This window comes from Pelophylax lessonae (genome assembly GCF_965119305.1).
Source record: "Pelophylax lessonae genome assembly, chromosome: 1".
Lineage (NCBI taxonomy): Eukaryota > Metazoa > Chordata > Amphibia > Anura > Ranidae > Pelophylax > Pelophylax lessonae.
In genome coordinates, this window is record NC_138768.1 from 206,189,392 (window position 1) to 206,261,480 (window position 72,089).

Below are 72,089 nucleotides of genomic sequence, written 5' to 3' on the forward strand. Positions count from 1 at the left end.
TCACAGACCAAGGCACATAAGGCACCTGGCCCAGATGGCTTTACTTTAAGTTATTACAAGAAATTTGGGGAGCGTTTAAAGAACCCCCTACTATCACATTTCAATGAAGTGGGAAGAAGAGCGGCGTTCCCGTTGGATTCTTTACGGGCGCACATTACTCTAATACTTAAAGAGGAGAAGGACCCCCTGTGTTGCGGCAGCTATCGCCCGATATCTTTGATAAATGTAGACACAAAACTATACGCAAGAATATTAGCAAATCGGCTATTACCATATATGGCAGACTTGGTCCATTTCGACCAAGTGGGCTTTATTCCTACCCGGGAGGCCCGGGACAATACAATCCGAGCCATAGATTTAATACATCGGGCACGTACATCACGGAAAAGAAGATGGTTCTCTTCGCAGCAGATGCGGAAAAGGCCTTTGACAGGGTGGCGTGGGATTTTATCCGGGCCACCCTGTCATACATAGGCCTGGGACCACAAATGCTGCAATTTATACTGGCACTTTATACGGTCCCTACGGCTGCGGTTAGGGTAAATTAATGGAGGTCGAGTTACTTCCCTATCTCTAATGGCACACGGCAGGGGTGCCCTCTATCCCCGCTTATATTCGTGTTGTGTCTGGAACCCCTATTGTGCAGAATTCGGAGTTCTCCGGATATAGCGGGAATCCAAAGTGGGGGGGAACAACACAAGGTGGCTGCGTTTGCGGATGACCTGCTGTTTTTTGCTACTAACCCTTCTCTTTCATTACCAAATATTCTAGACGCCCTGAAAACATACAGTGGGTTCTCTAATTATAAAATTAATGTAACTAAATCAGCGGCACTCAACATATCGTTATCTGACCAAGAAGAGAGAGCACTTCGAACAGCGTTCCCGTTTCAATGGGCCTCAGATACGCTGAAATACTTAGGGATACAGTTAACGGCAGATCCCGCGGATCTCTATAGAAAGAATTACCTTCCGCTTGTAGGAAAGATTAAAGCAGATCTTAGAATATGGCAGCTGTTGGCAGTGACGTGGTTTGGGCGCTGTAGCGTTATTAAAATGAATGTGTTACCCCGTATTTTGTATTTAATGCAGACAATTCCAATAGCAGTTTCAAAAGAATTCTTTCAATCAATCAAGGGCATACTCCGCGCCTATATTTGGGCAAACAAATCCCCGAGAATTAAGATGCAGACGTTGGCCTTACCCAAAGTAAGAGGTGGGATGGGATTACCAGATATCCTGAGATATTACAGGGCGGTCCATATAGTAAGGGTGGTAGACTGGCACTGCAATAAACTTACCAAACGATGGGTGGATTTAGAGAATGAGGAATCAGGTCAGCTAACCCCCCCAGCCCCATGGTCGGTGTTCGAATCAAAAGACGCTATTCTCAAACATCCTACAGTGGGAGCGACTATAAAAGAAACTAAGAGAATTCAGTCGCATTGGAGGGTAGCCCCGGGTATATCTCCGATGACACCGATCTTGGGGAACCCGGATTTTCCCCCGGGTTGTATAAATGCCAGACTCCTTAGGTGGGCTCAGAATGGTAAAAGGCGCCTAGGTGATATATGGCAAAATGGGCCTATGCCCTCCCTAGAAGAACTTAGGACAGGTGCAGGAGAATCGCTAGATTATTTCAGCCTTTATCAGTTGTATAATTATATTAGATCAGTTCGGCAGAAAGGGTATGCACCACGAGAGCTAAAAGATCTGGAAAATATGTGTAGAACAGGTAAAGCGACGGGCCATTTGATCTCAAGGTTCTATACACAATTGTCAGAAGAAGAGGGAGACCAACAACTGCCGTTTATCCAAAAATGGGAGCAGGAGTTAAACACCGTGTGGTCAAAAGAGCAGATAAATAAGATCCTGAGATTAGTTCACCAATCGTCACTAGATTGTAAGATCCAAGAGACAGGGTATAAAATTCTAACCAGATGGTATAGAGTCCCATCACTATTACACAGAATAAAAGAGGCGGTCTCAGGAAAATGCTGGTGGTGTGGATTGGAGGATGGAAATATGGTACATATTTTTTGGGGATGTAAAAGAGTGCAGCCATTTTGGAATAAGATAGCAGTGGCTATAAAACATATAGCCAACGTGGATATACTAGAGGACCCTGCGTTGTGCTTGCTGCATTTGACAGGAAGCTCAGTGCGGAGCTACAGGAAGTCCCTGACTCTGCGTCTGTTGAATGCAGCAAGGGCATGCATACCTATTTTCTGGAAACAGACAGTGATCCCAACTTACGAGTTGTGGTGTGGGAAGGTCAACGAGATTTTTAAGATGGAAGAACTGTCCGCCATATTGGGAAATTCAGAGGATCAAGTTAAGTTGAGATGGAGACCCTGGGTGCAATACTTGGAAGCCAATTCTTCTTAAAGGGAGTTTAAGAGAGGGTCATCCTGGGCGGAGCCTGGTCCAGGCCGCGGGGGGACGGTCCCCATACCCCTTCTGGCGTACGGTAATATAGTATGGAATACATCTTCATACGAAGAAATGTTGGGAATGAGTGTATAAAAGTATAAAAACTTTCTTTTTGTTTTTTTGGTTTAATTGGGGGGAGGAGGGAGGGGGAGGTAAGGGGGGTGGGGTTTGGTCAGATCATGGCAATGTTTGTTTGAAATGTATGTATATATAAAAAAATCACCAATAAAGATATAAATTAAAAAAAAAAAAATGTAAGGTGGAGAAACGCAAGGTCTCTACCATCCACCAACTCCGTGATGTGGTCATGGAGGAGTGGAAGAGGATTCCAGTGGCAACCTGTGAAGCTCTGGTGAACTCCATGCCCAAGAGGGTTAAGGCAGTGCAGGAAAATAATGGTGGCCACACAAAATATCGACACTTTGGGCCCAATTTGGACATTTTGAGTTACGGGTATACTCCTTTGTTTGCTGTTGCCAGCGGTTTACACATTACTTGCTGTGTGTTGAGTTATTTTGAAGGGACAGCAAATTTACACTGTTATACAAGCTGTACACTCACTACTTTACATTGTAGCAAAGTATAAGTACTTCAGTGTTGTTACATGAAAAGATATAATAAAATATTTACAAAAATGTGAGGGGTGTACTCACTTTTCTGAGATACTGTAGAAGGATCACAGGCGCTCTGTGATTATTTCAGAGAGAAGAATGGTCAGCTGTGTTTACAACAGCTGACCGTCCTTCTCTCTCAGCGGGGAGCGATCGCAGGTGCCCAGCGGCAATTGCGGCCACCAGTCCCATGCATCGGCATCCCTGCTGCCTAGTGGGGATGGGAGCGGGCTGCCGGCGGTGCACGCTCGCCCCCCAGCACCACGCGCACGACCAACGTAGGGCTATGTCGTTTCGCCCAACCGAGCCAGCCTGCCTCAGCAAAACTGCGGTGGGCGGTCAGCAAGTGGTTAAAGTGTATGTAAACCTTTACCTTGTGAAACTATCTTTTCAGTTCAAATAGAAATGCTAGTACTGAGCACGATGAAGGCATAATGTTTGCTGCAACACTGTGTACACCCAAATCCAATGCCTTTGCAAGAATGATTGGGGTGTGGTAAAGGAAGTCTAAAGGTACCCACAGTTGGGGAAAGTGGAAGAAAAGCGCTAAAAAATGTTGGTTAGGGGTACAATCCATAATGTTTGCAAAGCAATTTGTGGGTCCAAGAGCGCCCTCTTCATCTGGGATATAAAGAACTTTAAAAAATCTCCATATCAATCTGATATTAATAATAATGAAACTTCTTCATGGACACCCACAGACATTAGAGAAAAGCATGAAAAAGAGATGAGTAAATTGGTTCACAAATAGCTGCAAATCAGGAAGTTTAGGGCTGAGCTGGTAGCTACAACAGATTTACTTTCCATGTGAAAAACAATTTGAATAACCAGATTCACAGAGAACTGCAAAATTAATGTATCCAGGCCATAGGGGATTCATGAATGACATGATTCAGCAAACTGAGCAGGCACAGGAATATTTCACAGAGTCAGCGACTTGCAGTTTGGTTGATAATCCAACTGAATCTGTCCCAATTTACAGTATATGATTTACAGCAAATCACAGATCAATTTGTTTGTTGCTACTTGGATGTTATTAATGAATTCAACCTGATAACCTATTAAGTGTAAAGACATTCAGCCAGGATTAATTTGATACGACTGTACTGAAATGTTAGATGTGAGCTGTACGTTATGGGCAAAGATTTCTGTCTATGTTTATAGAAAACCCACAAACAAAAGCAACAAAAAAAAACAAAAACATGGCAAGGGTTCTCACAATCTGTTTTTATATTAATTACAGTAAAATGAATCGGAAACCTCAAAATATATATTTATTTTTTATAAATATATTTTTCAATACTCAATATTTCAATACTCACAATGTTTGATCGTTCTTTAAAAAGCATTTGCATTTAGATCAAAGGAAGTGATTATTCAGGATGTACATATGCATGCACAAGGATTTGAAATAGGCAGCTGTCCCTCTCCATTAAATCAGTATATTGCATGTTGACTATTACTTGGTAAATAATAACTTCCTCTTTTGTATGGGAAACAAAGAACCATTGCTTGAAAACAATTGTCTGCTTTACAGAATATATCCACCTAAAACATAGGCCGGGGTGGGCGACTGGAGTGGGAGAAGGTAAAAATATCGAAGGTTGGGATCACACTTGTGCGATCACAGACATTGCATGTGATGTGCTGCTGTGCAGATCACATGCGATGTCTGTGCGATGCGAATTCAGCCATACATGTATGGCTGAAATCGCATAGTATTCGCATGAAAATGGTGCAGGACCCTGTTTTTGGTCCGCACTGTAATCGGATCGCATTGAAGGTGCACACCTATGCTATCCAATTCCTGCACCATTTGACAGTTCGCACTGCGAATTGACCTGGGGGTGTCAATAGCTTTACAATGACACCCCCAGCGGTTCGCAGATGTCAGTGTGAACCAGTGTGCAATTCAGGTGCGATGCGGGAACCAGCACTGTCTGGATCACAGGGTTTCCTGCATCGCACCAGTGTGAACCGGGGCTCAGTGATGCCTGTTAAGCTTTATTCAAGTGAATAGGCCTGTGCTGTAACCATAAACCAAACGCTTGGCAAGTGGTTGTGGTACATTAGCTGCATTGTAAATTGCCATTCAGCAAAAAAAAAAAAAAAAAAGGCATTTAAGAGCAGCAGGGAGGCCTTCTGAACACCTGACCATGTCTGCATAATGTGTGCTGAAACAACCATCTCCAATGGAAGCCCTTGCAACAATTACATGTATAGAAAAAAAAACTAATCACAGACATGCCTCAAACTCTTTTCATTTAACATTTCACACTGAGGCGGGATTGAAATAGTTCAGCAGAACTCGCACGATTTCAAACCAGCATTTTCTGTCTGACTTCAGGGGCAATTTCACAGACATCTGTGCGGGTTCCTGCACATATGTCTATTGAAATTGTCCCCTGAAGTCACCAAAAGTAGTGCAGACACTACTTTTAGGAATCGTGTGGCGCCGCAAAGTCGGCGTCGCACCGATTCAGACGGTGCCATTGCCGGCAATTGGCTTAGATTTGACAAAATCGCATTTCAAATCGGACCGATGTGAATGTGGGCTAAGAAACACAAAATAAATAAATAAAAAGAAAGAAAACTGTAGTCTATTGCAACTGCTTTTGCAGATCAAGCAGAGGAAAAAAATAGGGAATTTCTTAATTCTGAGGAAACTATGGAATCATGAAAAAAAAAAAAAAAAAAACACTACAGTATACCACTAGTACTTTGTTGCATCCTCTCTGGCTTTTATAATAGCTTGAATTCTCTGAGGCATAGATTTAACTGTCGACAAACAATATTCTTCATCAATCCGGCTCCAACTTTCTCTTATTGCAATTGCCAGATCAGCTTTGCAGGTTGGAGCCTTGTCATGGATAATTTTCTTTAATTTTCACCATAGATTTCAATTGGATTTAGCTCCGGAATATTTGCAGGCCATGCCATTGCCATTGTCTTTCCTGAAGTTTTGTGTTTTGCCTAAGCCGCCTTATGCTGGTGCAGGCCCTGGGGCCAGCCACTCAGCTTGGGACCTGGAATCAAGTGGAGGTCACTGGAGTATCGGTGTCTACTTCAGGGATTTCCAGCTTCCACGAGGATCGGCCAGGTATGGTATATACTGTACATTGTCACATTGGTCCAAGCCGGAAATCCTCACTAGAACTCCTCTCCTCCTATATAACTGTTCTCCTCCCTTTGCCCAGCCCAGGAAACTCCTGAATCTTGATACACATACAAAAATTCCTATAAGTAAAAAGTATTCAAAATTACCAGGAATACCCTCTAAAGTCTTTAGTCGATGGTTGCATTGGTTTTCTTTTTTTTTTTCAAGCTAAGAACATTTTAGCAAATACAGAATATACCTGATGATCTTGCCAGAAATGTGGTGTCCTTGTCTCTTCCTGTAGGCTGCACCAAAGAATATCTTCTTTCCTAGATATCTTCTGTAAACTACCAATTGACCTGACCTCAATATAATGGAGATGAAGAGATATTGATATGTTTGTGGTCAATATCAGGAGAGCAGCCTAGGGTGACAACCATGGCTCCCTCCATAGATGCAATGAAGGAATGATGTAGCCACCTAGGGCAGGAAGTGTGTTATTTGCAGAATTACCAGTGTAGCACCCTTCTAAATAGGTGCTAGGATAAGGTAAATTCAGATATGACTCACTGTATCCAGTGTATCCAGTGGAACTGCTGTTCATTTTTAGGCAAATTTAGTTTCTCTCCTTGTAACCAGTGTAGTTGTGTTGATTGTTTTGGCCTGTTCTATGTTCCAGTAGTTTCAGGATTGACTGCTTCCCCCTGATTAGCTCAGGTCACCCAGGCTGGGAGCCTGTATAAATACTCTGGGACGAAGAGCTGCTGGTTTTTTTTTTCCCTTAGGAGATCACAGCCCAAGGGGGGACTGCTTGTCCCCTTAGGCCATTCTTCCATGTGACTGCAGTGTGCCATGGCCTTAGGTGGGCTACCTGGAGGCCTGTTTTGCTAAAAGCTGACTGAGGGACTGTCATATTTTTTTTTCCCATAATATATTTTATTTAGGAAAAAACAGTGTACAATAAGCAGGGGCAATAAGTGTACATTGAAAATTGTACAACAATTGTACAGCAGATAATACGTTTACCATGCATAGACAAACAAAAGCAGGGATAGGTGCATCTCGACCTGGAGGAGGGGGGCCTGAAAAGTGTCAATAGGTGGGTAAAGCTAGAGAGTTTATTGTAGACTTTGACCTAGAAGTGAACGTTTACATAGTTTATCAGACCATCTCTAGGTTTTCCCATGTCAGGTTCAGGATTAGAAATATACTGTAGTTATCATGTTTTGCTGTTCCATGTGTTAGGAGAACAGGTGAGGTGAGGGAAGAGGCAGAACAAGTCTAGCAGTTGGGGGGGGGGGGGGGGGTATTCTTTTGAAATATAGGAAAGGGGTGGTCCCTGATCTAAGAGGATTGTTTGATATATGCATAGTTAACCTCTTCTTATGTAGCAGGTGTGGGGTGAAGTGGGGATGAAGAGGGGAAAAAAGGGAAGGGGGGAGGAGAAGAGGGGGAAAAAAAGGGGAGGGGGAATGGGGAAGTTTAAGGGAGGGGGGGTTGCCATCTCTTACTTCCCTCCCAGTAGTGCAGTAAAGTTTTGCATCCCCATTAGGAGTGTAAATAGTCTGTAGGGGTGGATGGTCTGTATAGATGGAGGTATGGACTGTCATCAGAGGATCTAGTCTGTAGATGACAGGAAAAAAGTGGTGCAAGGATATTAGAAGGAGCTCCTCACAAACCAAACTAGATATCACTGCTCCAGGTGGGTCTGCTGGGCTGGAAACGAACAGGCTCTGTGAATGGGGTGCATGACCTGTCACTGCTGCAGAGAATGATAGACGAATGAATGACGAATGGCCGCACTTCCCATAAAGATGCAATTGAAATTTATTGGAGAGATATAAAATCAAGCACGGATGTTACAGTCATATAGCAGGGGACAAACGGATGATGCCTTTCACGTGACTGTGTGCTTTGTCAAAACCATGCATGGTTTTCAAAGCACGCATAGTTGTGTGAAATGCATCCCAATAATAAAGCAAATAATAAAGTATAATAAAAATGCATGCAAACTAAAATGCGTGTATAGGTCAGATATGCGTAAGCTCACCACATGTATCTTCCAAAATTATAGAAGATACATATGCATACATATGGGGAGAAACCCATAAGGGATATACACACACATATACAGTATATATATATATATATACTGTATATATATTTAACAGATATATGCTATAATACCTAATCCATATATGTTTACCTACAGACCCATGTGTCCACATGTATCCACACATGTACAAAGATTAAAATATACAATCTAAAGTTCAAAATTTTAAAATTGGTTATGGGAAGACTGTCCTTGATAAATCATAAAATGGTAATCATTTCTAGTTCCTCATTTAACCCCCCCCCCTCCCCCAAGCGCCAAAGTATTAAGGGTAAAAACATGTGGTGAGCTTGTGCATATCTGACCTTTACATGCATTTTAGTTTGCATGCATTTTTATTATACTTTATAATTGGCTCTTAGTAGACTAGTCTTTATCGGTTTTTATACATATATTCATATATGCTTACATGTAAGAATGCTCCTAACAGAATTATACTCTATACATATGCAATGTATGGCAATTGAATGTACATTTGGTGATTATGTGTCCCAAATAATAGTTTTCTAATATTTTTAAAGTTTATAGCTTTTTGTATTTACAAATATTTATCCTTACATTGTTAAAACTATTGCTGCTGTTACAATTTAATGCTGTTTTTCTATTAATAATATTATTATTTATTTTCTTTGGACTGGAGAGGAATTCCCTTGTTGCTACCATCTGCTCTGGTCGGGTCGCAGCATGCTGTGCTACGTACGATCAGATTTTATTTATTTTTACCTTTTGTCTGTGTTTTTATAGGTAGCTCTGCCTTTGTTAGTGCTCCTCCCCCCTCCCCCTAACCTTTGAGCTGTTTGTCCATGTCCATGGTGATGGGACGGCCCGCTCCATCCATTTGCATTTGCTTTTGGCTCGATTTTAATTGGTTGCTTTTCTCCTTCATGACAGATATATATCTGTCCTCATATGTGTGGCGGGTTAGCATGGCCTCAGAAATCCCTCTCTCAATCTGTCTGCTTGTGAATTCAACTGCAGTGGTCTGTGTCAGAGCCCCGGAGGCCATGGGCCCTCCCCACGGCGATTCCTGGTCTGTGCCTGTAATTGCTCGCCAGTCCATCAAGACTACTACTTTCATCTGAGCAACTATACCTGCCCTGTGTGCAGTTTACAGCTCGTTTACATGTAAGCGATACTTAATAAAGTACACTTTTTATCTTGCTTATACTGATCTGGGGCTCTCTTCTATTCGTTTCAGGATTGATTGGTCGACTGCAGGAAGGATCGGTTGGTCGATTGCAGGAAGGATCAGTCGGATGATTGTTCATCCCTTGTGAAATCAATAAAGTTGATAAAAAAAAGTTAAAGACAGTATAAAAAAAAGTTTTGAATTACATAAATAATAATATTGAAAACAAAATTTAAAGCACCCCCCTCCACCAGTGCCTGTGCGTAAACATGAATGAATCCGTACGTCGTGCACTTATATGTAAACGGTGATCGCATCACACATGTGGTTAAAGTCAAAAATGTCAGTGGGACAGCAATAATTCTAGCACCAGGCCTCCTGTGTAACTCTAAACTGGTAACCTGTAAAGACTTTTAAAGCATCCCTAATAGACATTCTTAGGTACCATGGTTTGGTGCCGTTTCATGGGCTTATGCAATTTTAAAGTATAACTAAAGGCAACATTTTTATTTTAGTTTTGGTAGAAGAGGGAGTGAAGAGTGAAGAGGGTCAGTTTTTATTGCTGTCTGTGTCCCCGTTAAGGAGATTCATCCTCTCTATTTGTTCTGTTTACCGTTATAATTGAAAGTGAAAGTAAAAGAAAATCCCAAATTTTGGGTTGTCCCCAGAAAAGTAATAGAGGGGAAATCTTCCAATGTGGACACTAGTTTTGGTGACCTGGGGGTCCCCAAGGCATTTCCTCATTTTGCAGGGATTTCCTCTCACTTCCTGTTTGGCTATGGGACATGATGTGAAGGGAAATCAATGGGACACAGATGGTGAAATCTTTTTTTTTAACAGGGGTTATAACCCTCCCTTACTATATCCAAAATGAAAAAAAAAAAAAGGTTTTGTCTATAGTTCTACTTTAAAGGGTGCCATGTTTGGTATCTATTTACCCAGCGTAACATCATCTTTTATATTTTAACAAAAAATTGGGTATTATATAGTGTTTGTGTAAAAAATAAAAAAAGTGTATTTTGTCCTAAAAAATTGCCTTTGAAAAGCGCTTTGTGAATACCGTGTGACATGTAAAATTGCAACACCCACCATTTTATTCTCTAGGACCTCTTCTAAAAATATATATACTTTTTGGGAGTTCTAAGTAATATTCTAGCCAAAAAATACAGATTTTTACATATATGAGAGAAATGTCAGAATTGGTCTGGGTGGAAACTAGTTAAAGCGGTTGTAAACCCGAAAAAAAAAAAAAAAAAAACCTGCAAGACAAAGCCATAATGAGCTAGTATGCATCGCATACTAGCTCATTATGCATTACTTACCTTAGAACGAAGCCCCGACGCGGACCCCCGGACATCGCTGCGGGCGCCGCCATGATCCGGAAGCATCTCTTCCGGGTTCGGCGGCTCCGGCTCTGTGATTGGCCGGAGCCGCGATGACGTCACTCCCGCGCATGCGCGCGGGAGTTATTTTCCGGCAAGCTGCCGGCTAGGAAAACTGAAGGTCCCCCCGGACCTTCAGAGCGCATGCGCCGCTCGCGTGAGCGGCTGCATGCACTGCAAATATCTCCTAAACCGTGCCGGTTTAGGAGATATTAATTATACCTACAGGTAAGCCTTATTATAGGCTTACCTGTAGGTAAAAGTGTCAAAAAGCGGGATACTACCGCTTTAACAAAGAGAAGGGGAGGAGTAGCTTCAGGGGAATAACATTTCTCTATCTAAGCAGGAGGAAAGGGGAAAGCGGGGATAAGATCGGCTCTCATACAGACTACAGAAGAGACAGGGAGGGTGAGAGGGGGAGATGCTAAGGAGATAGGTGGCTGATGGAGGCATGAAATCTGATCAAGCTATCAGTGATCAGCAAACATGATAAACGTGGTCAGTTTACAGAGAGAAAGAGGCAGGATTACCCAGGTATTGTACAACATAGAAAGGGACAATTGACATTGCAAAAGCACTGTATTATATCTTGTGCCTTAAAGAGACAGGAGTACTTTATTTTTGTTAGGTTTAGAACCACTTTAACAGCTCTTTGCCATAGACTTCTATTATATCTTTCAGGTGTGGTGCACTTTCTAAAAGTGTGCCAAACCTGCAGGATATAATTTTATGGCTCAGTGCAGGTAACCCACAGGAATCAGTGAAAGAAGCCTAATAACCATGGAAAAACTATGCCCATTGCAAAGCTCACATAATAAATATGTCCTATTCTCAAACTGTTATTTTCATTAACTGAACTTTTATTATCCCTTTCTGCAGGCATTGCTGGCTGTTGGATTCCTGCCTGAGGAAGAGTTATAACAAATGCACTCCATCTCGGACAGAAGCCAGTGCTATAGAGGAAACTTATGTGGCTCCTGCTCCCCCCACAGTTGCTTGCTTCCTCCAGTGCCGGCTCCATCCACAACACTGATTCTCTGAGATGGTGGGTCGGCAATGCACTATCTGGGCTTGCCAACCCGCCACCCCAGAGCAGGTGAACGGGGGCCAATGGTTGGACACCCCTGGTGTACTCTGTCCTAGAGAGCTTAGTCTATTTGACTCCCAGTTAAGGGACTTATACATAGTTTTGGATATCCCACTCAATTCCCTAACCCCATCCACGTTATCCAAAAATAAAAACACAAAAAAGGAAAATCCCTGGACTGTTCATTGAACCAAAGAGTGATTGTGACCAAGAAGGAGTTGGGTACATCAATTCCGGAAGTTTATGGTTTCTAATGCTATTGTAATCAATTTTAAATGGGGTTTGCTAACTTGAATTTCTGGCTGTCAGTATGTTTGAGCCATTGCTTCTCATCTGAATGAACCAGACCAAGTATCGTCACTTCCAGAACCTTTCCACCTATATGATATTTGCGAGTATTGACTTTTCTACCACGGAGGGTCAATATCGTCCAGTAAGAGTCCACCTTACTCTCACGTGGTGTGTTTGGCTATACCTTCATCCTTTCACGGGTGGTTGGAGGAGTTTCATCTTCACCTCTATTTTCATAATAGACTTTGGACTTTGATCATCTCTATAGATATTTATTTGTTCATTTGCTTCGACGCTGCCCTCTTTTTATCAAAATTATACTGATTGTGACCGTGTGCCTAGCTGCAGGGCAACTGTTGGGAAAAAGAGCCCTGGACATCTTTCTAGCAGCTCCTATTGTGGTAGCACTACACCAGATAAAATAAAAGCAAATGAAGTTTGAAATTTGAAAACAAAGGTGGACACCACAATAAGGAATAGTTATGTGCAATATAATACTTTTTTGGTTAGATACACTTTGGAGCAAACAAAAACCAGTTAACATAGTCCCAAGATGTTCTAGAAACATTGTTTCTGTGTGTAATTTGTAATTATATAGGGGCACATACTCATCGCATACACAGGCTCCCACTTATCTTATCTCAACAGTTGTTGGGTAGAGGCAGTCATGGTACTAGTTAAACTGCTTTGCCTCTAAAGGCTCTTCTATAACATTAGGAAAAGCATGTAAAATGTGAAACTGCAATAATAACTAACTGCATGTCAACCAATCAGCTTCTATTTTTTCCAATAATCTTTCATTCCTCAAATAAACACCAATTTGTCCACAGAAAAAATAGGCATTAGTAGCGCAGACGAAACAAGGTCAGAATTGACAGATGTTCCTCCCCATTAAACATCCATTAGCAAAATAATGCAATCCATCAAAAAAACACACAGTCCTTGATTGAGTCTATAGATAGATGTAATATAAATCCAGAGAAAAAGAAACAAGATTCCAAGTGTGCAGCCTGAAGGAAATCACCAAACACTCCTCCACCAATGTGTGACTAGATCCAGAGAAGATGGAAACTCACTGGACCAAAATGCCTATCCACTCATGGAAAGGCTCACAAGCATGGCTAAAGCCCCATACACACGCATCGATAATTGGCCGTGAATTTTCGGCCAACGTCCGATCGGCCGATTTTCGGCTTGTTAGTATGATGCTTCCGACAACCGACTCCGACTTTTCGGCCGAAAAAAATCTGGTGTGCAGGCTATAAAATTTTTGTTGGCCGTCAACACAACGGCCGATTTTCCGTCAGTCAGTACAGATTTCGGCAGACAAAAATCTGATGAGCAAGACTGGGCATGCTCAGAGAAGAAAAAACACACGGAAAGTAAACCAGCACATGACATCACTTCAGAAGAAGTAGATTTTTGTTGGCCGAGAAAATTCGTGTGCAGTCTAGGCACATTCCAACCAACAAAACACCACTCTGACAAAAGTCAGACGATCGAGGCATTCGATTCATCAAAACAGCACTTGATACCACTGCTCCACACTGATCCTGATCCAACATCACCTGGACTTAATCCTGGCTATAGAGAAGGTTTTTCCTCCACTTCTTGCACTCAATAAGTTATGAGTATAAAACAGAAATATACCACAATAGTGTGATACTGTCTTTATAAAACACTCTCTTTTATTTAAACTCATATATTGTTACACTAACAAGCATATCCATCAAATATAGCGTATAGTTCAAAACTGCGAATGTACAGACAGACAACCCGGGGGTCTCCAGTCCTCACCCTCTCCACGTCATTTACGACTTTGTCAAAGGGGAGTGACCATACAGCAAGGCTTACCGGGATATATAGCAGCCAACACACACACAGCTGCTGCCTAATTGAATCTCATACCAGCATTGAAGCATCGGATATGATCAAATAAAGCAGCAAGTTGAGGCTTCAATGCAGGTATGAGATTCAATTAGGCAGCAGACACAGGAAAAAAAGGTGTCCCTAAAAACTTTTTTGAAATGTTGGCAACTATGCGAATGCAGTGTGCTTTCGCTGCTTCTGAGTTGATTTGATTTACTTTTGAGTAGTTGTTTGAGCTGCTTATCTTTTGTAGAGAAAAAAAAGCTCTGAAAATAGAATATACTGCTAATGGCTGTTGTTCGAAATAGACTTCTCAGCTGTCACGATTCTTCAGAAAAGTTATTTATTCTTTTAAAGCAAAGCAAGGCATACGATACAAAAGAACATAGAATAGTTTTTTAGCATCAAAAGGAGAGAAGTACAGATGTTACGTGTCAGAGTGTGAGATGTTCTCTTCTCTAGTTATTCTTTAAATTCAGCAGTCTTTATGCTGTTTGTAAATTCAGTGTTAACAAAAAGTATACCCAAGAAGGTAGTTCTTCTAAATATAAAAGTAACCACCCACTCTTACATATATGGTTTGTTCTATAGTTAACACATAGCTTCTCTCAGAAAATAAATACATACATAGTAAAATGGCTTCTCTGTCCTTGACAAAGGCAAAATGAAGTAACCTTCATAAGAACATCATTACAATATATTTTTAGAGACTTTTATCATTTAAACTCTAAATCTCTAACAATTCCCCCTTAATGCACTATAATCAACAAAAAGAAAAAAGTGCATTCATCTTAAACGTTTTTGTAACTGTATGTATATTATCATTTAAATAAGAAATATCTCTGATCATCTTCTTGAGTTTACAATTCAAACAAATTGTAACAAATAATACAATAAAAAATAATATAAGTAACCATAAAATTGGATATGTCAGATAATATACATAAGCATTCCTCAAAACTGGACATTTTCCTGTGAAAAAGTTAACTATTTCATTCCACAAGAGACACTTAAATCATTATATTGTCTAATCATTTCAGTTAATTTTTGGGGGTGTGGTCGCCGCGTAGCTGCATGGACGCTTGAGCCCTGAGCTCCCCCAGACCGGAAGGATAATCCTGAGGGGTTTACCCGGCTGCTTTTCTCACATCGGTGCCCAGCAACAACCCATCTGCCAGCAGAGATGGCAAAAAAGAAAAAGAAGCCCGTCCAGCCACGGAAACTTCAGCACTTTTTCATGCCCCAGGACAGGCCGCACAGCCAAGATGGCACCGGCGGCTGCTCGCTGGCCTCCTCCAGCGGCGCCTCTCATTCTGCTACAAGCCCTCCGCTTCACACTACCAATAAGGCGGCACAACCTAGATCACTAGCAGCCTCTACTCCACTATCGCGGAGCCCTGTGAAGAGTAAACCCAGGCTGTCAGTGGATTTGCCTCATTCAGAAGTAAGCAATGGGGAATCATAAACTCCACCAGAGAACTTGCTGACACTATTAATTCTTTACCCACATCAGCCCATTTCTGATACTATGTTAAAGGACATGCTTGTGTCCCTACGTGCCTCCTTACATACAGACATGATGGAATGTGTTCCTAACTTTAAAATGGATTTACAGGAATTAGGGGGCAGAGTCGATCATATTGAAACAAAGATGGGGGAGTTTGCTGCATCCCACAATGATCTGATAGACTCTCATTATAATCAGGAAGATGAATTGGAAAAACTAAAGAATAAAGTAGCAGACCTTGAGCATCGCTCCAGGCAGAATAATGTTAAGATTAGGGGTATCCCTGAATCGATCCAGCCCATCAACCTGGAACAATACGCCTGGGACATCATAAAGGCCATACTCCCCTCCAATCCTGCATTTGGACTCATAATAGACAGAATCCACTGCCTCCCTAAGCCATCATATCTGTCAGATGATATCCCCTGTGATGTTTATCATGAGAGTCCATTTTATCATGTCAAGGACCAATTGATGTCTGCCTTTAGAAAAGCAACGCCAGTCCCAGACAAATATTCCAGGCTCCAGCTCTTTGCGGATCTAAAACATACATTGCAAAAGAGAAAATCCCTCCAACCAATCACTAAATTGCTGAGGAATCATAACGTCACTTACTGCTGGGGTTACCCGTTCAAACTTACCATTACCTATAATGCTCACACCTGTGTTTTTACTAGCCTGCAAGAGGGCCTTGCCTTGCTAAAATCCTGGGACATTCTCCCTGACCAAGACCCTTCACCGCAAGAGCCCACTAACCGCAAGAGCCCACTAACTGCATATTGCAAGCTCGGGACAACTGGCTCACAGTCTCATATAAGAAAAGAGGGAAAAATGCCTCAAAGGGTTCTCCACCCCATGCTATTATCAGCTAAAGCTTCACTTCCTAGGTCTGGCTTCCAATGACTACCTAATCCAACCCCCAATGCATTGTGTAGCATGCCTTCATTCAGGTTTCTATTGCCTAACTTTTTATTGACCTTTTGTTTCTTCTGTTTTTGCCTGTTTATGTCTCTCCCCCTTTGGTCAGCTCATGTTCTCAGAAAGCCTGCCTACTGGTATACTTTACATCAGGGAACTGTGGACCGGCAACAGCTCTGGTGGACCTGCCCACCCGTGGACTCCTGCCTTCCCTTCCCTGTGAGATGTCTATTAAGGTAATCCTATCTTCAAATTTACACATCCACAATGGTTCTTCAAATCACCTCATTTAACGACGTGGGCTAAACCACCCCGCCAAGAGGGCCTCTATGTGGCGAGAGGCCATTAGGCTTAAGTGCGACCTGCTGTGTGTTCAGGAAACCCAGCTTTAGGCCTCATCTGATCCAACCATGTCGAATAAAAACGTTCCTCATGTTTTCGTGACCTCCACTCCACAAAAGCGCAAAGCAGTACTAATTACAATAAGGGACTCGGTGGCTTTCTCCGTAAAGAATTACATTTGTGACCCAGAGGGACGGTTCTTGATTTTACAATGCAAACTTAATAATGTCCCATTCACAGTTGTCAATGCTTATACCCCCAATTCGCACCAACTGTGTTTTTGGAGAAAAATGTTCCGTATGGTGGACAAGCATAGATTAGGTTCTACCTAGATATGCAGCGACTTCAATCTCACTGCTGATCCAGTGATGGATATCTCCTCCAAACCCAAACGCCTACATCCAACTACATCCTATCTTCCGCGCAGCAGATGTTTATGATACCTGGAGATGCAACCTTGCAGGAGAACGGGATTACACCTTTCATTCACCACGGCACAATTCCTACTCCAGATTGATATGATATGATTCTAGTTGATAAAAACCTGCTCCAACTCACGACCTCTTCTGAGATCCATGACATATCAATGTCGGATCATGCCCCTGTCTCCATCATCATCAGGGAATCCCATGTCCCTGGTCCTGCTTATTTGTGGAGGGCCAACACCCAGGTCTTGGAATCCTCTCAACACGCCGCTCACATAGAGAACTGTCTCCGGGAATTTTTCTCGACAAATGCAGGCTCGGTCTCGGACCCTACTACAGTTTGGTGTTCCCATAAGGCATTCATTAGTGGAATTATTATTCAACTGTATGAACGCCTTAGGCAGCAGAGGCTGCTGCAGCTTGACCAACCACTGGGCGAGATTAGACTGTTAGAGCCACTGAACAAATCCAGCCCATCCTTCCCCATAGTCCAAAAATTGTCCAAGCTCAGATCGGACCTAAAAGAACTATTGATTGAACAACATCACAAATACTTCAGGGCCCTCAAATTGTCCCTTTATTCTGCAGGTAATAGGGCTGGCAAATATTTAGCCAATAGGTTAAAAGCAAAACGGGTGAAAAATCAGATTGCGTATCTCATAGACCCCGCAACAAAGTCCAAAATTATGAACCCCAAGGAAATAGCGGACTCCTTTGCTTAGTACTATAGTTCCTTATATAACTTGAAAGATGACCCGAATACAGCGCAACCGGCAGAACAGGGGATAGATGGCTTTTTGACCTCTATACACCTGCCTCATCTAACACCTGCACAATTACAAGAAATGAATGCCCCCATTACTCCGCAGGAGGTTGAGAGGGCAATTCACTCCTTACCCTCTGGGAAATCTCTGGGGCCGGACAGTTTGCCCAATGCATATTATAAGAAGTTTGATTCTTTTCTTAGCCCTTAACCTCGCTTCAGTGTTCGTGGCCGTAGTGTCCTCTGCCTCTCTACCGCATAAAAAGTTGCAAGTTTATGTGGTAACTCTGCCTAAGCCTGGTAAGGAGTCTACCTCTCCTCCCAACTTTAGGCCAATTTCCCTTTTAAATACCGATGTTAAGCTGTACGCTAAAATCATTGCGCAAGGGTTACACCCGGTACTGCCAAAATTGATCAAGCCAGATCAAGTGGACTTTGTCAAGGGCCGTCAGGCCTCTGACGCTACCAGGCGGGTTGTGGTGGGTGTTGTTGATAGGGCTGGGGCCGGTCGGGTGCCTTCTCTGCTACTCTCTTTGGATGTGGAGAAGGCATTCGACCGGATCCATTGGAAATATATGCATAAAACCTTGCAAAAATATGGTTTTGAAGGCCCAATATTGTCTGCCATATTGGCTCTGTACTCTACCCCTTCTGCCCAAGTGTACACATCTAATAAGCTGTCTCAGGTGTCCTCTATATCCAACAGGACTAGGCAGGGCTGCCCACTATCCCCTTCCATTTTTAATTTACTTATAGATCCTTTAACTGAAGCAGTCAGATCCTCCTCGGAGATTACAGGATTCCACGCTAAGAACTAACACCATGCACTTAATCTGTTTGCAGATGATATTATTATCTTCCTAACAAGACCTGAATCATCCCTAGCTGCCACCCATGTGTTACTGCAAAAATTCAGTTTGATTTCCTATTGTAAGGTTAATTTTACCAAATCATTAATTCTTGCCCTAGGCGTACCTTCTTCTCTCAAATCCAAACTCCAAAACAAATACCCATACACATGGAGAGAAACCAGCATACCATATCTCGGTATACATCTTACTCCCAAAGTATCCCAATTGGCTGAGGCAAATGTTCCTCCTTTGATTGATAAAATAACCAAAGAGTGCCACCACATCGCTAAAACCGAACTAACTTGGACTGGGCGCCTCGTTCAAAATGCTCATCCTCCCCCAAATTCTCTGTCTTTAGGACGTTGCCAGTACCTGTCCTACGCAAGTACCTCCACGATCTCAGTGTTGCACTCAAAGGTTTTGTCTGGAAGGGCAAGGGGCCAAGAAACGCATAGGTCCGCAGGGGGCATGGGTGTGGTGGATATTAGGTACTACCTTCTGGCATTCCATTTAGTGCAGCTCAGACACTGGGTTTCCCCCCGCACAACGTACCCTATGGAGCAACATGGAGTCTGAGTTCTGCTAGCCCTGGCCCCTGCGGACCGCCCTCCTGGCTGATATGGCTGATATGGACTTGCCCTTGTCGGTCCAGGCTTCATTGTTGGCGTGGAAGGAATTTGCCTCTCTCAAGCTACCATCAGCCCTAGCAACTAAAGTGCCCATTCCAATTAGTGTTCTGGAGATTATCCTCATGCTTCCTTTAGAACCTGGCTGGACAGAGGGATAACAGTCACAGATGACATATTAACTAACAGCTCCCCAAAATCATTTCCGCAACTGCAAAAAGAATACCTCCTTCCATCTACGGAACAATACCTGTATATAAGAATATCACACTTTTTGAAATTGCTGGCATCTCCTCACATTTATCTGCCTTCACAAGGGTGGTTGTACCTTCTTGGGACTACATGTTCTGCCAAGGGGACTTCCTCATTTTATAATTCCCTACAGCAAAAACTCACATTTTGTAAAAATACACCTTTTTTAAAATGGAAGGAAGACCTGGGAGACACCTTTAACGACGAGCAGTGGCAATATGCCCTCCGTTCTGTACAACAAGCGTCTTCCTTCACCAACCATTGGAAGCAATCTCAAAAAATCAACTTATGTTGGTACCTAACCCCCTACAGACTTTCAAAATTTATTCCATCCTACTCACCATTGTGCTGGAGGGGTTGCAGTGAAGTAGCACACCTCAAACATGTGTTCTGGTTCTGAAAACACTTGACAAGCTTTTGGAGTAAGATTTTTTCTATAATTTCTGAAGTCACAGGAGTCCTTACCCATCTCTCTCCAGCATTGGCGATTCTAAACATTGGAATAGACAGGTTCCCTAGGGACTGCCACACGACGGTGACGCATATTCTTATAGCAGCTAGAAATCTCCTAACTACATAGTTACATAGTTACATAGTAGGTGAGGTTGAATAAAGACAATAGTCCATCTAGTTCAACCTGTGTAGGTGTGTGTGGCTGTAATCATCTCCCATACCCCTGAATGTTCTGATCCTTGAGATGTAAGTCTAAGAGTCTTTTGAAAGCCACCATACTACCCGCAGAAACCACCTCTTGTGGTAGAGAATTCCACAATCTTGTTGCCCTAACAGTAAAGAACCCCCCGCGTTGCCTGAGGTTAAAACGCTTCTCCTCTAATCGCATTGTATGCCCTCGAGTCCTCATGCAATCCCTTCGAATGAACAGCTTTTTTTCTAAGCTGGGATCCCCATTAAGATATTTATAAATTGCTATCATGTCCCCCCTCAGACGTCTCTTCTCCAGGGAGAATAAATCGAGCGATTGTAGACGCTCTTCATAGTCAAGGTCCTCCAATCCCCTAATTAGTTTAGTTGCCCTTCTCTGGACTCTCTCCAGCTCCAACACATCCCTCCTGAGGACTGGCGACCAGAACTGGACGGAATACTCCAGATGCGGTCGGACCAGAGTTTTATAAAGTGGAAGGATTATAGTCTTATCTCTGGAATGCATCCCTTTCTTTATGCATGCTAATATTCTGTTGGCTTTGGAAGCTGCCGCTTGACATTGCATGCTGTTTTCTAATCTATCATCAACCAAGACTCCCAGATCCTTCTCCATTTTTGATTCCCCCAAGGGCTCCCCTCCTAACGTGTATTGTGTTTTTATGTTTTTAGTCCCCAAGTGCAAAACCTTACACTTCTCCACGTTAAACCTCATTTGCCATGTCGTTGCCCACTCTGTTATTTTGTCCAGGTCATTCTGTAGGATATCAGCTTCATGTTGTGAAGTTATTGCCCTGCCCAATTTTGTGTCATCTGCAAAAACTGATATCGAACTACTGATCCCGACCTCAATGTTGTTTATGAATAAATTGAACAAGGTTGGTCCCAAGACTGAGCCTTGGGGGACCCTGCTTACCACCTCAGACCAGTCTGAGTATGCGCTGTTTATTACTACCCTTTGGACACGCCTTTTTAGCCAGTTCCGTATCCAAGAGCAAACCCTGCTATCGATACCTGCAGACCTTATTTTATAAATTAAGCGCTTGTGGGGAACTGTATCAAACGCCTTAGCGAAATCCAAGTACACCACATCCACTGGTCTCCCCCTATCTAGCTCACAGCTCACCTCCTCGTAGAATGTTAGGAGATTGGTTTGACAAGAACGCCCATTTGTAAACCCGTGCTGATTACTGCTGATGATGTTGTTGTCCTTAGCAAACTCTACGATATAGTCCCTTATCATCCCCTCCAGAAGTTTACATACTACTGATGTCAAACTGACAGGCCTATAATTTCCCGGGATATGCCTCTGGCCCTTTTTGAATATTGGAATCACGTTAGCTTTCTTCCAATCCCCTGGTACATCTCCTGTCCTAATACTGTCAGCAAAGATCAGGAACAGTGGTCTCGATATAACTTTACTGAGTTCCTTGAGTACTCTCGGATGTATGCCATCCGGTCCTGGTGATTTGTTTGTGTTAAGTTTATCCAGCCTTTCCCTGATTTCCCCCTCTGTTAGCCATGGTGGCAAGTCCTGTTTATTACTACTAACCATACAGTCATGGTCAGTGTACCCCTCCTTTTCCTGTGTAGAGAAAAAAGCATTTAGCACGGTTGCTTTTTCAGTGTCCTCTGTAACCATCCTCCCATCATTGTTAATTATGTGTGCAATATGCTCTGCCTTAGTTTTTTTGCTGTTGATATATTTAAAGAATTTCTTTGGGTTTTTTTTACTATCCTCTGCTATTTGTCTCTCAAAGTTGATTTTAGCCATCTTGATTTCTTGTTTACTTTTCTTATTTGCCTCCTTGTATTGCTCGAAAGCCGATACTGTGCCCTCTGATTTATACTTCTTGAAGGCCAATTTTTTCCCCCTAATAATTTTTTTGACGCTACAGTTTAGCCAGCCAGGTTTGGCTTTGTCTCTTCTAAATTTATTTCCCATAGGAATGCACTGCAAGATGCCTTTGCCTAATATGTTCCTAAAGCATTCCCATTTTTCCTCTGTGGTCAGGGATCCCAGGGTTTGGTCCCAGTTTACCCTTTCCATCATTGAGTACAATTTTGGAAAGTTTGCCCTTCTGAAGTTTAGGGTTCTTATGTTCCCCACTTGTCTTGTTATATTGTTATTTACACTAAATGTGATCATCCTGTGATCGCTAGAGCCCAGGTTGTCCTGGACTCCTACCTCCGAGATTATGTCTGGGTCATTAGTGAGCAATAGATCCAGGACTGCGTTTTCTCTGGTAGGGGAATCCACCAACTGTGACATGTAATTATCCAGTAAGGTTTCCGTGAATAGGCGGGCCTTCTGTGAGTGTGCAGTCCCCTCTTCCCAGTCAATGTCGGGGTAATTGAAGTCCCCCAATACGATGACTGATCCCAATTTTGCCACTTTACCCATTAGTGCTAAAAATTCCAGCTCTACCTCCTCCCCTTGGTTAGGTGGCCTATAGCAAACCCCCACAATTACTTTCCCCTTTTCTCCTTCCCTATGGAGTTCAACCCACACAGATTCTAAATCCATGCTCATCCCATCCGTAATGTCACTCCTTTCTGTCACCTTTATATTGTTCTTGACATAGAGACATACCCCTCCCCCTCTTTTTCCTACCCTGTCCTTCCGGTACACCGAATACCCTTGGATATTGGCCAACCAGTCATGTGAGGGGTCGAACCAAGTCTCCGCTATTCCCACAATGTCTATGTCCTCCTCATGTACTAACATTTCCAACTCATCCATTTTATTAGCTAGGCTCCTGGCATTAGCATATACCCCTCTTAGTTTTAAGGAAGTTAAGCGCAATTGGCGGTTATGTTTATTCCTGTTTGGTCTGAGGTTCTCCCGCACAGACCTGCCAATTGACATTGTGGACCTATTGTCGCTGCTGACACTACAGCTGTCTTCAGTCCTCTGCTCCCTCCTGACTGACTCTACTTCTGAGCCCTCCCCCCCGTCTCCTAGTTTAAAAGCCCCTCCAACTTGGTGGCCATCTTTCTCCCCAAAAGAGCTGTACCGTCCCCGTTAAGGTGCAGCCCATCCTTACTAAAGAGCCGGTAGCCGACTGAGAAGTCAGCCCAGTTCTCCAGGAACCCAAACCCCTCCTTCCTACACCAATTCCTCAGCCACTTGTTAAGTTCCCTAATCTCCTTCTGCCTCTCTTGTGTGGCTCGAGGTACAGGCAGTATTTCAGAGAAAACCACCTTGGAGGTCCTTTTCCTCAATCTATTACCTAAGTCCCTGAAATCGTTCTTAAGGATCCTCCACCTACCTTTAACTTTGTCATTAGTGCCCACGTGCACCATGACCGCTGGGTCATCCCCAGCCCCGCACAACAATCTGTCTGCCAGATCTGCAATGTGCCGAACTCGGGCGCCCGGTAAACAACAAACTGTTCGGTTCACGAGATCTTTTTTACAGATTGCCCTCTCTGTCCTCTTGATAATTGAGTCCCCAACTACCACAACCTTTCTAACCTTTCCTGAGTTACGGCCCCCCTTCTTCCTGGAGCCGTCCCTCCCCTGGCAGCTGGGGGAGGGTGCCTGCTCCAGCTCTGCCACCCCTGAGCTGATATCCCCCTCAACCTGCAACTCGACAGATTTGTTAGGGTGTACCAACTCAGGATTGGCCTCCCTGGCTCTCCTCCCTCTACCCTTCCTAACAGTCACCCAGCTGCGTACCTCTGCTGCTTGCGTCTCCTCTGTTCCTCCCTCCTCTATGCTGGCCCCTACCAGCGCCTGATAGGTAATGTCCAAGCTCCTTTCCAGGTTGTTGATGCCACGCAGTGTTGCCACTGTGTTCTGTAGGTCCAGGATCTGGTCTACCAGAGCAACAAGTTGCTCACATCTTGCACAGCAGTATTCGCCCTCGAATGGTTCATCAAGGAACGCATACATGCAGCAAGAAGTGCACTGAGTGGCATCCGCAATCCTGTCGGACATTATTACCCACTACTCTATGGGGATATATTAACGAACTGCTCTTCCTAACCTACACTACCTCTAACTTCCCTGGTACTAAACCTGGGGTACTCACCAGTCGCTAATATACTAACCAGTCGCTAAGATACTCACCAGTCGCAAAGATCCAACAGACGCAAGATACTCACCAGTCGCAAAGATCCAACAGACGCAAAGATACTCACCAGTCGCAAAGATCCAACAGACGCAAAGATACTCACCAGTCGCAACGATACTCACTAACCGCAACGATACTCACCAGTCGCAACGATACTCACCAGTCGCAAAGATCCAACAGACGCAAGATACTCACCAGTCGCAAAGATACTCACCAGTCGCAAGGATACTCACCAGTCGCAAAGATACTCACCAGTAGAGATGTATAGAACTGTTCGCCGGCGAACAGTTCCCGGCGAACTTAGCATGTTCGCGTTCGCCGCTGCCGGCGAACATATGCGATGTTCGGTCCGCCCCCCATAAGACATCATTGAGGCAAACTTTGACCCTGAACTTTACAGTCAGCAGACACATTTCCAGCCAATCAGCGTACCTCCCTCCCACACCCTCCCACCTCCTATAAATAAGCAAGGGCAGCATCCATCTTAGATCATTCTGAAGCAGTGTGTGTAGTGAGAGTAGGGAGAGCTGCTGCTGCTGCTGCTGCTGTTAAGCTAGGGACAGTTAGTCAGTGTTCCTGGTCTTGCAGTGTTCTTGGTCCACTACTGCTGTAATATCAGCACCCCAAAAAGCCCTTCTAAGGGCTGGTATTTGTGTTTTTTTTTTTTTATATATATATATATATATATATATACCTAGCGTCCCCAAAAGCCCTTTTAAGGGCTGGTAATTGAGTTGTTTCTTCATATATATATATATCTATATCTATCTAGTGTCCCCAAAAGCCCTTTTAAGGGCTGGTAATTGAGGATTTTTTTATTTATATATATACATATATATATATATATAGTGTCCCCAAAAGCCCTTTCAAGGGCTGGTAAGGTAATAGATTTTTTTCTTTATATATATATATATATATATATATATCTATTGTACACTGCAGTTGCCTGCCCGCTGTGTGTGAGAGGCCACAGACCTACCACAGACTGTACTGTGTGCACACCACACTCATTTCGGGTGGCACAGGCACAGTACCTGGCATTTTAAAAAATATTTTTTTTTTCCTCTGTCATAATTGCAGTGAGTGCTGTGTCAGGTCCACAGAGTGCACTGTACCCACTGCAGTGCACTGCCCACCACTGATATATATACGTTGGCACAGCATCTTGTTGCAATAAATTGAAAAAAAAAATATTTTTTATTATTGCAGTTGCCTGGGCTGCCAGTGACTGTCAGGTCCACAGAGTGTACTGTGCCCACTGCAGTGCCACTGTGTGCCCACCCACCACTGATATATAAGGTGGCACAGCAGCTTGCAAAGTAAAAAAAAAATATATATTTTTTTAAATTGCAGTTGCCTGGGTGCCAGTGACTGCTGTCAGGTCCACAGAGAGTGTACTGTGCCACTGCCCACCCACCACTGATATATAAGGTGGCACAGCAGCTTGCAAAGTAAAAAAAATATATATATTTTTTTAAATTGCAGTTGCCTGGGTGCCAGTGACTGCTGTCAGGTCCACAGAGAGTGTACTGTGCCACTGCCCACCCACCACTGATATATAAGGTGGCACAGCAGCTTGCAAAGTAAAAAATATATATATATTTTTTTAAATTGCAGTTGCCTGGGTGCCAGTGACTGCTGTCAGGTCCACAGAGAGTGTACTGTGCCACTGCCCACCCACCACTGATATATAAGGTGGCACAGCAGCTTGCAAAGTAAAAAATATATATATATTTTTTTAAATTGCAGTTGCCTGGGTGCCAGTGACTGCTGTCAGGTCCACAGAGAGTGTACTGTGCCACTGCACACCCACCACTGATATATAAGGTGGCACAGCAGCTTGCAAAGTAAAAAAATATATATATATTTTTTAAATTGCAGTTGTCTGGGTGCCAGTGACTGCTGTCAGGTCCACAGAGAGTGTACTGTGCCACTGCCCACCCACCACTGATATATAAGGTGGCACAGCAGCTTGCAAAGTAAAAAAAAATATATATATTTTTTAAATTGCAGTTGCCTGGGTGCCAGTGACTGCTGTCAGGTCCACAGAGAGTGTACTGTGCCACTGCCCACCCACCACTGATATATAAGGTGGCACAGCAGCTTGCAAAGTAAAAAAATATATATATATATTTTTTAAATTGCAGTTGCCTGGGTGCCAGTGACTGCTGTCAGGTCCACAGAGAGTGTACTGTGCCACTGCCCACCCACCACTGATATATAAGGTGGCACAGCAGCTTGCACTCATAGTACAACAGTAACAACACATTAAAAAAAAAATGACAGGCAGAGGCAGGCCACCCCGCAAGGGCCGTCGTGGTCGTGGTGCTGTGATTTCCTTAGGCCCTAGAATAATGCCCAGTGTTCAGAGGCCACCACAGACCCTGAACTCAAAAAATTCTGAGGCCATAGTTGACTGGCTTACACAGGACACCCAATCGTCTACAGCTTCCGCTCGGAACCTTAATGCACCATCCTCCTCCAGCTCAGCTTCGGGCACCTCTCAATTTACCACTCGCCAGCCCGCCGGCACCACCACCAACACTAGCACCACAGCCGCTTCACTTGATCCGTCAGAGGAGTTATTTTCACATCAGTTTGAAGAAATAAGTGATGCGCAACTATTAGTGCCAGAGGATGTAGATAACGGGGATATGTCTCAGTCAGGCAGCATTATACACATGGACGTACATTGTGATGATGATGATGTTGTACCTGCTGCTGCTGCCTTTGCTGAGTTCTCAAGTGAAGCGGCTGATGATGACGATGTGTCTGTGGATGTCACCTGGGTGCCTGCTCGAAGAGCAGAAGAAGAGGGGGAAAGTTCAGATGGGGAGACAGAGAGGAGGAGGAGACGAGTTGGAAGCAGGGGGAGGAGGTCATCGCAAGGAGCTAGTGGCGCAGTCAGACAGCATGTAGATTCGGCACCCGGGGTCAGCCAGACAGCACGCCAATCAACGCAAGCTGTTGCCACCACCAGAATGCCGTCCTTGCAAAGCTCAGCAGTGTGGCATTTTTTTTGTGTGTCTGCCTCTGATATCAGCGATGCCATTTGTAACCTGTGCCAAAAGAAACTGAGTCGTGGGAAGTCCAACACCCACCTAGGTACAACTGCTTTGCGAAGGCACATGATCTCACATCACAAACGCCTATGGGATCAACACATGAGTAAAAGCAGCACACAAACTGAAAGCCACCATCCTCCTCCTGGTCCAGCATCTTCAGCCACGTCAACCACTGCTGTCCTCCATGCCCCCTATCAACAACCCGCCCCTCCGCCTCTCACCTTCAGCAGTTCCTGCTCGTCACCTGCCCACAGTCAGGTGTCTGTGAAGGAAATGTTTGAGGGCAAAAAGCCAATCTCGCAGAGTCACCCCCTTGCCCGGCGTCTGACAGCTGGCTTGTCGGAACTCTTAGCCCGCCAGCTTTTACCATACAAGCTGGTGGAGTCTGAGGCCTTCAAAAAATTTGTCGCTATTGGGACACCGCAGTGGAAGGTACCCGGCCGAAATTATTTTTCACAAAAGGCAATCCCCAACCTGTACTCTATTGTGGAAAAGGAAATCATGTCACGTCTGGCACACAGTGTTGGGGCAAGGGTCCATCTGACCACTGATAGCTGGTCTGCAAAGCACGGTCAGGGCAGGTATATAACGTACACTGCGCATTGGGTAAACCTGCTGGCGGCTGCCAAGCATGGAATGCGTGGCTCTGCTGCAGAGGAGTTGGTGACACCGCCACGACTTGCAGGCAGGCCTGCTGCCACCTCCTCTACTCCTCCTACTCCATCCTCTTTGCTAACCTCCTCGGCTGAGTCCTCTTCTGCTGTTGCGTCTTGCTCCACACCAACTGCACCCCCCCAGCTCCCCAGGGGCTATTCCACATGCCGGATACGACAGTGTCACGCTGTCTTGGGGTTGACTTGCCTGAAAGCAGAGAGTCACACCGGACCAGCACTACTGTCCGCCCTGAATGCACAGGTGGATCAGTGGCTGACCCCGCACCAACTGGAGATCGGCAAAGTGGTGTGTGACAACGGGAGCAATTTGTTGGCGGCATTGAATTTGGGCAAGTTGACACATGTGCCGTGCATGGCACATGTGTTGAATCTGATTGTGCAACGTTTTGTGCAGAAGTACCCAGGCTTACAGGACGTCCTCAAGCAGGCCAGGAAGGTGTGTGGCCATTTCAGGCGTTCCTACACGGCCATGGCGCACTTTGCAGATATTCAGCGGCGAAACAACATGCCAGTGAGGCGCTTGACTTGCGACAGCCCGACACGTTGGAATTCAACACTGCTAATGTTCGACCGCCTGCTCCAACAAGAAAAAGCGGTCAACGAGTATTTGTATGACCGGGGTGCTAGGACAGCCTCTGCGGAGCTGGGTATTTTTTTGCCACGCTACTGGACGCTCATGCGCAATGCCTGTAGGCTCATGCGTCCTTTTGAGGAGGTGACAAACCTAGTGAGTCGCACTGAAGGCACCATCAGCGACATCATCCCATATGTTTTTTTCCTGGAGCGTGCCCTGCGAAGAGTGCTGGATCAGGCCGTAGATGAGCATGAAGAGGAAGAGGAAGAGTTGTGGTCACCATCACCACCACCAGAAACAGCCTTACCATCGATTGCTGGACCTGCGGCAACACTGGAAGAGGAGTGTGAGGAAGAGGAGTCAGAGGAGGAATGTGGCTTTGAGGAGGAGGAACACCAACCACAGCAGGCATCCCAGGGTGCTCGTTGTCACCTATCTGGTACCCGTGGTGTTGTACGTGGCTGGGGGGAAGAACACACCTTCAATGACATCAGTGAGGACGAGGAATTGGACATGAGTAGCTCGGCATCCAACCTTGTGCAAATGGGGTCTTTCATGCTGTCATGCCTGTTGAGAGACCCTCGTATAAAAAGGCTGAAGGAGAACGACCTGTACTGGGTGGCCACGCTACTAGACCCCCGGTATAAGCAGAAAGTCTGTGACATGTTACCCAATTACCGGCAGTCGCAAAGGATGCAGCAGCTACAAAATAAGTTAAAAACTATGCTCTACACAGCGTATAAGGGTGATGTCACAGCACAACGGGAATCCAACAGGGGAAGAGGTGAAAGTAATCCTCCTCCTACCACCACAACCACGCCGGCAAGGACAGGACGCTTTACAGACGTCTTGTTGATGGAGGACATGCGGAGCTTTTTTAGTCCTATGCATCGCCACAGCCCTTCGGGGTCCACCCTCAGAGAACGACTCGACCGACAGGTAGCAGACTACCTTGCCTTAACTGCAGATATCGACACTCTGAGGAGCGATGAACCCCTTGACTACTGGGTGTGCAGGCTTGACCTGTGGCCTGAGCTATCCCAGTTTGCCATTGAACTTCTGGCCTGCCCCGCTTCAAGTGTGCTGTCAGAAAGGACCTTCAGCGCAGCAGGAGGTATTGTCACTGAGAAGAGAAGTCGCCTAGGTCAAAAAAGTCTTGATTACCTCACGTTTATTAAGATGAATGAGGCATGGATCCCGAAGGGACTGACAGTGGGGGATGCATTTGACTAAAAAAGGCCTGGTGATGACTGAGATGCCTTGGCCTAAAAATGGTCCACACGCTGCTGTATATAATCATTCTCTGCATGCCGGATGACTTACGTGACGTCTCCGCCACCAACTACGGTTCAAGCAGCAATGTTTTAGTGCACTTTCTGCCTTAAAACCTCAATTTTTCAGGCCGCTGCTACAGCAGCGGCTGCAACAATACCTACTTTTTCATGCATGTGTACATGCCTAATTTTTCTGGCCTCTGGTGCTACACTGTGGCTGCAAAAAAACAAAAAACAAAAAAAAAGGCACATACATGTGTCAATTCCCCTTCGTGATCGTTACCTTGTCGTGGTGAAGGGGCTTGCGTATCACAATGAAGCGATCACCTCTAGGATTGTGTTGGCACACCCCAGATGATAAGGTCGTTGCTTCATTGTGTACAGACCAAAAGCGATCCGCAGGATAATTTTTCATAAAAAAAAACATTCATTTTCTTTCATTCTTTCTGCGGAGCTGGGTATTTTTTGGCCGCGTTACTGAATGCTCATGAACAATGGCTGTAGGCTCATGCGTCCTTTTGCGGAGATGACAACCCTGGTGGTCAGTCGAACCCAAGGCAACATCATCGACCTCATCCCATATGCGTTTTTTCTGGAGCGTGCCCTGCGAAGAGTACTGGATCAGGCTGTAGATGAGCATGAAGAGGAAGAGTTGTGGTCCTCATCACCACCAGAAGCAGCCTTGTCGTTGTCAATTGCTGGACCTGTGGCAACGCAGAGAGAGGAGTCTGAAGAAGAGAAGTCAGAGGAGGAAGGTGGCTTTGAGGAGGTGGAATACCAGCCACAGCAGGCGTCCCAGGGGGCTTGTTCTCACCTTTCGGGGACCCTTGGTGTTGTATGTGGCTGGGTGGAGGAAGAGACCTTCAATGATGTCAGTGAGGACAAGGAACGGGACATGGCTAGCTTGGTATCCAACCTTGTGCAAATTGGGAGTTTGCGGTTGTGCAAATGGACTGACTGACTGTTAAACGGGGAGTTTGGTCTGTCAGAGTTTGGTCTGTCACTGTGAAGCGGGCGACGGGCGTAACCCTTACACTACTTGACCGATAAAACATCATACCTGATCGTATTCACACACTGGATGTTTTAGTGCTGGTTTACACTGCCGCTACCACTAAAGTAGCGTCGCTTCCAGTGCGACTTTGGCGCGACTTAGCGCGACTTTGGCGCGACCTCATCGCGAGGTGACTTTTTATTTGGCCAATCACAATATCATGTTTTGTGACCGTCACCTAATTTCCTTTTCCTGTTTTTTGTTTTACATATTTCCCCATGTGTGCAGTGTTGTCTGTGTCATAGCTCAACTGATAGGCATGTTTGCCTTGGCATATCATATTTCAGCTTGCCAGAAAGAAAAAAAGACAGCTGGAAAGACACTGCATTCGTTTTCTACTAAAAATCATAAGAAAAATGCTGTTTTTTTTGGGTTGTGGACATACTACAGAGCTGAAACTTGACAGGTACACTTTTTAGACCCCCCAGACACTAAATACAAAAAATGACATGCCTGCCTAAAAAAATGCCCGATAAATGCCTGCAAGAGAAAAAGCCAGCCGCAGAGAAGCCGTATTCCTGAAAATATAAGAAAAATGCTGTTTTTTAGGGGTTCTGGACATGCTACAGAGCTGAAACTTGACAGGTACACTTTTGTGACCCCCCAGACACTAAATACAAAAAATGACATGCCTGCCTAAAAAAATGCCCGATAAATGCCTGCAAGAGAAAAAGACAGCCGCAGAGAAGCCGTATTCCTGAAAATATAAGAAAAATGCTGTTTTTTAGGGGTTCTGGACATGCTACAGAGCTGAAACTTGACAGGTACACTTTTGTGACCCCCCAGACACTAAATACAAAAAATGACATGCCTGCCTAAAAAAAATGCCCGATAAATGCCTGCAAGAGAAAAAGACAGCCGCAGAGAAGCCGTATTCCTGAAAATATAAGAAAAATTCTGTTTTTTTAGGGGTTCTGGACATGCTACAGAGCTGAAACTTGACAGGTACACTTTTTAGACCCCCCAGACACTAAATACAAAAAATGACATGCCTGCCTAAAAAAATGCCCGCTAAATGCCTGCAAGAGAAAAAGCCAGCCGCAGAGAAGCCGTATTCCTGAAAATATAAGAAAAATGCTGTTTTTTAGGGGTTCTGGACATGCTACAGAGCTGAAAATTGACAGGTACACTTTTTAGACCCCCCAGACACTAAATACAAAAAATGACATGCCTGCCTAAAAAAATGCCCGATAAATGCCTGCAAGAGAAAAAGACAGCCGCAGAGAAGCCGTATTCCTGAAAATATAAGAAAAATGCTGTTTTTTAGGGGTTCTGGACATGCTACAGAGCTGAAACTTGACAGGTACACTTTTGTGACCCCCCAGACACTAAATACAAAAAATGACATGCCTGCCTAAAAAAATGCCCGATAAATGCCTGCAAGAGAAAAAGACAGCCGCAGAGAAGCCGTATTCCTGAAAATATAAGAAAAATGCTGTTTTTTAGGGGTTCTGGACATGCTACAGAGCTGAAACTTGACAGGTACACTTTTTAGACCCCCCAGACACTAAATACAAAAAATGACATGCCTGCCTAAAAAAATGCCCGCTAAATGCCTGCAAGAGAAAAAGCCAGCCGCAGAGAAGCCATATTCCTGAAAATATAAGAAAAATGCTGTTTTTTAGGGGTTCTGGACATGCTACAGAGCTGAAACTTGACAGGTACACTTTTGTGACCCCCCAGACACTAAATACAAAAAATGACATGCCTGCCTAAAAAAATGCCCGCTAAATGCCTGCAAGAGAAAAAGCCAGCCGCAGAGAAGCCATATTCCTGAAAATATAAGAAAAATGCTGTTTTTTAGGGGTTCTGGACATGCTACAGAGCTGAAAATTGACAGGTACACTTTTTAGACCCCCCAGACACTAAATACAAAAAATGACATGCCTGCCTAAAAAAATGCCCGCTAAATGCCTGCAAGAGAAAAAGCCAGCCGCAGAGAAGCCATATTCCTGAAAATATAAGAAAAATGCTGTTTTTTAGGGGTTCTGGACATGCTACAGAGCTGAAACTTCACAGGTACACTTTTGTGACCCCCCAGACACTAAATACAAAAAATGACATGCCTGCCTAAAAAAATGCCCGATAAATGCCTGCAAGAGAAAAAGACAGCCGCAGAGAAGCCGTATTCCTGAAAATATAAGAAAAATGCTGTTTTTTAGGGGTTCTGGACATGCTACAGAGCTGAAAATTGACAGGTACACTTTTTAGACCCCCCAGACACTAAATACAAAAAATGACATGCCTGCCTAAAAAAATGCCCGCTAAATGCCTGCAAGAGAAAAAGCCAGCCGCAGAGAAGCCATATTCCTGAAAATATAAGAAAAATTCTGTTTTTTAGGGGTTCTGGACATGCTACAGAGCTGAAACTTCACAGGTACACTTTTTAGACACCCCAGATGCTAAATCCAAAGAAATTTTTTATTTTTATTTTTTTTTAATTTTTCCAATAATTGGCTCTCTATCAAAAAATTATAATTTTTAAGAACTTTTTTTTGCCGTGATCCCTCTCCGGCATGCCACAGTCCAGGTGTTAGTCCCCTTGAAACAACTTTTCCATCACTATTGTGGCCAGAAAGAGTCCCTGTGTGTTTTAAAATTCGCCTGCCTATTGAAGTCTATGGCGGTTCGCCCGGTTCGCCGGTTCGCGAACATTTGCCGATGTTCGCGTTCGCCGTTCGCGAACCGCGAATTTTAGGTTCGCGACATCACTACTCACCAGTCGCAAAGATACTCACCAGTCGCAAAGAATCTCACCAGTCGCAAGATACTCACCCGATACACACCAGTTGCAAATATACTCACCAGTCGCAAGATGCTAACCCTCGCAAGATGCTAACCAGTCGCAAAATGCTCACTAGTCGCTAAGATACTCACCAGTCTCTAAAATACTCACGGTCGATCAGTCAAGAGCGCCGTCGGTCGGTCGGTCGCAGAACAGTCTTGTCGGTCGCAGAACAGTCTTGTCGGTCGCAGAACAGTCTTGTCGGTCACAGAACAGTTTTGTCGGTCGCAGGACAGTCTTGTCGGTCGCAGGACAGTCTTGTCGGTCGCAGAACAGTCTTGTCGGTCGCAGAACAGTCTTGTCAGTCGCAGAACGGTCCTGTCAGTCGCAGAACAGTCTTGTCAGTCGCAGAACAGTCTTGTCAGTCGCAGAACAGTCTATCGGTCGCAGAACAGTCTATCGGTCGCAGAACAGTCTTGTCAGTCGCAGAACAGTCTTGTCAGTCGCAGAACAGTCTATCAGTCGCAGAACAGTCTTGTCAGTCGCAGAACAGTCTTGTCAGTCGCAGAACAGTCTTGTCAGTCACAGAACAGTCTTGTCAGTCGCAGAACAGTCTTGTCAGTCGCAGAACAGTCTTGTCAGTCGCAGAACAGTCTGTTAGTCGCAGAGCAGTCATTCAGTCGTTGACGGTCGCAAGCAAGGTCAGTCAGTCACAGATCCCTATGGTCAGGCAGTCACAGATCCCTAAGGTCAGTCAGTCACAGATCCCTATGGTCAGTCAGTCACAGGATGGTCTGTCAGTCCGTCAGTCACAGGTCCCAAAGCACGTCACACAGCTGCAGGGAGATACTCACCAGTCGCCGCTGCTCCTCCTCCCCTGCTTCCGTGAACCTCCCTCCTCAATACTGTGTGGTGTCCGTTCACCGCCGCAGCCGCCGCTCCGTCGTCTACCGCCGCGGCTTCCAGTCCCGGTCCTTCACGTCCCGGTCCCGCTCTCTGTTCCGGTCTCTCTGTCCCCTGCACTCGCGCCGGCTTCTGGTGACCTAGTGCGGCTCCCCCGCACGTGTCACCCGGCTCTCCTCCACGCTCTCCTCTACACACACTCCTCCGGCTGCTCGCTGCTGCTTGCTCCTCCCACTTCCGGCTCTCCTTTAGTTTAGTTTAACTAGACAATGAAAATCAAACGAAGTACCTAACGCCTCAGAGGTCGTTAACATGGTTAAAATGAACCAATCATATGAGTGCATACTGGCCCATAGACAGGGTGGCAGACGTCTGTTTGATCAAAACTGGAAACTATGGAACGCATGGATCGCAAGTAACTGATGTATTTCTATAACTTACTGTATATCATACAGTTTTGCACATTGTATACCCAAATATGAACAATTAACTGCTGACCTCTTCTCTCCCCTCCCCAACCCCAATACCTGGTTTTGCATTCATGTACTCCTATACCTATCGTATGCTCCAACTTTATTTAATTGTTCTGTTTTGACATGATTACACTTGTCAACTGTTGTACAATCTGAATAACTTTCAATAAAAAACTGATGGAAAAAAAAAATAATTTTAGTTAATTTTCCATCCAAATGATGTAATGTCATCAATGATTTTTTTCCTTCAATCTCACAAATTTGTTTAGCTTCTTGTAAAACGCTTACATCCTTGACCATATCATATAACTCTTTTCCTATTTCAATGTGAGGAAGAGGTAAATTATATCTTTGATATGAAACACCAAGACTGAGATAATAGTGACCGTATCACCAAAATATCGCAATCACCCTGCGCTTTATGGAAAGAAATTGATAAAATATGTCAAAACTACAAATAGTGGCTTGACATATAGCTGCTGCTTTAAAATATTACAATAACCAAAAAACATGTGTATAATCCTCTATAAAGTCAATGCATAAGAAAATTCAACACATAAGCAGCGCTTGAGAACCCTGTACAAAAGTCCACATCAGTGAATGAGACAAAGTCCATAGGAGAGTGAATCCACGGATGAAGATATAGGAAAAAAAACTTCCACCACACCACGTGTCCCCCTCAGGTATTGCTCACTCACCAGATAATAGAGTAATACGAGCCATTAGATATCCTCCTGAATCACCAGATGCTTGTCACTCCACGATATTTTTGGCACAGAATCTCCCCAATCCGTATACCATATATCTAGCGATCCAACTCCAGTATATGTATCAGGCAGTGAATACACAAACAAGAAAGGGGCTCATAGGGCAGTATATCAATGCAGAATTTATTGTTAAAAACCCCCCTAATCCCTCAATCAGTGCACTCACAGAAAGCAAAAGTAAAACTCTCATATCACATTTGTCATTGGGCTGATCGAGACCTCACCGCTCAGTGTCACTCCCGCTGCTCTGTGCCTCTGTATCACAGACTTCAGCTCACAGCCGGCAGGGTGTGAAGATAAGTCTCATGCAGCCGATGGAAGATGATGTCGGGGTGTCCAGGTGCTCACGCCCTGACATGTTTCGCCAACAGACTGGCTTCTACCGAGGGCATGAGCACGCTGTACACCGCCTCCCTTTATTAACCTCCTCTCCGGACCATTAACCCCTTGTAGCGGCTAACTATCATTACTGACAGTCTGCCTGAGGATAACAAGTCAAGGGTCATAGGAGGATATACAAGCTTATAAAAAACTCTACATAAGTCAATATTTATATGTGGCTAATTGGCTAGATATTTTGTATATATAACATAGCGATTAAACATCGTATATTTTTTGGGGAGATAACATACCAAGGTCTAATACGCTAATTTAGCCAGCAAACGGGCTGGGCAGATAGAACCGTTGTAGGAATACACAAACATCCCAATGTCTATATTTTTTAAATTAGCTGCAAATCCATAAAAACTGTATCTATAGATTATAGCCACATATTCAAAGTTGACATAGAGCTGTACACCACCGATCATATAGCAATCTGTGTGAATGATAGTAACATTTATCACATGTGCTACATAAATATCAACATGAATGCAAAAATAAGACACAAAGTGTCAATGTAAACAGGCTACATGTCCTATAGCCAAAAATAAATAAACAAAAATTGCATACTAGAATTTAACAGTTAAAATACATTAAAACCAAACCGTTAAAATCTCCTTGGAATACATATGCACGTTAAAAGGCATAAACTAATTAAAACGCACGGGATACAAGTGGTATTATCATACAACAATTTATATATATAAATAAAATAAAATTCCTGTAGTAAAATCAGGAATAAAGACAGGCTATACGTCAAAAGTCACTAATAAAGCAATTAACGTCTAATTCCACATTCAAGCCATTAGGTGTTAAAGAGTTGGTTAAATAGATCCAGTGAGTCTCACGTTTGGAGAGATCCCTAACCAAATTAGCTCCTCTCCACACTGGATCTATCTTGTCTATACCCCAAAATTTAAGGCCTGAAGGGTCTCTATTATGTTTCAATCTAAAATGAAGAGAAACATTGTGATATTTAAAGCCTTTCACTATGTTGGCCAGATGTTCTGAGACCCTTTTACACAATGTCCGTTTGGTGCGGCCTATATAAATAAGCCCACATGGGCACTCCAGGCAATAAACTACATGCGTAGATTGGCATGAGATAAATTTCTTTATCTCAAAAGTTTTGCCATTCGCGCTAGAGACAAAAGAGGTTTTAGCTCTTTGTATCTCTTTTACTTGTCTACAACATGTACACCTGCGGCATGAATAAAAACCGACCCTGTCCCAAAATAATTTGGGTCTCATCGGGGGATCTAAAACTTTCTTTATCACCTGATCCCCAAATGAGGGAGATTTCCGATAAATAAACAATGGCTCAGGTGGAAGAACCGGACCTAAAACTTTGTCCATACAAAGGACCCCCCAGTGTTTATGGAAAATGCCCTCCACCTCCTTATATTGCTCATTGAATTGGGTGATAAAGCCCCATTCATGTTTGGTGTCAGCTGGGGCATTCCTATCTTGCAAACAGATCTCTTGGGATAGTAGGCCAACCTCCTGTATCGTTTTATCCAATCTGGAACTATCATAACCTTTTTCCATGAATCTGTTTTTAATAATCAAGGCCTGCATATAATAATCGGAGTCTTTGGTACAGTTCCTCCTGATTCTGAGGAACTGTCCCTTGGGGATATTTTTCAGCCAATTCAGATGGTGTCCACTGAACGTAGGCAGATAACCATTCCGGTCAGTAGGCTTGAAATACGCCCTTGTGCTGAGCTGCCCATGTTGATTGACCACTTCAACATCTAAATAATGGACGCTCTCCTTACTCCAATTACATTCAAGCCTGATGTTATTGGTATTCTGATTGAGACGGTCTGTAAAATCTCTCAATGATGGTTCAGACCCCTTCCAGATAAAGAACAGGTCATCTATGTAGCGCCGATAGATGACCAGTTCCTTCCTCTGTGCGGAGTAGATATACCTGTCCTCCCACTCACTCATGAGGCGTCCCAGATTGAGTGGTTGGAATTTTTTAATAGTATGGGATTAAAACTCCAAGAATTGATTTTAAAAAGGAAAAAGATAAAAATGACCGTGTTAGAGAAAAAGATATCGGCTTTAACATCTAGTTTAGACACTGATAAAGATAACCCCTTAGTTATCAAGTTTAATGCTGATACTAAAAAGAGGTTAGAAAAATTAGATAAGGATACACTTAAAAAGAAAGTCAAGAAATACCGTAGGGATACGGAAGATTTCAGGACAAAACAAGTGTACCTTTGGCAAAGTTCCGTAATTGAGGATATGACTGCCAACCTTGCATCCAACAGTATTGATGGGGTGCAGAGGAGACAGTCTACGGCCACACAGCCTGGAACACCATTCCAGACTAAACGAAGTAAGAAAGTTAAGAACAAAAAGAGTGCGGGTAATTCTGGTGCCCATTCAAGGGGCGATGGTAACCCCAATCAATCTAAGAATGGTCCAGTCCAGCAACAAGTTTACCAACATCCTAATGAACGTATGAACGTTAATAATGGTAACATAGGAAGGAATGGAGGGCAGGGCCCTAATGATTTCTATGCCATACCAACTAATAATAGGTTTGAACCCCTTACCCCACAAGCTGATAATTGGAACCTAGCCCCGGTGCGTCCTTTTTTATGGAGGGGCAACAGAGGTCGGGGAGGAGGGAGAGGGGGGAGACCCTGGAGAGGTCGGCCACCGAATCATCCCTCCACGTACACGAACTCGTGGAACCAGGATCAACAGTGGTCTCGACCTCCACAGCGACAAAAACCACAGGCAGACCCTCATCAAGGGGATGCCGTGCAGGGAGGAGACTCCAAAAAAAGAAGGAGGGTGGACGAGGATTAGACGGCATATACAATTTGGCTGGGATTTCTTTGTCAAATAAAGAAGTCAATATTCTTAACGCAGGGCTTAAATGCGCTGCAAAAAAACCAGTGAGCAAGTTCGACGTATATATGGATATACACAAATATATACGTAAGATTAACATGAAACGTTATTTCCTTAACCCAAGCAATGTGAGAAACCGCAATCCACAGAAGGGTATCACGGATACTGTGGGAATTGAGAGTGGATTAAGGAATAAGTCCCTTTTTAATCCCCCTCAACCTTCAAACCAATGTGTGGAAATGTTTAAACAATTGGTCATCAAGGACTTAGAGTCAATTAAACCTAAAAGGGATGTCAATCCTAAACATGTGCAAGATGGTTTGGATTCCCTAGAAAAAAGGAAAAACGTTGTCATACGCCCCGCCGATAAAGGCGGAGGCGTAGTGATTATGGATAAAGCCTATTACGATGACCAGCTATCCTCAATGTTGGTGGATACATCTACATATGGCTTATTAAACAGTAACCCAACAAAAAAGTTTAGGAAGGAATTAGACGAACTTGTACAATATGGCTTCTATAGAAGAATCCTCACCAAGAAAGAAAAGAGGTACCTAATGCCTAGTTACAGTCGCATACCGACTATTTATACACTTCCCAAAATCCATAAGGATGTTAACGCCCCCCCTGCAAGGCCAATAGTTAATAGTATTAACTCGGTCACATCCAGAGTAGGAGAATATTTAGACAAATTCTTGCAGGGTAGTGTGATTCACACTCGCTCCTACTTGAAAGACACAAAGGACTTTCTGCAGGCCTTGAATAATGTGGTATTGTCGGAATCGGATGAGGTATATCTGGTGACAGCGGATGTAGCGTCACTTTATACGATAATCCAACATGATGACGCATTATTGGCTCTTAATTGGGCCATGTGTCAAAGGGAGGATATACCTGACCCCCAAAAGAGGTTCCTAGGCCGGGTGCTTGACTATTGCTTATCCCATAATTATTTCTGGTATGGGAGCCAATTCTATATTCAGAAAAAGGGCGTTGCTATGGGCGCCAAGTTTGCCCCGAGCCTAGCGAACCCTTTTTATGAGTGAGTGGGAGGACAGGTATATCTACTCCGCACAGAGGAAGGAACTGGTCATCTATCGGCGCTACATAGATGACCTGTTCTTTATCTGGAAGGGGTCTGAACCATCATTGAGAGATTTTACAGACCGTCTCAATCAGAATACCAATAACATCAGGCTTGAATGTAATTGGAGTAAGGAGAGCGTCCATTATTTAGATGTTGAAGTGGTCAATCAACATGGGCAGCTCAGCACAAGGGCGTATTTCAAGCCTACTGACCGGAATGGTTATCTGCCTACGTTCAGTGGACACCATCCGAATTGGCTGAAAAATATCCCCAAGGGACAGTTCCTCAGAATCAGGAGGAACTGTACCAAAGACTCCGATTATTATATGCAGGCCTTGATTATTAAAAACAGATTCATGGAAAAAGGTTATGATAGTTCCAGATTGGATAAAACGATACAGGAGGTTGGCCTACTATCCCAAGAGATCTGTTTGCAAGATAGGAATGCCCCAGCTGACACCAAACATGAATGGGGCTTTATCACCCAATTCAATGAGCAATATAAGGAGGTGGAGGGCATTTTCCATAAACACTGGGGGGTCCTTTGTATGGACAAAGTTTTAGGTCCGGTTCTTCCACCTGAGCCATTGTTTATTTATCGGAAATCTCCCTCATTTGGGGATCAGGTGATAAAGAAAGTTTTAGATCCCCCGATGAGACCCAAATTATTTTGGGACAGGGTCGGTTTTTATTCATGCCGCAGGTGTACATGTTGTAGACAAGTAAAAGAGATACAAAGAGCTAAAACCTCTTTTGTCTCTAGCGCGAATGGCAAAACTTTTGAGATAAAGAAATTTATCTCATGCCAATCTACGCATGTAGTTTATTGCCTGGAGTGCCCATGTGGGCTTATTTATATAGGCCGCACCAAACGGACATTGTGTAAAAGGGTCTCAGAACATCTGGCCAACATAGTGAAAGGCTTTAAATATCACAATGTTTCTCTTCATTTTAGATTGAAACATAATAGAGACCCTTCAGGCCTTAAATTTTGGGGTATAGACAAGATAGATCCAGTGTGGAGAGGAGCTAATTTGGTTAGGGATCTCTCCAAACGTGAGACTCACTGGATCTATTTAACCAACTCTTTAACACCTAATGGCTTGAATGTGGAATTAGACGTTAATTGCTTTATTAGTGACTTTTGACGTATAGCCTGTCTTTATTCCTGATTTTACTACAGGAATTTTATTTTATTTATATATATAAATTGTTGTATGATAATACCACTTGTATCCCGTGCGTTTTAATTAGTTTATGCCTTTTAACGTGCATATGTATTCCAAGGAGATTTTAACGGTTTGGTTTTAATGTATTTTAACTGTTAAATTCTAGTATGCAATTTTTGTTTATTTATTTTTGGCTATAGGACATGTAGCCTGTTTACATTGACACTTTGTGTCTTATTTTTGCATTCATGTTGATATTTATGTAGCACATGTGATAAATGTTACTATCATTCACACAGATTGCTATATGATCGGTGGTGTACAGCTCTATGTCAACTTTGAATATGTGGCTATAATCTATAGATACAGTTTTTATGGATTTGCAGCTAATTTAAAAAATATAGACATTGGGATGTTTGTGTATTCCTACAACGGTTCTATCTGCCCAGCCCGTTTGCTGGCTAAATTAGCGTATTAGACCTTGGTATGTTATCTCCCCAAAAAATATACGATGTTTAATCGCTATGTTATATATACAAAATATCTAGCCAATTAGCCACATATAAATATTGACTTATGTAGAGTTTTTTATAAGCTTGTATATCCTCCTATGACCCTTGACTTGTTATCCTCAGGCAGACTGTCAGTAATGATAGTTAGCCGCTACAAGGGGTTAATGGTCCGGAGAGGAGGTTAATAAAGGGAGGCGGTGTACAGCGTGCTCATGCCCTCGGTAGAAGCCAGTCTGTTGGCGAAACATGTCAGGGCGTGAGCACCTGGACACCCCGACATCATCTTCCATCGGCTGCATGAGACTTATCTTCACACCCTGCCGGCTGTGAGCTGAAGTCTGTGATACAGAGGCACAGAGCAGCGGGAGTGACACTGAGCGGTGAGGTCTCGATCAGCCCAATGACAAATGTGATATGAGAGTTTTACTTTTGCTTTCTGTGAGTGCACTGATTGAGGGATTAGGGGGGTTTTTAACAATAAATTCTGCATTGATATACTGCCCTATGAGCCCCTTTCTTGTTTGTGTATTCACTGCCTGATACATATACTGGAGTTGGATCGCTAGATATATGGTATACGGATTGGGGAGATTCTGTGCCAAAAATATCGTGGAGTGACAAGCATCTGGTGATTCAGGAGGATATCTAATGGCTCGTATTACTCTATTATCTGGTGAGTGAGCAATACCTGAGGGGGACACGTGGTGTGGTGGAAGTTTTTTTTCCTATATCTTCATCCGTGGATTCACTCTCCTATGGACTTTGTCTCATTCACTGATGTGGACTTTTGTACAGGGTTCTCAAGCGCTGCTTATGTGTTGAATTTTCTTATGCATTGACTTTATAGAGGATTATACACATGTTTTTTGGTTATATCTTTGATATGTTAAATTATATTGTTCTGTAATATAAATTATTAATTAATAAATAAAATCTCTTCCATCCCAGGAAATTTCTATAACTGAATTATTCATACAATATAAGCCTTTATACATTATCTTTGACACCAAACAATTATACGTATGATAAGTAATCCACTCATCTGTAGACACATGAAAACATAATTCTCCATTATTTAATTGCCATATTAATGGTTTATATATTCTATCTATGACCAACAAACAACTTTTTTTGATATTCTTCTTTTCCCAACATTCCGTATTATTAAGTTCAACAGTAACTCCGTTTTGACATATTAAATTAGATCCTTCACTTCCACACAAGCCTGTATATACTTTAACTATACCTTTTTCCATCTTGACATAATTAGCATCAGCTACAATAGCAGTATATATCCATTAATCATTATGTAAAGTTCCTAAATCTATTCTTTTTAAAAGAGGATAAAGTTGTCCTTTAACTGGTATTAATATGTGATCCTGTAAAAGGATTAAAAAGACCTAGATGTAACTATTATTAAGCAAAGTGAACTAGTATCACTATTAGCTGTTGCTGTGATATCAATCTTCCAAGGATCTAGTAAACTATCAGGAGCAAGTGCAGGAGAAAGTTTCAAATTTCAATGTCAACATGGAGTCACTAATTTTTCCTTCTATCTCGTCACTACCAACAAGATTAATACTCATATTCTCCTATATCAGACAATTCATGTGTAAAAAATGTAACCCCAGGGGCGTGGCGACCGCCGGACTGAATGGCCGCTTAGCAGAGGAGCTCCGCTGCACGCTCGGCTCAATCTGCATCTACGGCCCATCAGAGTGAGTGTTTTCACCTCACAGACACACGGATCTTTAGGGGAACGCTCCCTGCAACCGACGGACATGGCAAGACGGAAAACAGACCTACCGGCGGTTCGTAAGCTGTCTGATTTCTTCTACCCGGCGGCCTCGGGTAGCACACAAAATGGCGCCGGAGCCTCGCATCGCAAGAACGATACCCGCCCTCTAGTGTCTACAAGCCCCGGCGCAGCAGTGACGTCACCAGCGCGCCGAGACACGGACGATCCTGGCAAGCAGATGAGGCTGGCGCGCTCTGCCGATTCCTCCCCCTCCACTCCATCTACCCACAGCCCGGCGAAATCGAAGCCGCGGTGGGAGGAAGGGCACCGCACATCTCGCCCCACGAACATGGAGGTGAGTGACCAGGACTCTGCCACGCTTAGTGCATGGTCATTTGTCCCTGAACCGGACCCCTTTGCCTCTATCCCCACAACAGGACAACCTATCTCCGATAGTGCCTTAAAAGACATGCTGTCCATGATGCACAAGTCCATGCAGGCTACAGTATCTTCCTCCATTGCATATTGCCAGAAAGAGTTGCATGGCCTAGGAGAGAGGGTCAATACAATTGAATGCAAGATGGATGAGTTTACCGTATCATACAACACTCTAGTAGACTCGCACACTGCCCAACAAAATGATATCAGCCGCATACAGGCCAAACTTGCGGACCGGGAGGATAGGTCCCGACGCAATAACCTGAAAATACGCGGCATCCCGGAAACGGTTATGCCTAACCAGCTTCCTAACTTCGTGCGAGATCTTTTCCAACAAGTTGTACCTGCATTGACGAACTCCGATTTGACTATAGACAGGATCCATAGAATCCCTAAGCCCTCTTTTCTCCCCAATGATGTTCCTAGGGACGTCTTGCTCCGTATCCACTTCTTCCAGGCAAAGGAGAAGATCTTGGACGCATTCTGGCGCAGGGACCATCTACCAGAACGAGCGGCAGTGGTCCAAGTATTACCCGACTACTCTCAATACACCTTACAACAACGCCGCAACCTCAACACTGTAACAAAGGCCCTGCGCAACCACAAGATAATTTACAAGTGGAAGTATCCGGCGAAACTGTGCATAATCCATCAGGGTTCCTCTTCTCAGGTCACCACCATCGAACAGGGAATGCGCCTGCTCCACCAGTGGGGTATTGTCCCCGACGACGCAGGTCCATCGAACGCTACAGCTCTACCTCCATTACCTCCCCGTGTACAACCTGAATGGCAAGTTGCATCCAGATCCTCGAGATCTCGTAGCCCGCCACAAGTGACACTCACTGTAAGATCTAGCCGGGCGTGCCCGGCCCTCCCTGCTTCTAAGGTGCACACCCCACCGTGCTCTTTTTCCCCTACAGTTTTTGTAGCTACAGCTACCCTTTTGGCCTTGAGGGGCCATGTCCTTTTTATTTCTTGACTGTTTTGTTTGTTTTGTTTTCTTCAGTACTACCAACATTGCCGTACCGCATGATGTGCCTTTTCTCTGCCCATATGCAGTCTTCACCTTCTTCAGCTGTTCCCGGATGAACATACGCACCAAGTCTGCCTTACAAACTCGCAATGGTCGCCTCTACAGCCAGGTTTGGAGAACTTCTCAGGTACTGTTTTCATAGTCCCTTTATCCCGTATCCTCCACTGGGTGTACCAGGCTCTCCTCACCCTACCAAGTGCCACTTGTCCCCTTTACTCCCGGCCAACTACGTCCACATGGACCCTTTCTGGAACTTAGATGGCTGTTAAATTCCTTTCCATGAATGTTAAGGGGTTGAATCACCCCGCAAAACGTCACTCGATGTGGAGGGAGGCTGGCGCAGCTACAGCCGATGTTTTGGCGATACAGGAGACTCATTTCCAGATCGGGCGCGCTCCCCGCTGTACCCACCCCGACTACCCACATGTGTTCCAGGCTTCTTATACAGCTAAAAAAAGAGGGGTGATGCTGGCTTTTCGGAACTCCTTGTTCTTCTCCTTCTCTAAGTTGGTGGAGGACAGGGAAGGCAGTTTCCTGATTATCAACTGCACTATCAATCAATGTCCATATACTATTGTCAATGTGTATGCTCCTAATATACGACAATTGTCTTTCCTACGTAAATTGTGTTCCAAGGTATCCAAGCTGACAGTAGGTAAATTGATAATGTGTGGGGACTTTAATCTGGTTGCCGATCATGCCCTGGACTCTTCAGCTAGGCTCAAATCCAAGCCCCCATCCCTAGCTTCATTGTTACACTCAGAAGGCCTGCATGATGTTTGGAGGTACCAGCACGCGGAGGAGAGGGACTATTCCTTCTTTTCCGCGAGCCATAACACTTACTCCAGAATAGACATGTTCCTTGTAGATTCTGCTACGTTGCCCTTCCTTACAGATACCTCCATATCCTCCATCACGTGGTCAGACCACGCTGCGATCCACATGACCCTTTCTACAAACCCACCCTCTACAACCTCCTTTATTTGGAGGTGCAATAATTCCCTTCTTTCAGACCCAGACTCCCTAAAACTCCTACGAAAGCACCTGCAAGATTTTTTTCTTAACAACAATGCCTCTGACACTTCCCCCTCCACCCTGTGGAACACGCATAAAGCGTTCATCCGAGGTATGTTGATTCAGGCAGGCTCTAGACTAAAAAAGAAATGTAATGCTGCCCTTCAGCGCCTCACTGAGGAGATTCACTCCCTTGACGAGCTGAACAAAAAGTCCCCCTCCCTGCACCGTGCCTCTCGGTTGACCTCCCTTCGCGCAGACCTCCGCAGATTGCTGACCGAGCAACATGACAAACTGCTGGCACGTTTACGCATGACTTATTATTCATCACACAATAAAGCTGGCAAATTCCTCTCTTCTCGCATTAAAGCCAGGCGAACCCGAACTAGAATTGATTCCATTATACACCCTCACACCAACGAGAAACACTCCCATCCCCAAAGTATCGCAGACGCTTTTGCGGACTATTATAGTGCCCTTTATAATTTAAATACTGACACCTCAACACCTCAACCCACGGAGGCGGACATACAGGCCTTCCTCCATCACCTGCACCTCCCGTCCTTATCTGCGGACTCTTTGTCATTTCTTAATGGTCCCATCTCCCCCTCAGAACTGTCGAAAACTATTAAGTCAATGCCTTCCAATAAATCTCCGAGGCCGGATGGACTGACTAATGAATACTATGCGGTTATGCAAGACATCCTTTCCCCCCACATGCTATCCCTTTTCGCACAAGCTATAGCCATGGGTTCCCTGCCAGCTGAAATGCTTCAGGCAAACATTACTACTCTACCCAAACCAGGGAAAACACCCAATACACCGGCAAACTTTAGGCCCATATCCCTACTCAACACTGATATTAAAATCTATGCTAAAATCATAGCGAATCGCATGGCCACAATCCTCCCCACGTTGGTAGGAGCGGATCAGATGGGTTTTGTCCAAGGTCGGCAGGCCCCAGACGCTACAAGACGCGTGATAAACTTGATGCATCATGCGGAGCGCGCTCGAACGCCTTCTCTGCTGCTGTCTATAGATGCGGAGAAGGCGTTCGACCGCGTTCATTGGGGGTACATGCATGCCGTTCTATGGAAATTTGGTTTTTCGGGCCCTATCTTATCCGCCATCCTTGCTCTGTATTCAAACCCCTCCGCTAGAGTACTATCTGCCGGCACGCTCTCTAAATCGTTCTCTATCTCCAACGGGACTCGTCAGGGTTGTCCACTATCCCCCTTGGTTTTTAATCTCCTGATTGAACCGCTGGCGATGCAATTGAGAAAAAGCCCCTTGGTGTCAGGATTCAAACTCCCCAATTCCCACCATGTCATTACGCTTTTTGTGGACGATGTAATTTTAAGCCTCACGAATCCCACTGTGTCTTTGCCTGCCGCACACAACATCCTCCAATCCTTCAGTAACGTTTCTTACTACAAAATTAACTTTAGCAAGTCAGTGATACTAAACATGGGAGTGCATCCTACTGCACGCTCTCACTTACAGAACACATTACCTTACACGTGGACCACTCACCCCCTGCATTACTTGGGTATTGATTTGACCTTCCCCACGTCTAACATGGTCACTGTGAATGCTTCCACCCTTATGAAATCGCTTACTTCAGATATCGCTAAGCTCAAATCGGTCGAACTGTCCTGGATGGGGCGCATAGCCGCATTTAAGATGGTCTGCCTGCCTATGCTCCTATACTTGTTCCGCACTCTTCCCGTCCCCTTCCCTAAAAAGGTCATTCTTCCCTTTTCCAAAATGTTGCATGCGTTTATATGGCAGAAGAAGAGGGCTAGATGCGCACGTTCCCACATGACCAAACACAAATCGGTAGGTGGCCTAGGGCTCCCTGATCTACTTGATTACTGCACTGCCTCCCACCTAGCATCTCTGCGCCACTGGTTTGCAGACCACCCTACCACACCATGGGTCTCTGTTGAGTCTACCCTTTCCAAGACTACTACCCTCTTCGACCTGTTACTCGCTGACATGTGGAAACCGCTAGATATCCAATGTCTGCCTTTGCCCACTTAAGCCACACTGGCGGCGTGGAGATCCCTTCTTAAACAGTTTCCTGCCACGTCCCAGACCATATCCGTCCAGCTCCCAATTTCCACGATACGTACGCTACTTCCTTACACAAACCTCGCTAACTTTCAAGCAGCAGGGATCAAAACAGTGCACCAGCTTCTCCAGTCCAATTCCCTTAAATCGTTTGAGGCCTTACGTTCAGAATTTGGTCTATCCCCACATGCGTTGTATTCGTACAACAGCATAGCAAGTCTCATGCGCAAACATCCTCCTCCGCAAATCAAGCTTCCCCTATCAGTGTGGAACTTCCTCACGTCCCCCTCCTCCTCGGTAAAAGGTATCTCGATGTTCTACCACACCCTAGGCGACAAACAAGCCTTTTCTAAATCGCCCCACATGTTGGCGTGGGAGAGGGAACTACAAACATCTTTCTCCGAGTCACAGTGGAAAATTGCCATTTGTAGCTCTTATAAATTCACCCAATGTGTGAACCATTGGGAACAAGCCCAAAAACTCCTTACCCGTTGGTATCTGACCCCTTATAGACTCTCGAAGATCTTTGACTCCCATAGCCCTACATGCTGGCACAATTGTGATCAAATAGGGTCACTGCTACAAGTCTTTTGGTCCTGCAAGGGCTTATCTAGCTATTGAAGAAAAGTGTTTGAGATCCTATCCACCACGACTGGGATTCTCAGGAAACCTGACCCCGCCCTGGCCCTGCTCCTGTTAGGCTTAGACTCATTTCCACCCCCCCTGAGGACGGTCTATGTACACATATTGGTAGCGGCCAAGACGGTCATAGCATGGTACTGGAAACAGCCCACTGCACCTTCACACATGGAAGTCACTCACCAGGTGAACCTGCAGTGCTCGCTGGAAAAGGCATATGCATATTCTAAATCCCGAGGCCCTAAATTTCATGCTGAATGGCAACCATGGGTACAGAGCCCGTACTTCTCCCCATTACTTGGATGAGGTTGAGCACACAGACTAGTTTCCTTTTGGTTTTTATGAATAGTTTTTTTCGACTGCATTCCTATATGACTTTTGAATATACTATGCAATATGTTCTCTTGTAATGTAACTCCATTTGCACACGTAACGTCCTTGTTTTCTGGGCTGCATGTACATGCAGTTTCTTTCCTCACGCTTTGATACGGCTACTCACTGTTACTGTTATAATCTGAATTGGTTAATTGTATGTTTGTTTTTCTTGTGTACTTCAATTTCAATAAAAATCTATTGAAAGTAAAAATGTAACCCCATGTGTAAATGTCAAATAGGAAAAAAAAAAACATAAAAAATAAAAAAATTCATATATGAGAATCGCATTTTAACTCCCCCTTTCATAATGATCAGAATGTCTCTTATGATTCATGTCCATATGAAAAAATTGTCTAAGTCCATCCAAAAATGACAGTCCTTGATAACGCAATTGAGAGGGAATAAGAATGAAATAAAAAAAAAAAAGAGGTAGTGACAAATAGAAGTATGATTATGGTTGTCTCATGATCATAGTAGAATTCAAAAGTCCAGAAAAGATAAAATAATATTCTTTACACTTAGTAACGAAGGGCATATCTAGGAGAGAAAATAAAAACAAGTATCACATTCTTGATTATATATTTTTCTTAAGTAATTTACATTGATTAATATGGACCATTCTGGGCTTAGAGTTTTTTTTTTTTTTTTTTCGTTTTTTTACTAATTCTCTGAACAAGAAGAACTGTAGTCGCAATTTCCTTAAGAATAAGAAAGGGACCTTCCCAATTGGCATCCCAGGTACCTGCAGATCTATAATTCTTAACCATAACCTGAGCTCCTGGAATACATCTTTAGACATATTCATCAGAAGTAGAAGTCTTATTCAAGACATCATTTCTATTTAAATCTGGCAAGAGTCTAGCCATATTTTGAGTAGCAAAATTCTGAAGTTCCTGTACCTGTTTTTGCAATGTTTGCAACCACACTTCTTTTGTACAATAGGTTGTAAATGACTAGATATGCTAATCTCAAAAGCTAGAAGAATAGACATTCTTCGTCCTGTCATCAACTCAAAAGGTGACAAACCTGTACTAGAAGATACTGAAGCTCTTAAGGCCAAAAGTATAGCAGGTAAATTAGTTACCTAATCTTTACCTTTTTCTTGAATCATCTTAATCCATTTGGACTCAATGGTATGATTCATACGTTCTACAATTCCTGAGGACTGAGGATGATAAGGAACATGAAAACGTTGCTGAATGCCTAAAATTGCACACATGGCCTTCATTACCTGTCCTACAAAATGGGGGCCATTGTCTGATTCCATGGTTCGGAACCAGCCTATTGGTTCTTCACATATTACATAAGTCCACAACAACTTAGCTGTTGTTAAAGCAGTATTATTTGTTGCTGGGATTACCTCAGTCCATTTACAAAAAAATATCAACTACAACAAGCGCATATTTGTGTCCCCCTTTAGCAGGTGGAAAAGGACCAATATAATCAATATATATTCCTTTCCCGCTTTTCCCCTCCCCTCCCCCCCCCCCCCCCATTTGTTTCCTGCTCTTCTATTCTGATTCCCACTATTGATGTGTATTATAAATAAACTGTATTGTATTTTGTATTTTCTTTATGTACTTTGATGTATATTAAAATGTATTTTTATTTATTACAGATACTGTTTGCATTTAAAAGGTATTTTTCTGTATACATGTATAATTGGATCCTGAAGAAGCTCAACGATTGTGAGCGAAACGCATAGATCCACAACTAAAACATATGGTCCATCCTTAGGCCATGGGATGCATTTTATGCATATATGGTTAGATAAACTTTTTTGTATTTTGAATAAATATGGAATAATTTCTTTTAACTCGTTTTGTTGTTTATGTTTGGGCACATTTAAAACCCCATACCCAGGGTTGGTCGACACACCCTATTCCTTCCATCTTCCCCTCACTCTCCCCTTTCCCCTTCCATCCCCTTTTATTTTCATTTTCCCACCATACCTGGTTATATATATATACAGATTATACATTTTTGAGGGGACGGTGCCAGAATTTTACAGACAGAGTTTTTCTCTCCATTCAATTTTTATACTACCTTTTGGGTTTACTGCTCCAGCTTTCCCCCTTCCTTGAAGAGGTCTTGGTATTATAAATAAATAGGGAGTAGATAAATGGAAAACTGTCAATATGTTGGCCGAATAAACCCATCTTTAACCACTTGCCGACAGTATACTGTATATATACGTCGGCAAGCTGGCTCTTCCAGGCAAAACTACGTATCGGTACGTCATTTGCCTGGGAGGAGCTAGGGGGTGAGCGCACGCCGCTGATCGTCAGCGGGGGAAGCTGGCGCGTGTGTCAGGTGGCTCTGATTGCCGCCTGACACTCTAAGCCACCTGTCCTTCTCCCTCGGATGATCACAGAGCCCATGTGATCCTGCTATATAGGATCACATGTCTCTGTGTTCATCTCACAAGCCCAACCCCCCCCCCCCCCCCCACAGTTAGAATCACTTATTCCTGGTTTGGCAGATCCAATTTGATAAAGAAGACTATTCTTCCGAAATGTTTGTATCTTTTTCAAGCCTTACCTATTAAGATCCCAGTTAAATATTTCAAACAGGTTCACTCAGCATTCATTAAATTTGTTTGGGCAAAAAAGAAACCTAGGCTATCAAGAAAGCTCTTAATACTCCCGAAAAAATATGGAAGCGTGGCATTACCAGACATACGCAGATATTACCAAGCTTCTCATCTTTGCAGACAAATAGATTGGTGTTGACACAGTGAATTTAAACTACAACTGGAACAATCTCAAACGTCTATACCTTTGAATAGAGCTGCCTGGTGTTTTGACTATCTGCCGGTGATATTGAAAGCCCATCTGCTGATAGGCAATACGTTAAGAATGATTTCACAATCACAGTTCGTACACAGGTGATGGGGCATAAGTTGGAATCTCCAATTATTTCCCATATTGGGAAATCCTAGTTTTCCTATGGTAATCGAAAAAGGCCCCTTTGGATATCTGAGAGAAATTGAGTGCTTTCAAGCGTCGCATTTCCAGAGAGAAAATAAATGGCTGACGATAGAGGCATTGGGAGGCAAAGATGACATTTTTGGGCTTCCATTTTGGAGTGCCCTACAGGTACACCATTTCCTACATTCAATTCCTGATCCTCAGGAATATGGAAGACAGTTGACACCTTATGAAAAATATTGTTCAGAACCGGGGGTTATAGCCCACGCTTTATCTAAAACGTATAATTTGCCTTTTCCTCCGGACAGCAACAGTGAATAATTGATCGGGTCTTCAATTCTTCTATGTGTACCAAAATACAGGAGAAAAATTATAAAATATTAACAAGGTGGTATTATACCCCCCAGAAGTTGAATGGCATGTACTCTAATATAGCAGATCGGTGCTGGCACTGTCAGGAGGAACAGGGCACAATGTTACATATATTTTGGACAGGCCCTAGGATAACAGGGTTCTGGGAGGAGGTTAGAAGAATTATACAGAAATTCAGAGGAAGAGTTCCCATTGGACCCGGCCTTTTTTCTTCTACATTTATCAGCAACTTCAACAAAAAAATATAAGGGATCAATTGTAAGTCACCTATCAAATGCAGCCAGATCATGTATTCCTTTGGGATGGAAAAGAAGTAATCCACTTACAATAAGTGACTTGGTAAAGAAAGTAGAGGAAATAAATAAGATGGAGGATTTGATACTAACAGCAAATCATAATAAGGAGAGATATAATTGAACGTGGGAAGCATGGAATATATTTATCCTCTCAGAAGAGGGGATGACCCTTATGGAGTAAGAGGAGTTGAAGCGACTGGTTGTTGTCATTGGTCCCCCCTCCCCTTTTTTTTTTTTTTTTGTTTTTCTCTTTTTCTCTCTTTCTCTTTCTTTCTTTTCTAAATTTCTTTTTTGAAGTATAAATGGGGAATGTGGGTATGAATAAAATAGGCATAATTTCCCTGGGTGGGGGAACTGATAGGACACCAGTTATGGTATTGGGAAGATAAAAGAATTTGTATCTTGTCTCTAAAATGTGCACTTTGTATTATGAATAAGTTATTATGTCTGTGATGTTTGAAGAATTGTTAATCCACATTAACTCTTTAATAAAAATCATATTTGCAAAAAAAAAAAAAAAAAAGAATCACTCCCCTAGGCTTACATTTAACCCCTTGATCACCAACAATGTTAACCCCTTCCCTGCCACTGTCATTATTACAGTAACAGTGCACATTTTTAGCACTGATTACTGTAGTAATGTCACTGGTACCCCCAAAAGTGTAAAAAAATGTCAGTTAGGGGTCTGATCTGTCCGCCGCAATGTCGCAGTCCTGCAAAAAATTGCAGATTGCCGCCATTACCAGTAAAAAAAAAAAAACACAATAAAAATGACATAAATCTTTTCCGCAGTTAGTAAACGCGATAACTTTTGCGCAAATCAATCAAAATACGCTTATTGTGATTTTTTTTTACCAAAAATATGTAGCATAAAACAAATTGGCCTAAAATGTTAAAAAATGTAGATTTTTAGTTTTCTTTTTTTTTTTTGGAATGTTATATAGCAGAATGTGAAAAATATTGTTTTTTTGTTTTTTTTTGCAAAATTGTCGCTCTTTTTTTGTTTATAGCACAAAAAATAGAAATTGCACAGGTGATCAAATACCGCTAAAAGAAAGCTCTATTTGTGGGAAAAAAAAGAACGTCAATTTTATTTAGGTACAGCGTTGCACGACTGTGCAATTATCCGTTAAATTAACGCAGTGCCGAATCGCAAAATAGGGCCTGGTCATTAAGGGGGAAAATCCTACGGTCTGAAATTGGTTAATGATAAAAACATGGAAATTAAAACTGCAGTCGAAAAACACAGTAGTGAAAAAACTAAGAAAAGAACAAAAAAAATGAATAGAGATTTAATAGCCTTCCGGATTGGGAGAGCCTATCGATTGTTATGAAATTCCAGTAGATTTATGAATGCCAGATCCAACAATTATAGGAATACAGAGGATGGTAATATACTGTATCTGATTCATCCGTTGCATCTCTTATTTTCCCACCATACCTGGTTATATATATATATATATATATATATATGTCCAGATTTCACATACAGACAGGGTTTTTCTCTCCATTCAATTTTTATAGTATATGATATGGCTCCCAATGGTCTAGTTTCAGTGCAGAAAAAAATGCAGCATGTTTTACTTTTTTTTTTTCTGCAAAAAGGAACTTTGGGGAAAAAAACACATTGGCCCTAAGGGTAGATTTAAATAGTCATACTTCACTAAGTGTTCAAAATACTAGAAAGATATTTGTGCACTGGGCTTTATCACTTGTTACTGAGTCATTTTAAATTGGCTGTACATGTGCAGACCTTTCATCGGAAATAATAAAAGGGCTACAAATGGCTTGTTCTCCACAAGGCAGAATATTTGATTTTCTGATTAAGTAATTCTGAATGGTTTGCACAGCTATTCTCCAGTATGTTAGGACATTGCTGATTCATATGCTATGCAGGATTATGGAAACTGAATAGAAAGAAGAATTATAGCAAAGAGAAAGGATTATGTAACCTGAATGTAAAGAAGATTATATCAAATAGACATACAGAGTATATACAGCTTTAATACTTACCCCTCAAACTAAATAGGGGAAATAAATACTAAGTGGTACTGGGAACTAAAGGTCCGTTAGTCTCTCTAAATCCCCCCTACTGGCACAGTTGCAGCATTAGAGCACTCAAACTTGAGTGTATCCCACAATACCAGGTGTGTTACCAAAGCGTTATCCTAAAATAGGTAACACTGTCCCTTTTAAAGGGACAGTGTCATCCTTACCAAAAAACTGCCTGTGCAGATAAGGGGTGTCTGTAGATAAAAACAAACCGTGCAGCTCTAATTAAAGTTGAATAATGCCCCTGCTATAGGTCAATTGCATACCTCATGAAGCCTGACTGGAATACTCCTAAGAAGTTGTTAAGTGAGGCCAAGTTATGACTGCTCACCTCCACACAGCTTGCTGAGGGGGGCACTCTTGAGAGAGGAGAAGCGGAGAGTGCTGGGGTTGTTCTGCGCACAGAGCAGGCAGGTATAACATCTTTCCTGACAGACTCCATGGCAGCATACGTATAGGTAGCTCTGTCTCCTCTCCTACCCCATAGGACCCCACTCCCATAAATCTTTGCTCAAAGACAGGAGCCATATTTCTTTTTTGTCCTTCTCCTACAAGTATAAATGCTTTTCCCTATGGGACCAATTCCTATCGGCCTGATGGCGTGTCAGCGTGAGGATGTGAGGGTGCTTCATAGTGATATTGGTCCAGCAATCCCAGCCATTGAGAGGGTGGACATGGGCAATATAACTGGTGCAAGGAAGAAGCTGTAAATCCTGAAACAGAGGTGAGCTGCACCCTTTGGCCATTCGTCCCAGCTACTAGCGGGAGGCCCTGATGCCCAGCGCGCACGCCGGTTCCCTGGTGGTGGGGATAGGTCAGGTCTCATCTACAGGAAGCAGTATTGTAATAATTCTCATTCCCCCTGTGATCATTATTTATGCTATGTTGTTTCTTTACCTTGTTTCCGTGCTGTACAGGTCCTTAATGGCGGCTGGAACGCTCCTGCATCCCAGACCGCTGCTCTGGGCTCCTCCCTCCGCTCGTCTGCCTGATGCTGAATGGCAGACAAGAATTAGGCTTGGGGCGCATGGCGGTTCGTGCATGTGCGTTCCGCGCGTCAGGCTGCTTGCGTTACAGGGGGGAGGCGGAGCCGGTGCGATTCCCGGAAAATTAAACAGCTGTCAAGCTGTATTACACTGCGATGTCTGCGGGCTCAGAGGTGGCTTTCCCGTGCTCTGCTCAGCGGATGGATCAGTAAGTCCTCATCACCTTACTCTAGAGGTGGGGGGGAAGGGGGCAGTGAGGAGAAGGGGGGGGGAGCTGTATTTTACTGGACTCACTCTCTTCCCATTGTAGGCTATTCACTGAAGCCGCAATGGATCCTTCAACGCCCCCCTGGTGGCCAGTCCCAGGCCAGTAAGCTAGTTTCTTTTAACCCTTACCTGTCTGCTGAATGGTCTACCTTAGCCCTGACTGTATGTATTGTATTTTCTCTCCCCTGTCTTTTTTTTTCCCAAAAAAGCCATTTGGAGCCGACAAAATCCTTAGTCATTCTGGGAGCCCTTTTCGACACATCCAGAAGTACAATTTCCTTACCTGCAGAGAAAATTCCGGTAATCCGGGACAGGATATGTCCAGCAATGTCATCCCCTCACCTACGAGCTTCTCAGTGCCTGAGAATCATTGGGACCATGGTAGCCACAGCTCCTATGGTGAAGTGGGCACAGTGGAGAATGCGGCCCTTTCAGATGGGTTTTCTCCAACAGTGGAATCCGGGGAGTCAAGATCTTCTGATTCAGGTAACCTCCTCCATGAGGGAAAGTCTCCATTGGTGGCTGCAGCGGAAAAACCTCCTGAATTGCCATTCCATTTTCCTGACCCATTGGACAGTCATTAGATCAGACACCAGTAGGTCAGGCTGGGATACGCACTGTCTGTCGGAGGTGGCCCAGGGAAGTTAGGACTTCCCTGCTCGCGGGGTGGTTTTGAATGTCCTGGAGCTTCGGAGCAGCCTTCTGCGCTCTTCAGGCCTTTCATCACCTGGTAGTCGGAACTTCAGTCCTCTTAAGACTGGACAACACTACGGCAATTGCATATATAAAAAGACAATGGGGGACGTGCAGTCCCTCTGTATGGGCAGAAGTCAAACCAGTGATGTCTTGGGCTAGCGGAATTCATCAGACCTCACCGCTGTGTACCTTCCAGGAGATCAAAACGTCCAAGTGGATTTCCTTTTGATTCACCTGGACAACAAAGAATGGTCCCTTCATCCTGAAGTCTTCAACTGGGTCATCTCTCTGGGGATCCGCCTAGAAGTGGACCTGTTCGCCTCCCCACGCAACGCCAAACTGGAGAGGTTCTATTTGAGATGGCGTTGTACCCAGGCTTACGGAATAGATGCCCTGACAGATCGGTGGGAATTCCACACACCTTACGCCTTTCCCCCAGTCCTGGTCCTCTTCGAATTTCTCAGGATGGAGAAAGTAGGGATTGTGGCGGTCATTCCTTTCTGGCCGAAGAGGCCGTGTCTTTGAGACCCGGTACCTCTACCTGACAGGTCAGATCTCCTATCTCAGGGCCCCGTGTTACATGCCTGTCCAGCGCAACTGCACCTGATGGCTTGGTCCTTGAGAGGGAAAGATTGGAGGCCCTAGGTTGCCCAGCTGGAGCTGTTTCTACACTACTAAATGCCAGACATCCTAGTACCAACAAGGTCTATGAGAGAATTTGGTCCAGGTTCACGGATTATGTGGTCAATACGGTCGGCTCCTTTACCGACCCTAAAATTCAAGATGTTCTTGGCTTCCTACAGTCAGGTCTAGAATTACCTTTGACGGTGAGCTCCCTCTGAGTCCAGGTCTCGGCTATCTCTGCATTTACAGGAACTCCCTGGGCCAAGCATCCCCTTATTCGCCAGTTCTAAAGAGGGCCTACGAGACTTAGACCTCCTAGGAAACCTAGGTTTCCAAGTGGGACCTGCCCGTTGGTCTTGGATTTTCTTTCAATGGCCATTTTGGAGCAAGGAGATCCGCTCTTTGTCAAAAATCTCTCCCTGAAGGCGGCCTTTCTAGTGGCTATCACATCAGCCAAACGGGTGTCAGAGATCAGTGCTCTAGGTTTTAAGGAACCATTCTTGACGTTCTTTTCTGACTGAATAGTACCTGTCCCAATGTTGGGTTCAAACCTGAAGGTATCGTCGGTCTTCCACATCAACCAAGAAATCGTCCTGCCAACCTTCGGATCTCCAGACGATCTCAGTGCCAATCCACTGGATGTAGGCGAAGTCCTGCAACTATACTTGAAAGTCACGGCTCTTTTCCATCAGTCCGATCATCTATTTGTACTCTTCTATGGAGAGAACAAGGGCAAGTGTGCCTCTTCAAAGTCAATTGCATCTTGGACAGTCCAGACCATCCAGTGGGCTTATAAAGCCAGGGCTTGGCACCTCCAGAGGTGACTGCTCATTTCACCAGAGGGATCTCTACATCTTGAGCGGCTTCCCGGCATGTGGCACCTGAAGTGATCTGCAAAGTGGCCTCGTTGTCCTCGATCAACACTTTTTTGACACATTATTGTGTCAAACCTGCTTCCTTGTCCTCTGTTAATTTTGGTTTAAAAGTTTTGTCAGTTGATGGTGCAAATTAAACCTATGTTTGACCAGCAGTTGCCCACCCGGGTATGTATGTCTAGTTATTTCCCATACGTACACTATGCTGCCATGGAGTCTGTCAGGAAAACGGAAAATTTCCTTTCAAATACTTACCGTAATTTTCCTTTTCTGATGGACTCCATGGCAGCAGGAGTTCGCTCCCATCTGCTGGAGTAGTCTAGTTATAGAACACAGCTCCTGTCTTGGAGCAAAGATTTATGGGAGTGGGGTCCTATGGGGTAGGGGAGGAGGCGGAGCTACCCATAGGTATGCTGCCATGGAGTTCATCAGGAAAGGAAAATTATGGTAAGTATTTGATAGGAAATTTTCATTTTTTTTACTTTAATTTTTAAAAAATAGCCTTTTTAGAATCACTTCAAGTACCAAATCCAGTTACTATGTGATGCATAAGCCTCATATCCAAAAAGTTCCTTTACCTTACCTGACCAAGATAAACCCTCCTTCATTTGTATCTCACACACTCCCCTCCAAGACACTGCAAGTCACAGAGGGGTTGAACATCAGAGGCAGTGCTGTCAATCCAGAAAGCAGTAAGCAGGAGTGGGGCGTGGCAAGATGCTGACTGACAAGTTACAGACTTGTAAATAAGCAAGCTCAATACTGATAGCCTTGCTCTACTTTTTCACCCCACTGTACTGAAAGCAGCATGTGACAACTCTGCTTTGAATTCAGGAGTATTGCAAAATTGATGCCACAGCATCACAGGAAGCTGCAGGGCGAAGCTCAAGGGAACTTTACTGACATACTCCACTCAAGCTATGTGTGAGACTTTGCAGGCAGACTAAGAGAAGTTTCCCTTATAATTATGTTTTGCGGCAGATATTTTTTAATGGGAGGCCATGGTTCTACTTTAAGTAGAAGTGATATTGTTGTAAAGTAAAACACCAAGTTATTTCTATATAGCAGGGGAAGTCCCTCAGATACCTATCCCTGTAGTGGTATCCAGGCTTGCCTGTCCCTTCCATGAGCCCAGGTCTACTGCTGTGGATTTCAGGATGGAGAGTGGCAGAAAAACACACAATTCACATTCACTGTTTTCCTGTAGGCTGAATAAACACAGAAGCACTCGGCTATGAGCACTTCTAGGTTCAAAGCTGGTAAATCCCAGTGGCAGCAGCCGAGTAACACGCAGATTGTGGTCTCTCTGTCTTCATTTTCTAAGGACTAAGTGGAGAGGAGGCATTAGGGGGTGTAAGAGATGCTTAACCACTTCCCACCCAGCACAATATAGCACAATGATGGCCGGGTGATGACTTTAAAGCGGTTGTAAATGGCTGGACTTTTTTTTTGTGCACGGGAGCCGCTGTTTACGGCACAGGGTTCTGAAGGAATGGCACGGGTGGCCGTTCCTTCAGAGCGCATGCACCAGTAATATCACTGGCTAAATGGGTAGTAAATATCTCCTAAATGGTGCAAGTTTAGGAGATATTTACACTACTTATAGGTAAGCCTTATTATAGGCTTACCTATAAGTAAAAGTTACTTTCTCTTTAAGATCCTGACTGGATGTCATATGACATTCGGTCATAAAGTGCTGCTTGCTCTCCGGCTTTCTGCCTTGACCAATCGCAGGAGGTCACATGACAGATGTACACAATGGATGGCTTCCTTTTATTCCATCGATTGTGTACAATTGTGTTGCTAGCTGCGCTTGGTCAATTTGATCACATAGTACAGACAGGGCCAATCACAGCCCATCTGTACCATGTGATTAGCTTTGACCAGTCAAAACAAAAGAAACTGAATTAATCATTTTCATTCAGTAAAATGCTTGCTTCTAGAAATGTAATTCATTGCTATAAGCAAACAAAATGTGTAATAAAAAAAAAATCCTGATCACTTCCCCAGAGTAGTACAATGCTACTATGGTAACATTATATTGCTCTGGTCACAGTGTGTAAAAAAAATATTGTAATGAAAAAAAAAAAAAATTATAAATTATTTTTTTTCCGTACTGTCACCAGTTAGTGTCTCTGATCATCATCACACCAGTTACACGATAACGCTATACTGCATTGGTGACAGCATGTAAAAAAAATGGTAAAAAAAACATTTTTTTTTTTCATTTCTTCATATTCCAAAAAATTAGGACAAATAATGACAATGTCAAAAAGCCAGCTATGCCTCGTACTAAATACCTTGGGCTGTCTACTGTCTACTTTCCAAAAAGGTATCATGTGGAGGGTGTTTGCACTGTTCTGGCATTTTAGGGCCTCCAACAAAGAGATCAGCCATCAGTACATCAGGATTGATTAATTTTCAGATATACATCATAGTTTGTGGACTTTGTAACTTTCCTACAGACTAAATATTGTATAGTAAAATAGTTAGTCAGGTTGAAAAAAGACACAAATCCATCTGGCTCAACCAATAAAGAACAAAAAAAAAACAGTAATGAAAACCCAACCATACAATCCCATATACACAATCCTATACCCGCAGTTGATCCAGAGGAAGGCGAAAAAAAACCCCAGCAAAGCATGATCCAATTTGCTACAGCAGGGGAAAAAAATTCCTTCCTGATCCCCCGAGAGGCAATCGGATATTCCCTGGATCAAATTTACCTATAAATATTAGTACCCACTTAATGAAGTACACCGAGGAAAGAATCCAGGCCTTTTTTAAAGCAATCTTGTGAGCTAACCAGAACCACCTCTGGAGGGAGTCTATTCCACATTTTCACAGCTCTGACGGTGAAGAAACTTTTCCGTATTTGGAGACGAAATCTGTTATCCTCTAGACGTAAAGAGTGCCCCCTTGTCCTCTGTGTTGAGCTTAAAGTGAACAACTCAACACCAAGTTCACTATATGGACCTCTTATGTATTTATACATGTTGATCTTATCCCCCACTTAATCTCCTCTTCTCAAGAGAGAATAAATTTAGTTCCTCTAATCTTTTCTCATAGCTGAGCTCCTCCATGCCTCTTATCACTATATACACTGCTTTGGGTAATTTTCACTAAAGAAATGTAGAAGTAGACATTTTGGGCTAAAAATATGAAGAACAATTATTTATTTGCAAAATTATACAACCGAAACAAAGAAAAACACGTTTTTTTTTTCCTTCAAAATTTTCTGTCTTTTTTTGTTTAGCAAAAAATAAAAAATCTAGTAGAGATTAAATACCACCAGAAGAAAGCTCTAGTTATGTGAACAAAATGATAAAAATTTAGTTTGGGTACAGTGTTGCATGACCATGCAATTGTCATTAAAAGCGTGACAGCACTAAGGAGATAGTTCACACAGCCCTGGGGCGGCTATGTAGCAAATTGCACAGGTGTCCTGTGTGTCTTCTGGTCCGTTTCATGGTCCTAATTCAGCCAAAAATTTGGACCAAAATCAGACCTGAAGCAGTGAATAGGGATGCACCGGACCCCTGCTGCGAGCCACTCCCCACAGAGGTATAAACCCAGCTAGCTGGAAATTGTCCTGGGAAGGAAGGGGAAAAAAGTGCCATGTATTGAAGTGGTTACCACTTAAAGACCAGGCATTTTCTGGCACTTTTTGTTTACATGTGAAAATCAGTTTTTTTTTTTTTGCTAGAAATTTAGTTAGAACCTCCAAAATTATATATTTTTCTATCCTCCTGTAAGATTCTGGTACCTCTGGTACCCTTATTTTCCACTTTTCTTTCAAATATGCGTCCCACCTTTCTAATTAGGTGGTACGCATACACCTTTAAGACGGATGACGTCATCGCCGAGCGCCGCAGAGCGGCTATTTCAACCGCCGGCGTTCTCTCTCACATCGTTCGTTCAACCTGCCGTGTGTCCACATGCTTACAAGCTTACCTTGCTACCGGAACCTCCAGCTATTCCCTTTTACTTGGAAACAGACCCGAACCTCGCTACCGATCCCTGTATCTCGCTACTGGATCACTCCCTTACTACTGGACCCTGCTACTACTAACTTTACTAGTGATAAGTACCCCACAGGGGAATCCTCCATAACCTTACTTACACTATCTACCTCTGCACATAAAGGACTGTTACTATCTATGTATACTAAATCTATCATCTGCACTGTTACATAGATTACTAGCTCTTGAGTCTACTACCATCTATCCTTGCACTGGGTTAGTCTATCCTGTATTTGTCATCTGCTGTCCTTACCACCTGTTACCATACTCGATTACTAACCTATCTGCATTCTACCTAATACCATCTAATACTCTCCTGAACATTTCTATCAAGTGCTTGCCATCTCTGTCACTGTTCACACCTGTCCCTTCAGCACATCATCTTCATACTGTTATATACATCCTATCACTCCAGGAACATCTTATTGAGTGTGTATATCTGTATGCTGAAGCTGACAAGCCCACAGTGATGAGTCTGGAGAGTTGGATCTGGTTATTCAACACATCTCTACATGACTACTGAGTGGAGATTCTGCAGCTGCAAATCCAGCCTACTACAAAAACGCAGGAGCGTTACAGATTGAACGAACCTTAAAAATGGATTCAGCAGAATTACCCACTCAAGTGACACAATTAACACAACAAGTAAATGCATTAATGCTTGCTCTTACTGAAGTAAAATAAGAAAATCAGACTCTGATACAGCAGGTAACCCGTCTTTCACGGCTCACTGCTGCTCAACCCCCTGAACCTAAAATAAACCCTCCTCTACAGGTGATCGGAAAAAAAATTGTGAATTCAAAAACGCATGTCAATTACTTTTTTTGTTAAAACCTCGTACATACCCTACTGATCAAATTAAAGTCTGTACCGTTATCTCATACTTAACGGGTGACCCACGGGCCTGGGCAGACTCTCTCTTTGAAAAAAATGATCAGCTTCTGAACTCCTATTCTTTATTCCTAGCGGAACTCGCTAGTTTATATGATGACCCCAACAGGCAGAGTACTGCTGATATTCAATTGAGGGCTTTAAAACAAGGAAGGAGACCTGTAGAAGACTTTGTAGCTGAGTTCAAAAGATGGACCCTTGATTCAGGGTGGAATGATACATGTCTGCGAACTCAATTCAGACTCGGCTTGTCAGAAGCTGTTAAAGACGAGCTCGCCCGAGTGGATTTACCTGGCACCTTGGATGCCTTAATACAACTCAGTATCAACATCGACAGGCGACTGCGTGAAAGAAGGGCTGAGAAAATGGGAATGCCATTGTCTAGTCCTTCTCGGATTTCGGCCGTTGACCCTACTCCCATGGAGGTAGGAACCATACGCCCACCTTTATCAACTACTGAACGAGCCAGAAGAAGATCCAGAAACCTCTGCATGTACTGCGCATCCCCGGATCATTTGATAAGCGTCTGTCCCCTTGTCCGCAAAAAAGAGGGTGAGTGTTCACATGTTTTGCTAGGAGGATTAAGACTTCCTTTTCTAACCCCTATCTCTTTGTTCATTTGACATTACAGTGGGACCAGACTAGGATTACCACCAAGGCTATGATCGACACCGGATCTTGTGGAAACTATATTGATACATGTTTTGTTACCTTAAATAAAATACCTATTATTTCAAAACCTAAACCTGTTTCTGTTAGTTTCATTAACGGTATCCCACTATCTTCTGGTCCAATCACCAACCAGACACAAGCACTCCTCGTCACTACTAACGAGTCTCATATGGAGACCACCACTTTTGATATACTATCTTCACCCCATTTTTCTATTATTTTGGGACTCCCCTGGTTACACACACATCAACCAATCATAGATTGGAAAAAACGGACTTTGTCTTTCCCTTCTCACTATTGTGAGATTACGTGTAACCTCCCATCTTATGGAAAGATCCTGTCTGTGGTGTCAGATGAGATTGCACCACTATGCTATCAGGATCTGTCCGAAGTATTCCTTGAAAAAAATGCCCAAATGTTGCCTCCCCATAGGGATTATGATTGCACTATCGATCTACTCCCTAACAGCAAATTGCCTTTCGGTCATGTTTATCCTCTTTCACAGGATGAACTTTCTCATCTCAAGGAATACTTGGATGAGAATTTGACAAAAGGGTTCATCAGACCCTCTACTTCTTCCACAGCTGCAGGACTTTTTTTTGTCCGCAATAAGGATTCAAGTCTTAGGCCTATTATCGATTATAGGCAATTAAATACGATTACAATAAAGGATCGCTATCCTTTACCGCTCATCCCTGAACTCATTGAACAAGTGTGTGGGGCTACTTACTTCTCTAAATTAGACCTGAAAGGGGCATACAACCTAATCCGAATCCGTGACGGAGATGAGTGGAAAACAGCATTCAGAACCAGATACGGATTATTCGAATATCTTGTGATGCCATTCGGGTTGTGTAATGCTCCCGCAGCCTTCCAAAGGTTCATAAACGACATCTTTAGAGACTTACTTGATGTCTGTGTTGTAGTATATCTGGACGATATACTTATCTATTCTCGATCTCTCCCTGAACATATAAAACATGTAAGACTTGTGTTATCCAGATTACTCGCACACAATCTATACGTGAAATTAAAAAAATGCCTATTTCATAAAGAAGAAATATTATTCCTGGGATACATCATATCCAAAACCGGAATTAAGATGGATATGAGCAAGATATCCTGTATTCTGGACTGGCCTATACCAAAGACTCGTAAGGCATTACAGCGATTCCTTGGATTTTCAAACTTCTATAGGAAGTTCATCAAGAACTTTTCTGCCATTGTGAGACCTCTCACACAATTGACAAGTATAAAGAAACCATTCAAATGGTCAGAAGAAGCAAATCGAGCTTTCTGCTTGTTAAAATCAAGCTTTACTTCAGCTCCCATACTACGCCATCCAGACCCATCCCTCCAATATATTCTGGAGGTAGATGCGTCAAATATGGCAGTAGGAGAGGGGGCGTGGCTAGCGGGATATGTGAGCGGACGTGCTTTTGGAGGCTCTGAGCTCCCCTCGCTGTAATCCTGCTCCATCCTTGGAATCCTACGCTCCTTTTTCGTTTTTTTTTGCTGCGGGAGTTCGGTGCAGTGTTCTGGGTGCCTCCGGTTGCCATTTCGGTGGATGGGCAAGAGGAAAAAGCAGCCTCCGGCCAGGATGAGCGTTACCACCCGGTCCTGCCAAGATGGCCGCCGCTCCACCATGCCTCTGCCTTCCCCGGCCTCCACTCCGGATCTGTTTGGGGAGGCATCCGGAGCCTCTCCACCGCATTCACCGGGTGCCTCGGCTCCTCCGGAGCTTCTCTCCCAGACGTCCCCCAGCGCGGATGGGATGGATGACGATCTGGTGCAGGAACCCACCCTGAAGGACGTTCTGCAGGCCCTCAAGGTAAATCATTCCGATCTTATGGGGAAGGTGGCAGAGCTCAAGCTGGACATTACTATCATGCGCCAGGACATGAGCAAAGTCCGGGACCGGGTTACTGAAACAGAACGTCGCATTAGTGACTTGGAGGACACTGTACACCCCCTGGTCCCTGATTTGAGACAGTGCGGGAAGAGGCTTAAAAGTGTGGAGGACAAGATGGACGATTTGGAAAACCGTCTACGCCGTAATAACGTACGGCTGGTGGGGCTGCCAGAGCGGGTTGAGGGGTCTGACCCTGTGTCCTTCCTGGAAAGCTGGTTCCAGGAGGAATTTGGCCAAAATTCCCTGTCCACATGCTTTGTGATTGAGCGGGCTCACGGGGTACCAGGTAGGCCTCTCCCTGTGGGCAGCCCCCCCCCCGCACAGTGATAATTCGCTTCCTGAACTACAGGGACAGGGACTCTATCCTTCGTTCTGCCAGAATTAAAGGGAACCTGAAGATTAACAATGCGGTGGTCTCTCTTTACCCGGATTACTCTCCTGTGGTCCGCACTCTGCGGGCTAAGTATCAACAAGCCAAGCAGATGCTCCGGGAAAGGGCTATGCAATACTCCATGATGTTTCCTGCTACCCTTCGAGTCACCTATCAAGATAAAGCACATTTTTTCCAGTCTCCTGCTGCTGTTGTTTCCTGGTTGGAGTCCCTGCCTCGCCAAGACCGGGGGTCTGGACACCGAGCCCCTGATACCTGATCTGTCTTCTCGGATGCTGTTTTGGTTCAGTTTGGTGATGGCCGTCTCCCGCCCGGGACCACTTGGACTCTTTTTCTGGGAGTGTTAGGATGCCTTACAGCCCTTCTGGTGAGGGGAGCTCCCCCTCCTAGAGCTAGGGGCTGCCTTGTTTTGATTCCCCCTTGTTCTACATCTTTTTTCCCCTTGACTTGTTGAACACTACAGTTGTGTACTTTCCATTGGTTGCATGCTGGGGACACTGCCCAGGTTGGTCTTAGCCGACTTACCCTGGCTGGCCACGTTCTCTCGCTTCCAGTACAAGTTTTTGGGATAAAGCCCGCGCCTAGTTTGTTGTTTTTTTGTTTCTTTTTCTTTTGGGCGTCCCGGGCAGGGGATTCTGAGGGGTTATTTTGTTTTTTCTCCCCTCCCCCCTCCTTTTTTCTCCCTGATTGTTTGTGTGCTGGGGGGCTGGGGCTGTTCTTTTTGTGCGCCCTGTCCCCCCTCTTGTCTTATGTCTTTTCTGTTTGGTTGGGTGTGTGTTTGTGTGTGTGAGGTGTATGTGTGTGACTGTTTTTCTGTGGCCTTCCTCTGCCTCCGGGATCACGCTGCAGTATCTGGGGATATGGTTTGTTGGGTTTTACAGCCCTTCATTGCTTATCTGATAATTTATCTATGTCACGGGTCACGTGTGTCTCCTGGAACGTGAGGGGTCTGAACTCAAAATTTAAGAGGGCCATGTTGTTTGATTTCCTGAAGAGCCATAAGCCGCATGTCCTGTGTTTGCAGGAGACGCACCTGACTGGCTCTCGCATCCGTGCGCTACACAAATATTGGGTCTCTAGTTCCTACCACTCCACTTACTCTAATTACGCTAGGGGGGTCTCCATACTGATCCGTAAGGGGTTGCCCTTCGTGTGTTCCAGGGTGCTCACGGACCCGTTTGGCTGCTACATATTTTTACATTGCCAAATACATGCGGTACAGCTCCTCCTGGTGGTGGTGTACGTGTCTCCTCCTGCTACGGCTGCCTTCTTCTCGGACCTGAGTGTGGGGTTGGCTGAATTTTCCTGTGTTCCTACTCTCCTGTTGGGGGACTTTAATTCGGTTCTGGACCCTATCCTGGACCGCTTGCGGCCCCTCCAACATGAGTCTAGGCTGTTCAGTCAGTGGTGTGCCTCGTGTAACTATGTTGATGTCTGGCGCCTGCGCCACCCGGTGGCGAGGGTTTATTCCTGCCAATCTAGAACGTACAATGCTCTTTCCAGGCTTGACTATGCCCTGACTTCCTCTGACATGACGCCTTTGGTTCACTCTGTGGACTACGTTGCTCAGACGCTTTCGGACCATTCTATACTTACGGTTGAATTGATGTTGGGCCACAGGGTCGCTTTTCGAACGTGGAGGCTCAGCCCTTTATGGGTCTCTGCGCCTGAACTGCGGGACTTGGTCCTCCAGGATATGAATTCCTACTGGGAATTTAATGCTCACTCCTCTACCGCGGGGTCCCGCTGGGATGCCTTTAAGGCCTCTACTCGGGGCGCCTACATCTCCCGCATCGCGGCCCATCGCTGTTCCAGCCGGGCTGCCTTGCGTGAGCTGGAAGACTCCCTGGCTACTGCGCGTGCTCGTTACGCTGCCGACCCTACTCCGGTGCTCCGGGATGCCCTGGTTGGGGCTCATACGGCCCTTAAACTACACTTGATTGACATGACTCGTAAACAGCAACTGTATCTTGCTGCTAGACTGCATGAACATAGTGGGAAGAATGGTAAACTTCTGGCCTTTCTCTCCAGGGCGGATTACGTGGACCGATCGATTGCCCAGATTAGAACGACTGATGGTTCGGTGGTGGCGGACCCACTGCGAATTAATGAGACATTCCGCTCCTTTTACTCCGATTTGTATTCGGAGCGGGGGGCGGTTGACGAGACCGAGCTTGTGGGGTTTTTGGACTCGTTGGTCTTTCCGGTGTTGTCCGATGCCCACAGGCTGTTGTTGGACGCTCCTTTGACAACTAAGGAGATCGAGACGGCTATTGGTTCCCTGCCATCTAATAAGACACCAGGACTCGATGGCTTGCCCGCGGAATGGTACCAGGAGTACCCCGGGGATCTTGCCAGTAGATTGCGGGACCTTTATAAGGTGGCCCTGGATGAGGGTGAACTCCCGGCATCTATGCGGGAGGCACTCATCGTGGTACTGCCCAAACCGGACAAAGACGGCTTACTGTGTGACTCATATCGACCTATTTCGCTGCTTAACAGTGATGTGAAGATTCTTGCAAAACTTTTGGCTACCCGCCTCGCTAAAGCTATAACTACCCTTATCCATCCCGATCAGAATGGGTTCATGCCTGGGAAGAGCACGTATGATAATATTCGCAGGCTCCATATACACCAATACACTGCAACTAAGGAGGCGAGGAGTGGCCTGGTGTTGTCTCTCGATATTCGGAAGGCCTTTGATACTGTGAGATGGGACTTCCTTTGGCAGGTTATGTCGAAGATGGGGTTTGGCCTCCAGTTTATCAGATGGGTGCGTCTGCTCTACTCACGGCCGCTAGCCAGAATTTGTACGAATAAGGATGTGTCTGCGACCTTTTCCCTCCACCGTGGTACTAGGCAGGGCTGCCCTCTGTCGCCGCTACTGTTTGCCCTTGCCATTGAGCCGTTGGCTCTGGCGGTGCGACAGACGGTGACGGTGGGTGGTATCCTTTGTGGTGGCCTGGAGGAGAAAATTTCGCTGTGCGCGGATGATGCCCTCATATATCTGGATGGCACCGAGTCCTCCTTTGAAGCCTTGCTGGGAGTGGTGGAGGAGTTCGGCGGGGTGTCCGGCCTTAGAGTGGGATGGGATAAATCGGTGGCTTTTCCGCTTGGCCCACCCGCGGATTATAGTTTTTTGCAGCGTTTTGGCGTTTCCCTCTCTACAGCGTTTAAATACTTAGGGATACAGGTACGCACGGATCTCCAGGTCTATAGCTCTTTGAATGTACAGCCTATTATCGCCCACATGGAGGTTCGGTTGCGTACCTGGTCTTCGCTGCCACTGAATCTCATTGGCAGGATTAACATTTTTAAGATGATTTACTTACCTAAATTCCTTTATGTTTTTCGGGCTTCCCCAGTTTTTCTACCTAGGCGGTTGTTCAACAAAATTGACTCTGCCCTTACCTCCTTTTTTTGGCAGGGCTCCCGCCCTCGCATAGCCAGGTCCTCTCTCCAGGCCTCCAAATTCCAGGGGGGCCTGGCGTGTCCAGATCTTTATAAGTACTTCATTGCGTCCCAGCTTACGTACTTGTATGATGGCCTCGGCGATTCTCCTGGTAACTCCTCCACCATTCTCGTATTGGCCATGCATGGCTCGCAGGCACAGGCTACGGATGCCCTACACAGATCTGTCCCTAGACGCTGCTCCCGTAACTCTCCTATGGAGGTAGGGTGGTTGGCCTGGCATGCTGGTAACAAGTTGTTAGTGGAGACGCCTGCTGTGTCTCCCAATGCCCCATTATGGGATAATCACAACTTCCCCGAGCTCTATGGTCATCCGGATTCGGGCTGGTGGTCTGGACTTGGGGTGACCCATGTCTCTCACGTCTTTCGGTCGTCTCATTTTGTTTCCTTTGATGACCTGAAGGCCCACCATGGTGTGAGCAACCGTTTTTTCTTTAAATACCTGTTATTACGCCACGCCGCCCGTGCGCAGTTTGCGGGGCTGACCCTGGAGCTCGGGGAATCCCCGATGGAGCTGTTATTGTCTATTGAAGGGATAAATAAAATGGTCACTACGTTTTATATGAGGCTGCAGGCGGCGGGTGCTGACCCGTTTAAAACGGCCATGGGCCGGTGGGTCGCGCTCTTGCCCGACCTGACAGAGGAGACATGGGAGGAGGCCACAGAGGTTTGTTTTCAGGATCTTATTAGTTCAAACAATAGGTTAATACAGTTTAAATTTATCCATCATCTGCATTATACACCCCAGAAGTTGGTCCGTATGGGGGTAGCCCCGGGAGCCGCTTGCCCTAGGTGTGGCTGTCCTGCTGCGGACTTGCTTCACATGTTCTGGTCCTGTCCCCATGTTAAAGGTTACTGGACATCTCTTTTTGCCTTTTTTACTAATAAACTGCACCTGTCGGTCCCTCTCACTCCTGAGGTAGGCCTGCTGGGTGTGTTGAATGACATTGTACATCGTGTACGCCCTAGGATCCTGCTCCGCATCTTACTGTTCTATGCCAGGAAACTTGTTTTGTTACATTGGAAGAGGGCTGAACCGCCTACCATACAGGAGTTCTATACTTTGGTGCGCAGTGATGTTCCGCTTTATAAGCTAATTTATAAGAGTAGAGGGTGTCCTAAAAAGTTCACTAATGTCTGGCAGCCCTGGCTTGATGTGGAAGACTCGTATTGGGCAGATGCCCCTTTGCCCTCCAGCTTATCTCTCGACTGAGTCTGAGTAGCCCCGGATGTCATGCGGTTTGTATTTGTTTTATTACATGAGTTGTATGTTCTATACCCCCCCCCCTTTTCTTGGGGGGTGGGTACCTGGAGGTAGGGGACGGTGTGTGATTGTGGTTGTGTGGGTGTGTATGGTGTGGTTAGTCTTGTTGGTGTGTTCCTTTCTCCTTCCCCCCCCCCCCCCATCTCTGTGACAACCGGTTGGGAGTGTAGCCTCGCAGTTGCTTGGCCCTCCTGGCTCTTTGTGGTACACATCCCATTTTTTCCCCTTCCCCCCTTGATTTTGGCCGTCTGGCCCCTCTCTATTCCCCCCCCTTCCCCCCCTTCTGTGGTGTTAGGTTAAGATGTCTTCTGATACCCTTGTGTAATTTACATGCTTGCCTTGCACTTGTTTTATGGGCAATGTTGCCCTTGTGTTTTCTTTTTGTTACTGTTATGCAAAAATTTAAATAAACACCTTTCAAAAAAAATATGGCAGTAGGAGCAGTTCTCTCCCAAAGACCAACAAATACTTCACCACTCCACCCAGTTGCTTTCTTTTCAAAATTATTAAGCAGCCCAGAGGTGAATTACCCAGTGGGTGAAAAGGAGTTGCTTGCCATAAAACTGGCACTGGAGAATTGGCGACATCTACTTGAGGGTACCCGGTTACCAATACTAATATATACAGATCACAAAAACCTTCAATACCTACAGACTAACAAAACTCTCTCCCACCGGCAGGTACGATGGTCATTATTTTTCCTAAGATTCAACTTCTTAGTGACCTACACGCCTGCAGACAAAAATAAAAAAGCGGATGCGCTATCACGATTAACCGAAGATAACTGCGCTGAAATCCCTTCTATTCCTATAATACCCTATGAACGTATTATTGGGGTTGTTCATTCCCTGAAGGAAGAGATTTTGCACAGTATAAGATTGGATTCACCTCCACCACAACTAAGTACTGATGCAGAAGGCTTCCTCTACTACAACGACAAACTCTACATACCCCCTACTATGCGTACCAAGATCTTGGAGTTATCACATGATGTGCCCATGGCAGGACATATGGGTATGACGAAAACCCTTAATTTGCTTACCAGGCAGTTTTGGTGGCCTGATATGAAGACGTCTGTACAAAAATTTGTATC